The 72,089-nt window shown below is 41.4% G+C and overlaps 1 protein-coding gene and 1 pseudogene across 1 annotated transcript; both read right to left on the bottom strand.

Moving 5' to 3' along the window:
• Positions 1 to 27,076: 27,076 nt before the first annotated feature.
• LOC105530401 lies at positions 27,077 to 27,465 on the bottom strand (annotated as a pseudogene).
• Positions 27,466 to 51,100: 23,635 nt separating this feature from the next.
• MYLIP (myosin regulatory light chain interacting protein) lies at positions 51,101 to 70,124 on the bottom strand. Its single transcript, XM_011967932.1, has 7 exons — positions 69,761 to 70,124; positions 68,424 to 68,614; positions 57,554 to 57,739; positions 56,443 to 56,640; positions 55,797 to 55,961; positions 54,353 to 54,773; positions 51,101 to 52,689 (listed from the first exon to the last, which is right to left on the bottom strand). The coding sequence occupies exons 1-7, from the start codon at positions 69,845 to 69,847 to the stop codon at positions 52,600 to 52,602; spliced, it is 1,338 nt and encodes a 445-aa protein (XP_011823322.1). The 5' UTR covers positions 69,848 to 70,124; the 3' UTR covers positions 51,101 to 52,599.
• Between the last annotated feature and the right edge of the window lie 1,965 nt (positions 70,125 to 72,089).

Here is a 72,089-nt window from a genome sequence, read left to right as displayed (position 1 = left end):
CCTGCCTCAGCCTCCCAAAGTGCTGGGATTACAGTTGTGAGCCAGTGCACCTGGCCCAGAACCTTCTATTCAGCTGTCTTGCTCCCAAATTCAGCATTTTCTAATCTAATCTCAGAACCTGTTACATGAAGGAAATCTATTAATGGGAACCAATCTATTATTTGGAACTAATGTTCCAAAGAACGTATTTTAAGAAACATTGCATTATATCATACAGCCACAAATAAATTTGCATTTCTGGATGTGTGAACCATATTAAAACAGTTTTTATATGGAATATTTCAAATATATGTGAAAGTGGAGAGAATAATATAATGAACTCCACATACTTATCATCCAGCTCAATAATGGTTATTAGTTATTTTTTTCTTTATATCCCCATGCATTTCCCCATCCACTCCCAATTATTTTTATTTTTATTTTTTTAGAGGCAGGGTTTCACTAAGTTGCCCAAGGTGTACTTAAACTCCTGGGCTCAAGTGATCTCTCCTGCTTCAGCCTGCTGAGTAGTTGAAACTTCAAGCTTGGGCCACTGTACCTGGCTTCTCCCAATTATTTTGAAGCAACTCGTAGACACTATATAGTTTTATTTAAAATATTTTAGTATGTATCTTTAAAGATTCTGTTTTAAACATAATTACATCATCATCCTATCTCCCAAATTATAATTCTAATTCTTTAATATCAGTGTTCCTATTTTCCTGATTATCTATAAATGTTCTGGTTCTAATTTGCTTTGTTGTTTTTTGTTCTAAAGTGCATTTGAAATAGGATCCACAAAGCTCTATATGTTACTGTTGGCTAATACTACGTCCTTAAGTTTCTCTCTCTTTTTAAAAAATTTAGATAGGGTCATGCTATGTTGCCCAGGCTGGTCTTGAACTCCTGGACTCAAGAGATCCTCCTACCTCAGCCTCCCAAAGTGTTAGGATTACAGCTGTGAGCCCTCATGCCCAGTCCTCAAGTCTCTTTTAATGTAAACATTATCCCTCCTTACATTTGTCTTTCGCTCTTGTTATTGTTGTTGTATAGAAGAAATAGACCCTTTGTCCTGAGTTTCTTATAGTGTGGATTTTTCTGGTTTCATCCCCATAGTGTTGCTTAACATGTTCTTCTGTCCTCTGTATTTCCTGTTAGATACGAGGCTTGGACAGATTTCTTTCTTTTTTTCTTTTTGCAAGACTATTATATAGGTAGTGTGGAATACTTCCATCAAGAGTCATAAAATGTCACTTTCTAAATGTTACCTGCCATTGTTGATCATTGCTGAGAACCATTGGCTCCTTAGTGATTCAAATAGTGATATTTTAATTATTCCTTCTTCATTCATTGGGTAGATTACTTATGTAAAAAGAAACTTACCCTTTTTAATATTTGGTAACACTGAGATACAGTTCATATAGAAAAGGAAAGAAAAAAAATGCTTGATTCTTTCTCCCTATTGATCAGTTTTTGAAACAGTGCATTGGTTCTCTAGAGCCTCTAAAGAATACCAAATGTGTTTCTGTTTTAGTGTTATTATAAACCAATGGATTTAAACACAGTCCATGTGTTTCAACAAACATTTCCTATCGGTTTACATTCATTTTAATTCTCCTCTTTATTGATGCTCAAATCTGTTCCTCTTTGCTCAATAAGAGCTCTTGAGCCTTAAAAAAAAATCCCAGTCATTTTCCTGCCACTTGGTATGACAAGATGTTCTATGCTCATCTTGTACATTTCCAGCTCCAGATATGAAATCAGCCATTTCTCCAAGGTGCCCTGGTTTCTTTTAGTGTGAAATGGTATTTAGAAACCACAATCTAAATATGACCTTTCTGAGTTTAATATAGACAAAATCTCCTCAGGCTTCAATTACTTCATATAACAAAAAGCAGAAACCAAAACACTTTATTTGAATGTGGTCAATTTATTTTCTTACTTTCAATTTTCTCATTTGTAAAATGCAGATGATAATAATCCTTGCTTATAGGTTTTGGTGCAGATTAGACAAGTCAATACATGGTAAAACATTTAGAATAGCACCTGTGCGAGGTAGCACTTAATAAATGTTAATGATGGTGGTGATTGAACACAGCATTAGCTTTATATTCAGATCTCGATATATGGTGATTTATTTTAAGATCAAAATATTCTTCTTTGACAACTAGCAACTCTCCTTGATTATGCATCCAGACATCCCAAATTCACTTGACCTGCTTTCAGCATTCACATTATTGGAGCAGGGTTCAATGAAAGAAGTCAAGGAGAAAGAGCAACCAACTTCAAAGTTATTTTTGCTTCTTGGAAGACCATCTGCTGTCATGACCCATTTCACGACATGCAAATTCATCAGCTGAGCTCAATTTCCCTTGAATCAGTGGCCCAGTAAATATAATTACTCTGCTAATTTTAAATTCCAAATGGTCAGCTCAGGTTAAAGAATGCCCATTCAGCAGTTAAAATTCTATAACTAATTGAGAAAACAGAGGGTCTACATGCCAGGATTTTGACAGAGAAGCAGGGAACAATTTTGTTTCTCGTCACCTCCTAGGCCTCTGGCACACAACAAATAGGAATATTTCCAGATATTTTCCTCTGAATTTTGTGTGTGTGTATGTGTTGGAAATAGCAACTTGACACTTCAGAGAATGGGCAAGGAAATGTGTCTTCACAAACCTTGTCTTTACGAGACTGGGCTGATCTGTTTAAGAGGAATGGGGTGGTTGGTTCTTGAATAAACTATTCAAAGCCCACATTAAAAATAAATTAATTTGTGACAATGAAATGTTTTCAAAATAATGCATTTGTTCCCTAGAGCCTCTAAGGAACATCAGTGTGTTATTGGACTGGATAATGTATCAAAAATTGCTTTAAAGGATATTATTAGGACAATTGGTAAATTTGGCATAAGATTACAGATTAAGGCATTATGTCAATATCAGATTTTCTGAATTTTATTACTGTCTTGTTCTTAGAAAATATACACTGAAAAAATATACACTGAGGAGTACAGGGTCATGATGTCTGCAGAGTACTTTTAAATGACTCAGAAAAAATTAATGTGTGTGTGTGCAGACAGAGAGAGTGAGAAGAGAGTGCATGAATGCACAAGAGCTCACATGTGGCAAAATGTTAAAAATGGATAAAAATTGGTGAATTTGGGTAAAGGGAATAGAAGAGTTCTCCATAGAATTCTTGACAGTCCGTTATACATTTAAAATTATTCCTAAATAAAATGTTTGTTTTTGTTTGTTTGTTTGTTTGTTTTGAGACGGGGTCTTACTGTTGCCCAGGCTGGAGTGCAGTGTCACGACCTCTTCTCACTGCAAGCTCCGCCTCCCGGGTTCACACCATTCTCCTGCCTCAGCCTCCTGAGTTACTGGGACTACAGGTGCCTGCCACCATGCCTGGCTAATTTTTTTTTTGTATTTTTAGTGGAGATGGAGTTTCACCGTGTTAGCTAGGGTGGTCTCGATCTCCTGACCTCGTGATCTGCCCGCCTTGGCCTCCCAAAGTGCTGGGATTACAGGCATGAGCCACAGCGCCCAGCCATAAAATGTTTTTAAAAGTTAATTAATTCTGCAAATGAGTTCAAAAGCCCAGGCCAAAAAAGGTAAGTACATTAAAGGTTACTCAAAAGTCAAATTAAATGTCAACCTATAGTTCGCATCCATGTCTAGTTGTTTGAAAGCCAAATCTGATCATGGCACTGTCCTTGTAAATGGTTCTTGCATTTTTGCCCATGCAGTCTCCTTGGCTGCCGAGTGAATTCCTCTTCAGGCTGGAAGGTCTTCCTTCTCTTTTTCTCCAGGCAGAGCTGACTGTTTCCTCTTCCTCCAACTTAGGAAGTAACCATATTATAGGACACTATATTTTGTATGTTCATTTGTAAGGCTATCTCTCCCAGAAGACTGAACAGAAATTTATAGAGGGTAGATAACATGAGTTACTCATCTTTTTATTAGTCCAGCAACTCTGGCATAATGTAAGTTCTCAATTTGTGCTGACTGCATGCGTGAATGAGTGAATGAATGAGCAGATAACATCTGAGCTTGACCTAGATGAATGAAAAGAAATAAAAATACAATATAATCAGGATTTATTTATCTTACATGCCTGAAGTTCATAGCTGATAAGAGGCTGGAACTTGAGCAGGCCCAGATCTGCCCACTTCAGAACTCATGTGAATTCCATTAAGTTGGAGAGGCAGGATTGGGCAGAGAAAACGAGACCTGGAATTGGGTATTAATCTATAGGATGTAGATGATCAGCAGTACTTGTCTATGTGCAGTAGGATTGTTTAACAGAAAGGTAAATTAAGGGCTTGGACCTGTGCCTGACTCTTGGTGAGCACCCCACAAATATTAACTATTAGTAGTCTTGGGAAAGACATTTAACCATTGACTTGATGGTGATATTATTATCTGGCTTTGCATCTTCTGGAATTTTCATTTCTGAAGAGTTTTGATTAATGGCTCAATGCTGATAAAAGGAGTTCTCGATGTGGTTCTGTATTGAAATGGTAGGAATTTCTAGCTTTTAAAAATTCTACCATATACCAGCTTTGTGACTTTCAGATGAATTATTTAGGTAATCTCTCTTGCCTCTGTGTCTTCATCTGTAAATGGGAATACTAATTGTGCCAATATCCTAGGGTTGTTATGAGGATTACATGTTTAACATACACAATGCAGTTGTCTTTTTGTTTTGAGACAGACTGTCTGTCACCTAGACTGGAGGGCAGTGGCATGAACACAGCTCACTGCAGCCTTGACCTCCTAGGCTGAAGCAATCTTTCTGCCTCAGCCTCCCGTGTAGCTGGAACCACAGGTGCACACCACCTCGCCTGGCTAATTTTTTTATTTATTTGTAGAGATGGAGTCTCACTCTATTGCTCAGGCTAGTCTCAAATTCCTGGGCTCAAGTGATCCTCCTGCCTCAACCTCTCAAAGTGCTGGGATTATAGGTGTGAGCCACTGCACCCAGCTACAATGCAGTTTTTGTTCTCATTTGCCTTCCCCAAATGAGATATTATATGTAAATTTGGTATAGTACCAATTCATTTATTTTAGTGGCTGCGTAATAGCCATAATGTGGGTATACAGATTTTTAATTTATTGGCCATCATCCAACTAATCAGCATTTGCTTTATTTACAGTTTTTCGCAAAGAATAATGCATTACAAATCCTATGCGTGTGCTTGTTTGGGAGAAAAAAACAACCTGGTAGACAGATTGGAGGTATGCAGCTCAATGAATTTTTACACCAAACATACCCATATAATCAGCTTCTAGATCAAGAAATAGAACATTACCAGCTCCCCAGAAGTCTTTATCTTATCCACTTGTAGTCATTAACAGCTACCTTCTAATTTCTATGTTTTGTGTGTTTGGAGGTTGTATATAAATGGAAGTATGCATTTGTATATGCTGTTGTGCCTGGCTTCTTTTGAGAGATTCAATCCTATTGATGCTTGGAGTGTTCATTCTTATTCCTGTACAGTATACCACTGAAAGAATATGAGAATCCATCTGGCCATTCTAGTCTTCAAAGATACTGGGTATTGTCTTTGTTCGTTTTGTTCTGCTATAACAGGATACCTGAAACTGGGTAATTTATAAAGAACAGAACTTTATATCATAGTTCTAGGTGCTGGGAAGTCCAAGACCAAGGCCTCTTTAATCCTGAGCCCAGGATTAAAAGGAATAGCATACAAAATGGCATTCTCTGGAGGGGAGGAACATTGTTCCTCACATAACAGAAGAGAGCAGCCGAGAGAGTGACAGAAGGCCAAATTCATCCTTTTATAGCAGCACCAATCTCACTCTTGAGGGTGGAGCTGTTATGGCCTAATCGTCCTTTCAAGAGCCCACCTCTAAATACTGGTCCACTGGCAATTAGATTTCGACATGAGTCTTGCAGGGGACAAACATTCAAACTATAACTGTTAGTTTCCAGGTTTAGACTTCTGTGAATAGTGTTGCAGTCACTATTCTTCTGCATTGCTTCTGGTGGGCATATGCACACATCTCCGTGGAGCATATACCAAGAGTGGTATTTCTACATCACAGGGTATTCATGTTCAGATTTGGAAGACACTGGCAAACAGGATTTCAAAGTGATTGCATTAGTACACACTGCCACTAGCAGTGTGTGTTTTCTTTTCAATTTTTAAAAAATTTTTTTATTTTCAAGACGGAGTCTCGCTCTGTTGCCCAGGCTGGAGGGCAGTGGCACAATCTTGGCTCACTGCAACCTCAGCCTCCTGGGTTCAAACGATTCTCCTGCCTCAGCCTCCCGAGTAGCTGGGATTACAGGCACGCACCACCATGCCTGGCTAATTTTTGTATTTTTAGTAGAGATGGGGTTTCGCCATGTTGGCCAGGCTGGTCTCGAACTCCAGACCCCAGGTAATCTGCCCCTCTCAGCCTCTCAAAGTGCTGGGATTACAGGCTTGAGCCGCCACACCCGGCCAGTGTGTGTTAGTTTTCATTGTTCTACACTCTTGCCAAAACTTGGCAATTTTCTGGTACATAAGTTTTTTCTTCTAGGGACAGAGTCTGGGGAGTAATTGCTAAGTCAGTATATTTATGTGCATTTAACTTAAACAGATGTAGCTAGACTGTTTCCCATAAAGTTTATATGACTGCATTTTCACCAGGAATGTGAAAGAATACTCTTCTCTGTATATTTCCAGCAACAAGAAATAGTAGTGGTCTTTGAACATTTTGCCATTCTAATGGGTAGAAAATATTACATTGTTATTTTAATTTGAATTCCTTACTATTAGTTAATTTTTTTTTTTTTTTTTTTTTGAGATGGAGTCTTATTCTTGTTGACCAGGCTGGAGTGCAATGGTGCAATCTTGGCTCACCACAACGTCCACCTCCCAGGTTCAAACAATTCTCCTGCCTCAACCTCTCGAGTAGCTGGGATTACAGGCATGCATCACCACTCCCAGCTAATTTTGTATTTTTAATAGAGATGGGGTTTCTCCATGTTGGTCAGGCTGTCTCGAACTCCCAACCTCAGGTGATCTGCCCGCCTCGGCCTCCTAAAGTGCTGGGATTACAGGCGTGAGCCACCATGCCCGGCTACTATTAGTTAATTTTTATATTTGTTGGCCACTTGGATTTGATCTTCCATGAACTGTCTTTTTAATAGATAATAGGTTACTGAATTCATGACCTATTAGAAAAGATTAAAGGAATGATTTTAGCCCAGGGAAGAAAAGACCCAAGGGAAACTGTATTAGCTGTCTCTGAGTATCTGAAGGCTGATGTTCTAAAGAATCCATGTATTTTATGTATCTCTTGTAGGCCGAGTTGAGAACAATGAATGGAAGTTTAAGGTAACATGTTAAATTAAATTTAGAAAGGATTTTGAAAAACATTATTACGATTTTTTTCTTTAATTATACTTTAAGTTCTGGGATACATGTGCAGAACATGCAGGTTTGTTACATAGGTATACATGTGCCATGGTGGTTTGCTGCACCCATCAACCCGTCATCTACATTAGGTATTTCTCCTAATGCTATCCCTTCCCTAGCCCGCCACCCCCGACAGGCCTCGGTGTGTGATGTTCCCCTCCCTGTGTCCATGTGTTCTTATTGTTCAACTTCCACTTATGAGTGAGAACATGCAGTGTTTGGTTTTCTGTTCTTGTGTTAGTTTACTGAGAACAATGATTTCCAGCTTCATCCATGTCACTGCAAAGGACATGAACTCATCTTTTGTTTATTTATTTTATTATTTTTTATTTTATTTAGATTTTTTGGGGACGGAATCTCGCTCTGTCGCCCAGGTTGGAGTTCAGTGGCGTGATCTCGGCTCACTGCAAGCTCTGCCGCCTGGGTTCATGCCATTCTCCTGCCTCAGCCTCCCAAGTAGCTGGGACTACAGGTGCCCACCACCACGCCCAGCTAATTTTTTTGTATTTTTAGTAGAGACGGGGTTTCACCATATTCACCAGGATGGTCTCAACCTTCTGACATTGTGATCCACCTGCCTCAGCCTCCCAAAGTGCTGGGATTACAGGCATGAGCCACTGTGCCCGGCCGAACTCATCCTTTTTTATGGCTGCATAGTATTCCATGGTGTAGAAAGGATTTTTAAACCTAGTGTTATCCCAGCAGCTGAGTGCAGTGGCTCATGCTTGTAATCCCAGCTACTCAGGAGGCTGGGGAGGGAGGATCACTTGAGCCCAGGCATTCAAGATCAGCCCAGGCCACATAATGGGATCTTCTCTCTTCAAAAAATAAGTAAAATAAAAGATATTATTACCCCATTAAAACACACTTTCTCCAGCTGGGTGTGGTGGCTTATCTCCGTAATCCTAGCACTTTGGGAAGCCAAGGTGGACAGATTGCCTGAGCTCAGGAGTCCAAGACCAGCATGGGCAACATGGTGAGTCCTCTTGTCTCTATTAAAAATACAAAAAAATTAGCCAGGCATGGTGGTGCATGCTTGTGGTCCCAGCTACTTGCGAGGCTGAGGCAGGAGAATCGCTTGAACCCAGGAGGCAGAGGCTGCAGTGAGCTGAGATTATACCACTGCACTCCAGCCTGGGTGACAGAGTGAGGCCCTGTCTCCAAAAAAAATACAAAACAAAACAAAAAAACACGCTTTCTCCAATGTTGTTCCTGTGTGTGTCCCTGAGGAGAATGCCTTGCCTGCTTACCGGTCAGGGGTGTGTAGGACGGGATTCCTGCACTGAGTTAGAGATGGTCTTGGATAAGAGGTTGCAAAATCAGGTTAGGCCCAATAATCAATTTAGAAACCTTAAAATGCAGATTCCCAGTGTCCTGCCTTTAAGCTTTTGCAAAGAAGGCCCAGGGAGGGCCCCAGGAATCTGTGTTTTGAAAACACTTACCAAGTGATTCTCACGTAGCCTGTGTACAGACCAACACTTGAGAAATACCAGACCAGACGACCTCTAGAATCCCTTTGAGTTTTAAAGCGACAGATTTTATCAGCTGCTAGGTTAGTGATGTTGTTTAATACAAAATGTGGCAAGTTCAGATAAAAAAGGACTGTAAACAGCCCATCCACAGTTCCACAGCCCTCTGACTAGTACCTCCCTAAGGAAATACAAGGAATATGTTTTCCTTCTACAAATTAATGTGTCCTAACTATAATCCTCATACAAATAAAACTACCTGTGAAATTATGAGTTACAGGTTAATAATTTGTAGACAAAGTATCTTTGGAATTCTGCAAAGGTGGGGGATAGTCATGATTTCACATGTGAATTCTATAAGGAGACAAATAAATACCCTGGTGAAAATGAACCATCGTTAAAGAGAATAAGCTTTGCAGTCACAGGTTTGGTTCCACTCTTCACTTCCATCTCCTTATCTGTAAAGTGGGAACAAAAATACAATATCTGCTTTAAGGAGATTTCCCCCAGGGATATGTGGATAATGGGGTAATAGGATACCACGTAAAGTGACCAGCACAGCACTTGGTACATAGGAATACTTAATAACTATGAATTCCCTTTCATATTTTCCCTTATGGAGTCAGCACAAGCCACGCTATTTTTAATACAGCTAATTCTCTTTTTTCTATACTTCAATAGGTCAGAAAATAGATTTGATCTTGATATGGCTGTTTAAAAGTATTACAAGCATTTCAAAATATTTGTCTCATTCTTTGATAATTAATGAAAGTACATAGTGTTTTAACTCTAGATGTTCATCAAACATTTCAAGGATATTTAAAGGGAGGTATTTATATTCAAGTAAGAGAAATATTTGGTCTTAACAAGAACATTTCCAAAGGTTATAAAAGGAAGGCTATTTTCAGAGTGTCCTCATCTGTTCCAACATGACTGGATAAATTAACTCATTCTTTATCCTTCAGCTAATTACTCTGGCTTTCAGCTATTTCTTTTGGTCTGCCATTCAGTTAGTCTTAAGTTTAATTGTATTACTAATTCCCTCTGCTAATCTAAGAAACTGAAACCACAGCCTGGCCAAGTTTCTATTAAAAATATAGGAATTTGAACCTTGGTCACTGAGTCTCAGGTTGTTGTAAGGGGCAGCTTCCTCTTAGCATAACACGTAACACCTAGAACTATTTCCCTTGGACCAGCTGAGCAAATAGGTAAGTCAGACTTAATTTTAATGAGGTCCCTGAACACAAGGGATTTGTCTTAATTGTTTTTGTAAAATAAGTGCATGGTCCGTAGTATAATAGGTACTCAGATAAATGAAAGAATGAGTGAATGAGATCTAGGAGCTAAGAATTGGAAACCAGGAAGACTGAGGTGAAAAAGCTAAAAAGAGCAGTACTCAGTAGAGTCTGGCGCTAGGAATATGGAAAACCGGAGAGTCCCTAAACAGGCTTCTTATATTATGGTTCAATACAATGGCAGATTGTCAGGCAAAGAAGGGAAGAAATATGTTTCAGAATTCTTGAGAGAGTATTGTCTGGGTCTGGAAGAAATACTTTAATAAGCTATTTGAGGCAGCAGATGCGAACCCTGAGGGACCTGGTATGGCATGGGCATAGTTGCCTGTATAAGGCAGGGAGAAGAGACTTATTTAGAACTCTGGAATGATGAGGGGAGGGGAAGAGTGAGTGGTAAGAGGGCCCTGAACCTACCCGAACACTCCTGTGCTACCACAGGGATCAAGTCTACAAAACAATCAGAGATGCTTGCTGTGGTTGAACTTCTGCTAAAACAAGAGAAGAGGCAGATTGGCATGCTGTTTTTCGTCGTTGTTATTTGTTTATTTGTTTATTTTTGGAGACAGGGTCTCACTCTGTCATCCAGGCTGGAGTGCAGCAGTGGAGTAATCTTGGCTCACTGCAACCTCCACTTCCTAGGCTCAAACCATCCTCCCACCTCAGCCTCCTGAGTAGCTGGGACCACAGGCACGCACCACCATGCCTGGGTAATTTTTTTCTTGGTTTGTTTGGAAAGATGGGATTTCACCATGTTTCCCAGCCTGGTCTCAAATTCCTAGGCTCAAGGGATCCGCCTGCCCTGACCTCCCGAAGTGCTGGAATTCCAGCATGCCTGGAATTCCATCATGGTGCTGGAGCCACCATGCCTGGCCAGCAAACTGTTTAAGGTGATGCAAAACAGTGGCAGCTGGGATCTGAGAGTGCTGAGACTGAGAGAGGCGGGAGGAAACAAGGTGTGTGCAAGAGTTTGACAGAAATCATGGGGAAGGCATCAGCTTATCCTAGCCAGACAATTAGAGTTTAGGCCAAGTTGATCAAATCTCTGAGGGCAGGGAGTCCCTGCTGACATCTTGATGACATGAGTAGGTGACCAAAAAGTTATCAGAGGAAAGGTGAATGAGCCCTTCTATAGGGTGTCTTTTCCTGTGCCAAGTGTTGGCACTTAGTTTTCTGAACTAATGTCCATTGACATCCATTGTGTTCCTGAGACTGTAGCAGGCAAGGGAGACAAGAATCACTATAATATTACTACTACTAAATGTAAACGTACACTAAATTACATACATTATATGATATATGTGTATATATACATATATACCATATACATCGTATGATATATGTATATATACATATATACTATATATATCATGTCTGTGTATATATACTGTGTGTATGTCTGTGTATATATACTGTGTGTGTATGTATCTATATATATCATGTCTGTGTATATATACTGTGTGTGTGTATATGTGTGTATGTGTATTAGTATTACTAATACTAGTACTTTTTTCTCCAGAAGCTTATAATCCATCTAGTAGGATGGGATAAAACAAGCTTACTAATAATATTGTTGCAAAGAATTATCTAAGTTCCCTGAGATTCAAAGCACTATAGAGGCTCAAAAGAAGGAGAAATTACTTCAGACTGAAAAGGGCTCATGAAGGAGGTAGCTTCTGAGTTCAGATGGATGAGGAAGCAAAGCCGGATTTCAACAGGTGGGGGTTTTATATGAGGGCATTTCAAGAGTTTGGGATAGCAAGAGTGAAGAAATCCAGATGAGAAGACGTACATTGTTGCTGGAAGAAGCAGTGCAAATGTGTTTGGTTGAGCAGAGGGAACATGGCTTCCTTCTCCTGGTTCTTGGCCCCAGGAGTCTGGTCATTAAACTATCTCTGTTTCTCAGAAGAGCTCAACCATGTTGCCAAACTTTGACCAACATTTAATAGTGACTGGACTCATTATTCACTTTGTAACTGATCTAGACCTGGCACTCCTACTTTTGGCTCATTTCACTGCTGTCCTAGGATAAGACAAGTTCAGTTAAGATTTGTTATCTATGATGCTTAAAGAAGAGAAAGGACCAAAACACGCCCTGAAAGACCCATTGCAAGCTTATGGTGTTGACTGATTTCTCTCAAATGAAGTCTGAGCATTCATTCATTCATCAAATATTTATTGAGTTTGTTCGTAGGGTCTGAATGTTCCCAGTTTATACAGAGGGTAGTGTATTAACTGCAGTTCGCTGTCTCTATAAAGAGCCAAAGTGATTTCCAGACCCTAGGATTCAAGAACTTTAGGGCTTAATTTGTCTCTATCCTTGAGTTTCCAGACATTCTAAGATTATACAGGGACACTTCTCCCACTTTTCCATATTAAGTAAATAATTCAGACTCACAGAAACTGACATCACTCAAACCAAGCAAAAAGGAAGTCGTTTTGTCTTAAATGCTGCAGAAATTCTGCTGCAGAAAATCAGTGGAGCATCAAAGCAGGTCTCCCATCCGATCTTTCTTCCTGCCATCTGTACCAAGTGAGCAGTTGTTCTTTTGGGCTTCTTGATGGTGCCAGGATTCAGTACATGTTGCCAAAGGCCCTTAATCAAGCTGACGGGTTGAGGACAGAAGGGCAGCTAATTCCTCTTTGGGAAGGTGTACAAAATACTTCTGACTAGGCTACCCCAGTTTCCCACCCAGACTTTTCTGAGCACCAGTGGCCTGTCCTGGAAAGTTTCAAGTTGGACATACAGCCTTGTTTGTTTCCCTTCAAGTTTATGTTCTGGTCTGAGTAGTGAAATCTGCTCAAAGTCCATACTGTTGGAATTGGAGCTTTTGTTTTATGAACTCAGCCGATCTGTGTTCCTGGAAATAATTCCACCCAAAACCAAAATGAGCAGCCTACTCTGCAACACATGCTTTGCTTCCAAAATCTTCATTATTTTTAAGCATGTCCCTAAGATCCCTCTGATGTATCCCTTTTTTGAAATCTTTTAGTTGCACAGAAATGTAAGCCTCAGTAAATAAAATCTAAAAAATTTCAAGTTGTCATATTTTAGGTATTTTTTCTTGCTTCTAATATACTTCCCCCTCTATTGCTATGATAAGGTTGACCTTGTCATATTTACTTGGCAAGTATGGGCCCTATATTTTTTAGATTTCCTAATGCTTTTCTCCATCCCCACTGTGCCCTTGGGAATCTTTTCTGAAAGACATTCATTTGACCATGAGCTTCATGATGGCAGGATTTTCTTGCATGAATAAATGAATAAACATTTGTTACCCAAGCATGAATCAGCCATCATTCAAGACATTTCAATTTAATGCAATTCAACTCAACTCAATTCAATTTTTAATTGTTATTAGCTAGCAAAAGCATGGGGAGCTGGCACAGTGGTCACACTTTTTTTTTTTTTTTTTTTTTTGAGGTGGAGTCTCGCTCTGTTGCCAGGCTGGAGTGCAGTGGCGCGATCTCAGCTCACTGCAACCTCCGGCTCCCAGGTTCAAGTGATTCTCCTGGACTACAGGTGCGCTCCACCACGCCCAGTTAATTTTTGTATTTTTAGTAGAGACAGGGTGTCACCATGTTGGCCAGGATGGTCTCGATCTCTTGACCTCATGGTCCACCTACCTAGGCCTCCCAAAGTGCTGGGATTACAGGCATGAGCCACTGCACCCGGCCCACACTTTTCTTTGACTTCACAGGTTTTAGTACATGTTAGGAAAATTCTACCACAGCAGTGGCTAGTAGGTCACCACTGCTGGCCGAGAGTATACACTTTGGGCCACGGGGAAGATAGGACAGTCTTCAAGCTGAGAACCTTTAATTCTAAATCAAGGACTTGTTCTTTCATATCAACTTTTTAAACTTAAAGAATTTATAACTCTTTGCAGTTTCTGTGGTGGGAAGGTGAAAGGTGATCTTTTAGAAAGGACAGTTAAATGTTATGAATGGAAGAACTGTTAGGGAATCCAGTCTTTTCAACCATAGAGGAACATGTAGACTTGGATTGTGCTTCCCTCTACCCAGTGATGTCACTGCCTCCTACAAGCTCAAGACCAGGTCATTTCACTAATGTGAGGGTAGTGGAGGCCCAAGCAAGCATGATTAAAATTGCACAGGAAAGCTAGGTGTCATTAACAGGTAACTGCAGGAAGGGACAGGGTGGGGAGAGAACTTTATTCAGTGGTGACTATAACAGGACAAGAGTCAGGAGACAATGTCCCTGGTCAAATGACACCTTGGATGCCCCAAGATCTCTCATTTAACGATGGATGTTTTGGTTTCCACACTATAAATAGTATTTTTGACTGCATATTTTTAAGGAGTGTCTGGGAACCGGTACTGTGACAGCATAAGATGATAACACCAAATTCCTTAGAAAAGGCTATACCACAAAACCCATGAATCCAATACTTTATGTTGTGCTTAACATTCCCAACAAATGGTTGTAATTCGTTGTAATAATCTTGACCACACCAATCACCATCATCATAGAAGACTAAACACTCCATTTGAAACTCTAGAGAAATACCAGGTCTTCATATCACAAAGTCTAAAATATGTGTAAAGAGTTTTTATTTCTGCTTCTTCCTATCCCCAAATCTAAACAGACAAACAAACAAACAAACAAACAAAAGTCACACTTCTCAGCCATTTCTGATGGAAACCACTTTACTAGAGCTAAGCCTCTCAAATTCACATTTCAGTCCTGGGATCTCACTTTCGCATTGTAATTTAAATAGATTGTGAATTGTAGTTTTCTTAATGGAAAACATACAGTCTGGATGGCCCTTTTTAGTAGGAGGATGCATCTTGAAATTGATACCAGGGCAGTATATTCTTGGGGGCCCAGCTCTCTCCTCCTTTTTCCCTTCTGACTTCCCCTAGGGGTTGCAAAGTTTGGTCAGACAACCTGCTCTTGGTTTAACTCGTAACTTTCAGCGCTCTTCTTGGCTTATCTATGGTTTAGGAAGCATCTCTGAGTATGAGTCTTTGCATAGCACTGTCTTTCGATTATTGTCCCGATCTAGGTGTAGAACCACCAGGTGGAACTCCAGAGACTCTCACCTTAGCACAAATTCTAACTCAGTCAGTGCCATTCTCATCCAGTGGCAGTCTTTTCCAGTGACAGTCTTTTCCCCCTGTTATCCTGGGTGTTACTGAAAGAGGCTTTATGGCAAATACATAATATAACATGTTCAAAACTCTTCCATTGCTTTTTTCTTGCCATTCTCATTTCGACTAATTTAAAAGAGATGCCTCAAGCCCACTCGTCTGTTGCTTTGGGCTCTTGTTTCTAAAGCACACCAATTCTTTCCATGGACAACTCTGGTTGCTTTCATCCAAGGAGGTCTAAAAGGCCTCCTTTAAATGAAAAAAGGTTGCTGAACCCTGATTTAAATATCCTGGGCCCTGAGGCAGTTAATCATTAGCAGAATGTCTCAGTAAACTTTATTGTCTTTGAGTTTCAAATAAGTAAGTTGGGTGTGGAGCAATTTTCTTGAGCAGAAAGCTGAAATGATCCGAGATCTCTGGAGCCAACTATGTTCCTGGCATTGCTATAAAAGGAGAGAGCTTCTAGCTACAGAAGACTATTCCATACCCTACCACAGTCCCAGACACAAAAGTGGGCAAACCTGGTAAAGACGCACTTTCCTGTTGCACCTGTAGAAAGTTCATTTTGAAATCATTCAATTGGGAAGAAGGCTAGTTCTTGACATACTACTTGTTAATTTTGCTCACAAGCCTCAAAAGACACTGCCTGTACAGCAGTCATTTTATGACCTCACACACAGGGCCCTCCCCTTCCTCATTCTCGGCAGTAGCCCATGGGCACACCATTGTACTCACAGTGGCCTGTTATTTGTCAAGAGGCTGGAGTCCGAGGTAGCACTGTAATGATTTAGCCCTCTGAGGATCATTTATCAAGTAGCTGTGGATTGGTGAGATTCCCTACAGACTAGATAATAGTTGGCTACATTGGCCGTGGGCTCTAAAACCCAAGGCAGAAGGAGATCAATTCCAAAACCAGGAAGTCCATTTGATTGTGGGAAGGGTCTTGGTATCCAATGGCTCATAACTAGCCTTTTTTTCTCCAAGTTCCATGGAATAGAAGGCCACAGAAATCCAGTGTAGACCCAAGGTGGTTTCAGAGTCACTAGCAACCCTAGTCAAACGGACAACTTTGCAGATACAAAATAGACGGAGGTTCTTACTCAGAGGCAAAGTCTAAATCTAATTCTCTAAAATAACACATGGAAGAAAAAGAGATCTTGTGTTCATTTTTCTTCCTTTTTTTTTTTTTTTAATCAAAGTCTCCGATGGAAAGTTTTTGATATGTTTTTTAAACATCTTTTGAATGATTTTTTTCCAGAGGGAATGAAATCATGGGAGACACTAACTTTGCATCTTCTGGCTCACTCTGGTTTTACCTAAATATATCAAGAATGGACTAGGATTCTAGGTTCAAGATAAAAAGAATGGTGCGCCAGAATTCTACAGCCATTGAAAGGTTGGATCTCGACATACTGTCTTCTGTTTGTCTTCCAAGCCATTCTCTACTAGAAAGCAAGATGGCGGCATTGATGGCTGCCTCTCTGAAGCAGGTGTTGAACGTGCATCTTCGAAATCTAGTTGCTGGTACAGGAAGTGGCAGTTTTAGCTCAAGGAAGGGATATTCTTGGAACAACCTGTTTTCCCAGCTGTTCTTTCCCATTCCTTGATTTATTCGATGTTTGGGAGTTTAAAAAGTGCCTCTTATGAGGATCATTTATTTCTCCCAAGGATCCAGTGTTATGTCAGTTTGGTGTGGTAATGGAAAAACCATAAAATGCCTGAGAATTTACAGTGCCACTTTAGTTTTTGCAGTACAGCTCAATGACCTCTAGGTGGTGGTAAAGGTTTCAATCAGTTTTCATGAATGGAATGAACAGCTAGTCCTCAAGTTGCTCTGTAGGATTTTAAAGAGTTAATTGACAAGACAAATAAGGTTAACTAATTTTCTTGTGGCTTCAGTATTACTTTTTGTTCCCGATTCTCAGTATATGGCTTGTATATAACAAGGAGCTCTAAAAGTCAAGCACGAGATTGAAAGCATGGCTCAGGAAATGGTTATTTTAGTTTAGATCGCTCTTGAAGTTTAGCCGGGTGCCTGTAATCCCAACACTTTGGCAAGCCAAGGCGGAGGAATGACTCAAGGTCAGGAGTTAGAGACCAGCCTGGCTAACACAGTGAAACCCCGTCTCTACTAAAAACAGGAAAATTAGCCTGGTGTGGTGGTGCACGCCTGTAATCCCGGCTACTAGGGAGGCTGAGGCAGGAGAATCGTTTGAGCCCAGGAGGCGGAGGTTGCATTGAGCCAAGATGGCACCATTGCACTCCTGCCTGGGGGACAACAGAGAGACTTCGTCTCAAAAAAGAAAGAAAAGAAAAAACAGAAGTTTTAGGGCAACACACTTCAAAGGAGATTCAAACATCTCTGAGTTTTAATTTGTTTACAGTGAACAAAATATAATTTCTTGTTTTAATGGAAAGGTATTTGGTCATGAACTCCCATTAACCAGGCATCAATTTGAAGACTAAAGGAAAGAAACATATGGATTAGATTTCCTACAGAAAACCTTTTTTTCCTTTTCTTTTTTTAATTTAACAGGAAAAACATGCTTGGAAAGAATCTCTTGGGCTCAAAAAATAAGTTTTGCAAAAAAACGGGTGACAGTAGGTACTTCACAAACACTTGTGTTCCAATGTGTTCTTAAATTTTAACTTAGAAAAGGAGTGGACATAAGAAACCTTGTCTTTCTGGAGGTCGGCCTCTTCTACAGCGTCAATTCCCAGATCCAAGCCCTAGAGACATTGTGAAGATCTACAGTTTATTTTTCACATTCACCTCCTACTTTGGTGCGTTGAGTACGGAGACTCCGAATAACACTTTTCAGTAAGTCTCGAACTATTTGCTGCAGGGGTCTTGGCCCAGGAATGCCCCACACTTTGACTGCCAGGGTTAGCCTGCTATTTTGATTTGTTGACTTATTTAGGCAACAGCAATATGTACAGTAATGTGCCACAAAACAGTGATTCAGTCAGTGATGGACCATGTTTGCAACAGTGGTCTCATTGTTAGTGAACAGGTTTGTTCTGCCTGAATGCTACAAGCCAATCAATGTGCCCACCTTGAGAGGTGAAGCCAGCTGGACTTCCTGGGTTGAGTGGGGAATTGGAGAACTTTTCTATCTTACAAGAGGATTGTAGATCGCACCAATCGGCACTCCGTAGCTAGGATTGTAAAATGCACCAATCAGCACTCTGTAGCTAGCAAGGGGGTTGTAAAATGGACCAATTAGCACTCTGTAAAACGCACCAATCAGCATGCTGTAAAATGCACCAATCAGCATTCTCTAAAACGCACCAATCAGCATGCTGTAAAATGCACCAATCAGCATTCTCTAAAACACACCAATCATCAGGAGTCTAAAAGTAGCCAATCGTGGGGGGGATTGAAAAAAGGTCACTCTGATAGGACAGAAATGGAACATGGGCGGGGACCAATAAGGAAATAAATGCTGCCCCCTCCACGCCACCCCTGCCCCCCAGCCAGCGGCAGCAATCGAGGAAGCGTTGTTCTCTCCTTCTTAACAATAAATGTTGTTGCTGCTCACTTTTTGGGCAGTTATTTCAGAGGTGTAACACTCTCCTTGAAGGTCTGTGGCCTCATTCTTGAAGTCAGCGAGACCCTGAACCAACAGGCGGGAATAAACTCTGGACACAACGGGTTTCTGCGAAAGAGAAAAGACGTTATTCATGAGGCTGCTGTGCGAGGAGGTGGGAGAACGAGTTTCAACTGTGCCTCACTAAAACGGTCTTAAGGATACTTACGGGATGGAAAGTAAAGTGTGCGGAAAGGCGAGTGGTGAGTAGGAAAGGTGATGCAATCAGGATTTCTGCTCAAGCGAAATCAGGTTGCATGGTTCATTATAGGAGACATGTGCAGAAAAAGATGGCGTTATCATGATGTAAGGGTGGAAATTTTGGCCCTCTGATGTCAAGAGGTCACCCACCGGCACGGATCCAGTTGAGGAGTTGGTGGTCTCTATAGACTTGACTTGGACAAGAGGTGCTGCTTTGAGCAACTGTTACTACAGTAACTCAGGGTCAGAGCTGTGTTATCTACAAGGAAGCCAGTGGGAATTTTAAGGTCAGTTAGAAGTAAGCAATTAAAAGCAGGCAAGCAGGTTCAATTTGGTGAGCTTAATCAGGTTAGCCTTCTGTTTAACCGTAAAATTATAGTAAAGTATTTTTGCAGTAGTTTTTCTATGTTTCTTTATTTTTGTGAGTTGGGGTCTGGCTCTGTCACCCAGGCTGGAGTGCAGCGGTGAGACCACGGCTCACTGCAGCCTCAACCTCCCAGGCTCAACCATTCCTCCCACCTCAGCCTCTTAAGTAGCTGGGACCATAGGCACGTGTTACCAGGCCTGGCTAATTTTTATTTTTATTTTTTGTAGAGACGAGGTCTTACTATATTGGTAGGGCTGGTCGTAAATTCCTTGCGTCAAGCATGCCTCTTACGTCTGCCTCCCAAAAGGCTGGGATGACAGGCATGAGTGATCACCTGACCACCTTGTCTACGTTTAGATAGGTTTCAATGCACAAATACCAATGTGTTGCAATTGCTTACAGTGTTCAGTACAGCGGCAAACTATACAGGTTTGTAGCCTGGGAGCAGTAGGGTCTACCGTGTAGCCTAGGTGTGTGGTAGGCTGTACCATCTAGATTTGCGTAAAGAAATTGCCTAATGACACATTTCTCAGAAAATATCCCTGTTTTTAACTGACACATGACTGTATTCATTTTAGCCAGCTTTATTCTAAAAAACAACAGACGTAGCCAGATTGTTTGCATGGCAAGCTATAATTGCTACTAGAATGGCCAACTTGAAAAAGTCATTCCACAGATGTTTGTTAATCACCTATTATGTGCAAGGTAGTCTGCTGAGATATGTTACCCGGGCTGCTGTTTTCTGCAAATAGACAGAACAACTCTTTGAAATTTTATCTCTTACTCCCAAACACTCTTCTGCCTCCATAATTTGTTTTTTAACTACAGCTGCTCACTATTTGGTAAGGGGCAGCTAAAATAGTTTCATCTTTAACATCGACATTACTTTCCCATTTAGCCTTTAATGTGATCTTGTGTGCTATTTGTTTGTGTATTAATATCTGTGACTGTGTGTGTTATACTCAGAAACTGCCTTGCCTTTCTTCAACTCTGTACCCTTGCAGGGGAGGCCCTTAGAACCCCCTTGCTCTTTGAATTGTGTGCTCTTTAAATTTTGAAGATGGAAATGGAAGACTTAGGGTCGTAGTGCCTACGAAGCACTTTCTCTTTCTCATATGTTGTTTCATTTGTTGTCACAGCAAAGCAAATCACTTCAATGAAAAGATCACAAACTTTGGAATCAGCAAACTACAGCTGGAATCCTGATTATGCTACCTTACTAACATGTTCATCTTGGCCAAGTTATTTATGGATGTACGATTCCTCGGCTGAAAATGGGTTCCTCATAACAGCCCAGTTTCAGGTTGCTTGTGAAGGGCCCGGTGAGGCACCATTTATCAGTGCTTAGGAGGCATTTCATTTTGTTCTGACTCCTTTTTTCTGATGAGGAAAAGTGGAGAACATGAAATAGCACAATATGTCTGTTTCGTAAAACTAATCTACAGCTCTAATGAGACTACATAAACTAAATGGGTATATTTCAACCATTTTGCATCAACTTTATTGCTACTGGAGATAAATTTAGGTTAATTCTGGTTTCCTGTAGTTGCCTGAGGGAGTGTAACTTCACATATCCACAGTGTAAAATGACTTATTCTCAAAAGATGTTTGGCTGTGTCCTTCGAACAGATGAACTAACGTATGTTTTCTCCAGATACAGATACTCTGATTCAACCTATAAGATTTAGATGTTGCCATTTACTATATAAAATATGCATTGGCCTAGGAAAACTAACTGAAAGCTTATTAAATTGTCTTAAAAGTGCCAATAATATTTCCACCAGAGTATTTTTTCTTTCTCAAGCATCTGTACTTTTGAAGGTCTCCAAGGAGATAGACATGAGTATGAAATCACCCCCCTAGCATGGGCTGTGTGTGGGGTGGGGAATTGGGAGATGTTGATCAAAGAGTACAAAGATCCAGTTACAAAGGAGGAATATGTTTTCGGGATCTATGGTACAGCATGGTGACCGCAGTTATGATAATGTAGTGTATATTTCAAAATTGCTAAAAGAATGTATTTGAAATGTTCTCACTACATAAAAAATGACAAGTATGTGAAGAATGGTAATTGGCTTTGATATCATCATTCTGCAGTGTGTACATATATCAAAGCTTCATCTTGTACCCCATAAATATATACAATTATTATTTGTCAATTAAAAATAAAAATTTTAAAAAGGAATTAGCAAATGCTGCAAAAATGGCCAACATAGAGGACATTTATCTTTGGGGTGCTCCTGTCTTACCTTTTATACCTTTCTCTTTGCTCTTACATTCTCCGGTCCCTTCTTGCCATCCATTAGTTCCCTGATCCCCTATTCTAAAAATCCCTGTAGACCCAGGGATTGCTCAACCTGCAGGGCTATGTCATTAGCCTTTTCCCCTGACAAAACCTGTTACTTCATTTTGCTCTGCCACAGTTGGGAAAGCAATGGCAGACTAATTCATCTTATTGACTCATAAGCAATTTATTATTCTTTGGGGGTGGGAGAAGAAAGGAAAGCTTGGGATATAACATTCTTTTTTAAAAATTTAATTTTCTTTAAGTTCTGGGATACATGTACAGAACATGCAGGTTTGTTACAGAGGTATACATGTGCCATGGTGGTTTGCTGCACCTATCAACCCATCATCTAGGTTTTAAGCCTTGCATGCATTAGGTGTTTGTCCTAATGTTCTCTCTTCTCTTGCCACACACCCCCTGACAGGCCCTGGTGTGTGATGTTTCCCTCCCTGTGTCCACGTGTTCTCATTGTTCAACTCCCACTTATGAGTGAGAACATGCAGCATTTGGTTTTCTGTTCCTGTGTGTGTTTGCTGTGAATGATGGCTTTCAGATTCATCCATGTCCCTGCAAAGGACATGAACTCATTTTTTTTTTTTGTGACTGCATAGTATTCCATGGTGTATATGTCACATTTTCTTTATCCAGTCTATCACTGATGGGCATTTGGGTTGGTTCCAAGTCTTTGCTATTGTAAACAGTGCTGAAGTAAGTATATGCATGCATGTGTCTTTATAGTAGAATGATTTATAATCCTTTGTGTATATACCCAGTTACGGGATTGCTGGGTTAAATGGTATTTCTGGTTCTGGGATCTAACATTCTTAATGTAGGCCGGTTGTGCTACCTTATTTTATCCTGACAACTATATTAACCCATTCTCACACTGCTGTGAAGTACTACCTGTGACTGGGTAATTTACAAAGAAAAGAGGTTTAATTGGCTCATGGGTCTGCAGGCTGTACAGGAGGCATGTCTGGAGAGGCTTCAGGAAACTTACAATCATGGCAGAAGGCGAAGGAGGAAGGAGGCACGTCTTACAAGGCCGGAGCAGGGGAAGGAGTAAAGGGGGAGGTGCTATGCACTTTTAAAACAACCAGTGCTCATGAGAACTCACTATCATGAGAACAGCAAGGGGGATGCCTACCATCATGTGGGGAGACTCCCAAACACCTCCCAACAGGCCCCTTCTCCAACATTGGGGATTACAATTCAACATGAGATTTGGACAGGGATGCAAATCCAACCTTTATCAACAACTATATGAAGTATATATATTATTTTCCTTATTACAGATGAGAAACCTGATACTTTGAGAAGTAAAGTTGCCTAAATAAAGTCATAAATGGCAGAAGTAATTGATTTCAGGTCTTGAAGACCCCAGAGCATGTAGGCTGTCTGCAGGTGTACTAACAGAGGGATTTACATTCACCTGAAGACACAGCCTGGGCCACAGAGGTCAAAGAATCCCCAGCACAATGGCAGGCCGTGACGAGGATCTTACTCCTTATAGAGCCAGCTCCAGATCTTAGTAGACAGTCCCCCACACCCCATTTTAATTCAAGATATGTCCTTTGTTTTAGAAATGACACAATAGGGGCAGGTTCCTTGACCTGCTATTGTTTTTCTTTGACTAACCAAGAATCTTTAATCCATGGGCAACCCAGTGGGAGCACCCAAAACAGAGTAGAGACACGGGATGTTGAGAATGGTGGTGAGGAAAGAGCAAAGTCCCCTGCAGTGCAGCACAGAGATCTCAGCCTGCTTTGCAGTGGGCGTAACACAAGGCTCTGAGGTGCTCTCAGAGAAGCTGCTCTTCCAGTTGCTACTGAAGGGTGTCAATGGCCAGACCTAGCTTAAGAAGAAAGAAAATAACTCTAGGCCAGTGTGGTGCCTCACGCCTGTAATCCCAGTACTTTGGGAGGTCAAGGCGGGTGGATTGCTTGAGGTCAGGAGTTTGAGACCAGACTGGCCAACATGGCAAGATCCTGTCTCTACCAAAAATACAAAAATTAGCCAGGCATGTTGGCCACACTTATAATCCTAGCTACTCTGGAGGCTGGGACATGAGAATTGTTTGAACCTGGGAGGCGGAGGTTGCAGTGAGCTGAGATCGCCCCACTGCACTCCAGCCTGGGTGACAGAGCGAGACTGTCTCCAAACAAACGGACAGACAGAGTTTTAGAAAAATGAACTGATAATGGGTTCATAATGGGATAGGGAAAATGAGAGTGTTTGGAAAACAGTACAAATTTTTTGTGGTCGATTTTTGAGTGTAGACCATGAATCTGAACCAAATCCCAGAGTGAGAAACCCTCGGCCTATCTTTCTCCACAGTGCTCGCCTTAAATGACTTTTTAATTAAACCGCTTGGGGGTTAGGGGGTGAGTGGGACAAGAAGGGAAAAGAAAAGAGGGGGATGGGATTGTGAAGGAGCCTACTGTGCCATTTTAGTGTCAACATCTCAACTCTGCAGGTGGTTCGTGTTAAGATTCTATGAGGCTACCCAAACAGATTCATGTGGCAATAAATTAAATATTTCAACTTTCTTTCCCTTTGGTTTTTTTCTTGCAGCTGAACTGGTGGCAAGCTGGAGTGGAGTGTGTGAATGGGTAAAAATAGGCTAGTAGAAAAGCCCAGACGTCTGTTGTAAACCATAGTATACTTATCGACAAATGCTGTATCGACAGATGCTGATTGCTGGAGAGGCAAGGCCTGGGTGTTTATGTTTAACACTCTGAGAAATAAATAGACAGTGTTGCTTGTGACCTGGAATTTACTGCTGTCCTTTCAACCCTCAAGCAAATTAAGGAGAAACCTGCTGGACTTGCATGTCAGTGGGAACAAAGTAAAACACTGTCCAGTGCCAGAGGGAGCCGCCTTTTCAAAAGAAAGGGAAAATATCCCATCTACTGGTTGGTTGGTTGTCCTCCTTGAGTTCCATTTTTAAATGTTTACTTCACCTTATTCATGTTAAAAAAAGAAACAAAAGCCTCAAGAAAGGGGAGGGGGGAGGGAGGATGTGGTATAGGAAGATAAAAGGGAAACTTTATAAAGAGATACATCAACCAATTGCAATATGTAAATCTTATTTTAATCCACTTTGAAATGACATATAAAATAAATGAGGAAATAATACAAAGAAAAACTATTTTTGAGGCAATGAGCAAATTCGAACACTGGATGTTTGAACATGTCAAGGAATTACTGTTGGATTGTTTGTTGTGATAACAGAATAATAGTTATGTTTTCAGAAAGAGTCCAAATCTTTTAGAGATGCAAGGAAAATAGTTTTAGATGAAATTGTATAATATCCTGGGTTTGCTTCAGAGTAACCCAGGGAAGAAGGGAGGTCAGGGAATGGCTGGAAATACACATCCAATGAGATTGGCCGTAAGTGGATAATTGTTCAAGCTGGAGTTTCATGATACGATTCTTTCTGCTTTTGTATGAGAAATATTTTGAAATATTCCATAGTTTGAAATATTCCATATTGAAAAGTTAAAGAGGAAGCCCCATGAGATCAGGCTGTGATCTCAAACAGCAGAGCTGCCCTGATGAGAAGCCTGCCATCACTGGAGGAGTATCCCCAAAAGCCTGAGAAAGCTTCCTCCTCTTAAAATTGCTTTTGTGTTGTTCCCATGAACTCACTGTCTTGGACCAGAAACAAACCATGAACAGTCCTTTTTTGAATCAATTCAAAGAAAATACGGTAGGAAGGAGCTGAGCAGAAGATGAATGTAAATGAAAGGGAGCTAAACCTTGTCAAGGGCAACCTATAGCCAAGGTGAAGATACCAAGTGCACTAGACCACACAGCCAGCCATGCACAGCCCGCTATGCCCAAGACCCCAGCAGCTGTCTCAACAAGAGCCACGGTTCATGATATCTAAGCCAGGCCTTTGTGGTGTTTGTGTCTTTGGACTGGTGTACCTTGGTACATCATAAAAATCCAGATGGTTTTGCTTCTTGATTGAAATAATTCTTTTGCAATGGATTTTGTGGCAAGTTTTCTGAACAAGTACTATATACTTAAATGGCTTGCTGGAAGACAGCAAATGTGCCCTTCATGTCTTTGAAATACATCTGAAGCATTGGGCCAGGTCCCTTTTTATAGAATGACATCTTGAGGAAGATTCAGTTACATCTTTGGGCGATGACTCCAGGCTGCTTACAAAGGAGCGAGAGGGTTTTATCTCCATGTCAGGTAGGCAGAATAACAAGACAATAAAAGCTCAGAAAAGCCAAGCCTCCTGGGAGATACTGAACTCAAAGACCAGAGCTGAAGAGCTAATGCTAAACAAACCGAGGAGCATGCCACAGCCTGGAGCACCAAGGACTGCTGCTAAAGAAGTTTCGAAGTAGTATTGTTTCTGTCTTCATTTGCAGGCCTGACCTCCTCAAAATAAAAAAAGAAAGATGGAGAGACAGAAAAGAAGAGACCGGGAAAGACAGCTGTTGACTCGTGAATGCGTATGAGAGGAAGGCAGTATGTCCCATCTGGGGCTTTGATGCTGCATCTTGGCTTTTCTCAAATCACGTCTCCAGTTCACTCCACCTACCACTTTCCTTCACCAAAACAAGCCTAAATATACTACTACTACTTCCTTTTTTTTTTTTTTTTTTTTTTTGACACTGAGTCTCACTCTGTTACCCAGGCTGGAGTGCAATGGTGCGATCTCGGCTCACCACAACCTCCACCTCCCGAGTTCAAGTGATTCTCCCGCCTCAGCCTCCTGAGTAGCTGGGATTACAGGCACCTGCTGTCATGCCCGGCTAATTTTTGTATTTTTGTAGAGACGGGGTTTCACCAGATTGGCCACGCTGGTCTTGAACTCTTGACCTCAGGTGATCCACCGGCATCAGCCTCCCAAAGTGGTAGGATTACAGGTGTGAGCCGCCGTGCCTGGCCTCTAAATATACTTCTAAATGAAAAAAGCAAACTGCTCCTTGAGCTGGCACTAGTGGGTAGTTTGAAAAAAGCAGATGGGGAATTCAAGAATATAATTCTACTTATCTTGGCATCTGGAGAAAAGATGTACCTGTATTATTTTTTAAGATCCTTTACCTTTTAAAAATAAACTTTTAATCTTACAGCTGTTTTGAATTTACAGAAAAATTATTATGATAGTGCTGACAGTCCTCTCATGCTCCACACCTACTACCCCCTATTGTTTTTTTAATATGAAAAGACATTTCATTATTCTGACTTTACTATATAACATGTTAGTGAACACCCTGGATTGCATTTTCTCAAATGGCAAATGAAGAACATTTCTCTTTGATTCCCCTGAGTACCTCAGTCATCTGTCTTTTAGAAGATCTAGTTTCTTGCACCATCTTTAGTACTGTCCATGAGGATACTGACAGTGCGTAACAGTAAAGAACGTTTGCTAAGTTGTTTTCTCATTGGTCTTTGCTCAAAGTGTTCACGTTTTTCTTCCCGTCTGGTTTTCAGCACTTAATCTTGTATTTCTTCATTATTGTGCACAGAATCTGGTTGAAGGATGGGTTTTGTGTGTTCATAGGGAATGCCCACAGAAGAGTGGTAGCAGGCTCACGTCCTGCCGTTGGAAGTCACAGCAAGCTCTACTTTGCAATGATAGTCTTCAGGTAGAGAAGAATACATAGATTTATAACACACACAATATAAAGCTCCATTTTGCATTGGCAATAAATGTTTCAAGACAATTTGCTTTACTATCATCTATTTTACTGCTGCTACAGCCATAGGGTGTTGAGATGCTTGTCAGGTGGTATAAATATCTTCAAAAAGGATGTTTTGAAGAGAAAATGCTTTGAAAATTTGCTTCTAGGCACACCAGTTTTCATCACTTGACAGCTCCTCAGCTCAAGTCTGCCATCTTGTTGCCGCCAATATTAACATCTTACATTTGTGTGGTGCATTTGTTACAATTAATGAATCAACATTGTTACTATTTACTAAAGCCCATAATAGATTCATATTTTCTCTGTTTTTACCCAACATATTTTTTCTGTTCCAGTAACCCATCTAGGATCTCACATTACATTTAGTTGTCATTTGCTCTTAGGTGCCCCTTGGCTGTGACAGTGTCTCTGACTTTCCTTGTTTTTGATGACCTTGATAGTTTTGAGAAATCCTGGTCAGGAATTTTGTGGAATGTCCCTTAATTAGGATTCAAAGGATGTTTCTCTCACGATTAGTCTAGGGTTATGGGTTTTTGGGAAGAAGCCCTTTAACTCTTTCATCTTAGTGTCTGAACATCAGATGTTTGTTCCTTTGAATCTCTTCAAAGCCAGATGGCTTTGGGCAGCACAAAATACTCTGGGCATGTGTTGCTCTGTCTCCCTGCACATTTATTTGCCTTCTAACACCTTTTGCTGTTTACTCGGCTAAAGAATAGAAACATATTTAGAAACTGGGGATGTACTTGGCAATAGCATCTGAAAGGTGTATATGAAACTCATGTCTAATTATAGTTGTTATACAGGGAGGTTTAAAAAATTAAACAGTAGTTGATTATTTTAGTCACACATATATATGGTACATAAATTCTCTTGCCCTATCAAATAGGAGATCTGGATTTTTTTCTGAGATAATTTGTAGCCTTTTCCGTTTATAATTCTAGTTGCGAGAGGAATCTGCATCATCTTTAACAAGAGTGATTATTAGAAAATTTAATAACATAATCCTTCATATTAAGACAACTAAAGAGAAAAAGATCATATAATCATCACAGAGGCAGATAAGGCACCTGATAACACTTATAAAATATACATTGATGACTAGTTTTTAAAATACATATGATTATATATAATTACATATATCATTATATATGGTTATATATGGTACATCATTTATTGAAATATATAATGTATACTTTATATTCATATGTGTTTTTTAATATGTTATATATGTGATTGTGTGTGTGTGTGTGTGTGTGTGTGTGTGTGTATTTTAGCTCAAAAGCCAGCATCTTATTTAATATGATAACACTGGAGACTTTCCATTAAAGTAAGGAGCAAGGCAAGGGATAGTCATGATCTCCACTGCTGTTTAATACTGGGCTGGAGGTCCTAGTCTATACAATTAGATAAGAACAAACAATTAGAAGAATAAAAATTGGAAAGAAAGAGATATAACTATCTCTGTCAAATCAATGTCAATGTGTAGATGAGGGGTGTCCAATCTTTTGGCTTCCCTGGGTCACACTGGAAAGTAGTATTGTCTTGGGCCACACCTAAAATACACTAACACTAACAATAGCTGATGAGCTAAGAGAAAAAATTTGCAAAAAAAATCTCATACTGTTTTAAGAAAGTTCACAAAATTTGTGTTTACAAAGCTGTCCTGGGCCCCACGTGGCCTGCAGGCTGCGCGTTGGCTTTAAGCTTGGTGTAGACCTTATCTGAATCCTCATTCAAACACAAAAACTGAAAAAAAAAATTATTTTTATAATAAAACTTTTGGAAATTCAAACATTGACTGGATACTGGCTAATAGCAATCACTAGTGAATTATCGCTACGTTTAAGTACGATAATGGCACTGCAGTTTTTTTTAACATTCTTCTCGTTAAAAGATACCTGATGAAATACGTGTAGATAAATGATATATGGGAGAATGTAGAATCTATATTATCTATAATTACCCCACAGATAAAACAAGATTGTCCATGAGTAGACAATTGTTGAAGCTGGGTGGATGGGTTCATGGAGCTCATTATAGTATTCTTCCTACTCTTGTATGTGTCTGAAATTTTCCACAATAAAAATTTAGAACAAGATTAAAACAAATAAGACAAAATAGTATCATGCATGTAATCTTAATGGTGAGTATATAGTCATTGTATTATTTTCCATTCTTTTTTATCTTTGAAATGCTTATAATTAAAATCAAAACAATTTACAAATACACAAATTATTTTGATTTTAATTATGAGCAATTCAAAGATAAAAAAGAATAGAAAGAATAGCTGTGCAGATACTTCCATTGGGAGAGGGTTTTTTTTTTTAACTCTATAAAATCTTTGTTCTTAAAAAAAAAAAAGAAAAAAAGAAAAAAAAAAGGCCTAAAGTAAATAAGTGTGTTAGTTCAGTTTCACACTACTATAACTGCCCCATACTGGGTAATTTATAAAGAAAAGAGGTTTAATTGACTCACAGTTGCAAATGACTGGGGAGGCCTCAGGAAACTTACACAATCATGGCAGAAGGGAAAGCAAACCCATCCTCCTTCACAAGGTGGCAGGAGAGAGAAGTGCAGAGCAAACGGGGAACAGACCCTTATAAAACCGTCAGATAATTGTTGAGAACTCACTATCACAAGACAACAGCATGGGAGAACTGCCCCCATGATGCAATCACCTCCTCCAACACCTGGGATTACAGTTCCCTTCTCCAACACCTGGGGATTACAGTTGGGATTACAATTCAAGATGAGATTTGGGTGGGGACACACAGCCAGACCGTATCAATAAGCAAAATGTTCAAGTCTGTTTACTCCTGGTAGTGGGCACACAGAGTCTGTTTCTTATTCTGTCTTTCGTTTGCTTAAATTGTTCCTTAATTTAAATAATATCCTTTATTTTTTGAAAATGCCTGTGTGTAATGCTGAGGTCACATTTGCCTTCTAGGGAAACTGCTTGCTGCTGGGCACAGAGGTCACCAAGAAAATTTTGCACCTGGAGATTTTGTATCAGCAAGAAGTGGATAGAAAAGGGAGAGGGTCGCTGGGAGGAAGGTAATACTCCCAAATTCCAGTCCGCTATACACTTTCCCATACTCTGAGGGGCTCTCCAGAAAAACTAAAAAATCAAGAGGAAGGTATCTCCAGGGTTAGATCTTTCCTCTACTTCCTCAGTGGTGCCTAAGGCATCCACCTCTACCCATGTCCCCATTGTGGTCAGCACCTCCTGGCCTTGATCTAGAAACTGCACCCTCAAGAGTTACCCTCTCTCTGGGGAAAGGCAGTTCCAGCACTGCACTTTCAGCATTGGCTGAAAGCCTTCAACAGTTTACTTAGACCTTCTCCCTTTGTTTGGCTAACCCCAGAGAACACATCAAAGTAAGATCTGGTAAACTGTGCAGTGTTTAAACATTTTTTCTTCAAGTGGTAAGACCAAGTGCACATCCCATTTCTACAAGAAGAATTTGAGTTAAGCCTCTGTGATTGCAGAGGGCTAGGGAGGAGGGTAACTTACCCTGAGGGCTGCCAAAACAAGTCCAGTCTTTAGGGAAAGATTCTGCACAGAGACTAGAGTGTGGACCCCATAGCCATGAAAACTATGGCATTTTTTCTGAATTTGAGGCAGTTTTAGAAACACAAAAAACAAAAACCCCAGCAGATACTTTTCTCCCAGGTGGCTTTGTTCCCTCACCTCTGGAGAGCTATAAACCATGAAATTTATTTGGAAAGTGGGGACAGCATTAACGAAGACATAGTGTCAGTTGCTTTCTGTTAATTGCTCTTCAATATTAGTATACTTTTGAAATATGCTTCAAAAAATGATGACTAAACGGTTGAATTTCTAAAAGGAAAAAAATTGTAGGATCAGATCAACCACATTTATTAAGCATTCACTCATTCATTCATTCATCTACTAACTATTTATAAAGCACTTACTATGTTCCTGGTATAGTTGTCAGGTTCTCAAGTTACCCAGAAGACACAGTGGCCATTTACAAGGAGAGGCATTGGGTAAGGATGTGCTAAGTTTTGTCTCCGTTAAATTAAATGGAAAATCAGTTTTTATCTAAGCATTTATATAATTACAGGCAGTCATTATCCAGGTTGTTTTCCAAAGGCCAAATTTGCCTCAGTGTGCCTTTGATTACTGAGACGAGGCACCAGCCACATGAAACATCTCTTCAGAACAAAGCATTCCGAAGAAATTATTACACAGGAGGTTTAGCTCAGGAAAAAGGAACAGAGAAATAGCTTGGGGTACAAAGCTCTTTATCTTGCTTCTCAAGTGCAGTGGTTTAACATTTAAAAGGTTACTTTCTGGAACGTTTTTCCCCTGAAAGTTTCTTTCACACATTTGCAGACAGAAATTACAATAGAGTCATGAACATCTTTCACTCTCTGGAGGGGATTTTCTTGCTTTTACTTATGTATTAGATAAAAATAGCATTTTACTTCTCTTCAAGCCTAAAGACAGGATTACATTCAAATCTGGCTCTTTCATTTTAAAATGTGAATTGTTAACTAGGGAGTAATGAGACCCAACCCATAACCAGGCAGCCCTGGACTTATCCTTATGTCCATAAAGTTCCCAAGTTAAAATGAGCTTCAAAGGTCTGTAAATATGAGGAATGTTACCTCCTTCCCCCTGGCACTTGCAAACATTTTAGTGGTGGTTTTTCCTGGTCAGATCCTGCTGCCTCCAGAGATTTTTTCTTTTTTTTTTAAGCTTATTTCTCTCCTGTGTTTCCTGAACTTTTTCTATTAGGCAAGATCAGAACTCCTTTAGATACCTCCTTGATTTCATTGATTGACAATCTAAACCCTACCGAGATATGTTCCCCAGTTATTTTGGATCTCATCAAGTCTGAATCATGTTCTCCAGTTCACAGAAATGCTAAGATTGCAGCAACTTCGCTATAATAAATGTATAAAATGAGGTGATCTGATAGACAAGCTAATTTAAAAAGAGTATTGACTACTTAGATTTCTAATATTTAAAAAAGACGTTAACTATCAGAAAAGTCAAATAATAAAAAAAAAAAAGCTAGAGGATTTCTTATTTGTGTTCCATAAAATCACAGTGTTAACATTTCAGAGCTACAGAGAGCCTTGTTGATTATCTAATATCCTTATTTTGTTATCATGGAAAGTGAGGCTCTCATATTGTGAAATATATACAGTACTTGGTTATGTTCCAGTTTCCCCGGCATACAACTCCTAAAATCCTTGGAATCTTCAAAGTGGTAAATAGATTTGTGTGTGCTATTGAGTTGACTGATAGCTTTGGATTCCTAGGTAGCTTCAGGATGGGGTTCGTCACCAGAAAGACCAAGGCAAGATTAGAGGGTTGGGACTATTAGTCCCACCCCAACACATTGGGAAGGGGAGAAGGGCTGAAGACTATGTTGGTCACCAGTGACCAATGACTTAGTCAATCATGCCTCCCTAATGAAGCTTTCATAAAAATCAAAAAAGGACTAGGTTCTGGCACCTTCCAGGTAGCTGAACCTCCAGATAGTGGAGGTTCCTGGAAGGTGGCTAGAAGGTGGTGTGCCCAGGGAGGGCATGAAAGCTCTGTGCCCCTTCCTGCATGCCTTGTCCTACACATCTCTTCATCTGTATCCTTTGTAACATCCTTTATAACAAACAGGAAAACTTAAGTGTTTCCCTGAGGTCTGTGAGCTGCCATAACAAATTAAGTGAACCCAGGAGGGTTGTGGGTACCCCAATGTGTAGCCAGTTGGTCAGCAGCACAGATAATACAACCTGGGGCTTGCGATCTGCATGGGAAGGTGTGTGTGTTGCGGGGTGGGGCAGTCTTGTGAGTCTGAGCCCTCAACCTGTGGGATCAGACACTCTGTCCAGGTAGATAGCATCAGAATCAAATTGAATTGGAGGACACCCCATTGGTGTCCACTGAGGAATTATTTGCTTGCTTGGTGCATGGGAGAAACACCTCCTCAGTTGGGTCACAGGAGTCGTCTGTGTTGATTGTTGTTAAGTGAGAGAATAGAGGAAACACTTTGGGTGTGTTTTTCCCCCTCACTTGGCAGGGGGGAATTAAGGTTCCATATGGAATTAAGGTTGCTAATCAATGGGCCCTAAAAAAAGGAGAGGATCCTGGGTTGGTGGAGGGCAGTTTTGTGGGACTGAGCCCTCAGCCTGTGGGATCTGATGCTGTCTCCAGATAGATAGCATCAGAATTGAATTGAATAAGAGGACACCCAGCTAGTGTCCTCTGCGGGATTGATGGATTGGTTGATTGGCTGTGGGTTGGGAGGAATCTCCACAAACTTTTTCTTGCCCAGAGGGCACAGAAGTCTTCTGTGTTGATCGTTGTTGAGTGAGAGGATAGGAAAAACACTTTGTTTTTTTTTTTTTTATTCTTTCATTCACAGAAGTCCACACAGGGGCCCGGAGAAGCAAAAGACAGGACTTTCCCAATATCACATCAACTGACTTCAGTCTTTCTATTCCTTGCTGCAAGATACTTCTACTAGAGAACAGAAGTCAATATCTAAAGAATGTCCAAAAATAAAAAGTCTTCTTTTAAAATGAGGTCTCGGTACCTCTTCAGGGAAGCCGTCCCTTTACAGTTCACAGTTCACAGTTAGGCCTTATTGATCTAAAAAGAACTGAGTTCTTCCTGAGTTTATGGATTTATTATATTTCTATGTTGCCTGCACTAGAATGTAAGCTCCAAGAGGACAGGGCTTTGTCTGTTCTGTTCACTGGTGTGCCCCGAGTACCCACCACAGTGCTTGGCCCCCATGTGATGGTCAGAATGAATAAATGAATGAATGAAATGAAATCTGGCTGTCACCACAGGGACTTAGGACTAACAATAGAAGGAACAAAAATAAGATCTGAAAAAGCTGTATGTTTATTACAATAAAAATAATGTACTAAATGGGCATTTTGAGAAACTTCATTTTGTTTCTTTTTGTCCTGGTAATGCGGGCTAAGAAGATCCCAGATATTACCATCTCCCTGGTGTCCCCAAACCTTTACTTATTAAGGTCATACACCTGCCATTTAACTCATTCATTAATCCATACCTACTAGATATTTTATAATGATATTTTCAATATTAGAATCAAAAGTGCTTAGCTCAGTGTGGTGGTGCATGCCTCTAGTCCCAGCTACTTGGTCAGCTGAGGTGGGAGGATCACTTGAGTTCAGGAGCGAGGCTGCAGTGAGCTATGAGTATGCCACTGTGCTGCAGCCTGGGTGACCCTGTCTCTAAAAAGAGAAAAAGAAGAAGAAAGGATGAAATATACCAGAGGTGTCAGCCAGTAGAAAGTGAAGCAATGGACTGGTATGAGATAATCCACATCATAAATAGTAAACTTTTGACTGTCATGGGTAGGCTGAGTCTAGCCACTGGGATCTTGAGAGGCTACTACTATTGATGTTTCTTTCCATATGCTCCCAAACAGTGAAAATTCATACATGTTGCCTGTTCTCCCTCCAGCAGTGACTGTAAAACTTTAATTTGATTTAATTCAAAACAATTTAAGTTATTGAGCATGTACTCAATAAATTATTCTGCTAGGCATTTTAGGAAGAGATATATGACAAGGGCTGAGTTCTGATCAATGTAGGCTGTTTGATGCATTGCCTGCCTGGCACATTGCCTGCAAGATGTCTGTAGCAGGAAATTTTTTATCTTACAGTCATGGGGCTGGAAGGATAGGGGAGGAGCTTTTTCTGTTGAATTAAAACGGAGACACTCAAAGTTGAGTTAATAGAGGGCAAAGATGTCAAACCTGAAAAAGAGTTTGATGGGAATAAAGAGACTTCCAATGACCTGCATGGTAAGCAGTTTCAATCCAGAGAAAAATATATTTGAAAAAACAACAAAGTGATGAATAAAGTGGTTTTTAACAAGGTACAAGGGACTTCATGATAGTTTTGTTAACATTGCTTCTTAAACATAACTTTCAGTGGACAATGTTGATTCTATGTAAGATGAAGGCAAGAGGAAAAGGAAGAATATAGAATTTCCAGATGAAGATAAATGTCAAAGGAAGATGAAGCTTTAGACAGATAAAGACAACAAAAAAGTCATGGGAAGGCCCCGGTGAGAGCTGACTCAGTGAGGGAGCCTACACACATGAGAAGGTGATAATTGAGTGTTCCGCATCCAGCAGGAAAGAACCTAGAAAAAGAGGAGAAAAAAGGAAACGTATCATAAAATCTCAGCAAGTTGTCTAACCCAAGAACCCAAGACAAATTTTGACAGCTTTGTTGGCTTAAGTTTCTAGCATTTTTTAAAAATTGGTTGAATTAGGTACAAGTAGCTCCATGGGTAGCAAAAGCCCACAGGTGATGGAGACAATTTCTGCGAAACAAACACGTTGCATCTTGTGGATGACAAAACAGACACCTGCCATGTGTTTGTTGTTGGATACAACCCTACAGGAGGCATGATTCATTTCTAGCAGTATGGGACCAGCGTATTAATCACAAAACTTTTGGCTGCAGGTAATAGGAAAATCAAATAAAGCAGCTTCAACAATAAGCAGAAAGTGTATTACCTCCCATGGCAGTAGGAGAGGAGATAGTAAGGGCTGGATGGGGTGGCCTGAAGTTCTGGGATCAGTGAGTTCAGCTGCTTAATGTTGTCAGGATGAGCTAGATCTTTCCACCTATCGGGTCTACCATCCTCATCATGTGCGCTAGCACCCCTCATCTTCACAAGATTGCAGTGGCAGCTCCAGGCATTACATCCTTACACAATACCAAAAGCCAGAAAAGCAGAGGGCACATAATCTTGCTGAATTCCTGCCCCCTAGCTCTTTTTAAAAATTAGAATACCTGGTTATTGGGGGGAAAATCATAATGAAAACTGCAATTGCTTATTTCACAACTTACAAAATAATGATTTGATATATAAAATGAATTTCTTTTTTTCTTTATTATTTTTTTTTTTTTTAGAGATGAGGTCTCAGTATGTTACCCAGGCTGGTCTAGAACTCCTGGACTCAAGCAATCCTCCCACCTCGGCCTCCCAAAGTGCTGGGATTATAGGCGTGAGCCACCATGCCCGACCGTAAAATGAATTTCATTGTATAAGTACAAACAGTATAAAAATCCTCTGGATATATCATATACATGTCATTGAGAGAAACTCACACCTTAAATCTTCTGTTGCATGTTTTACATTAGACATTTTGGATCTATTTACCAAGGAAGACCACATTTTTAACTATATGTTGTTTTTGCTTACAGTTGCAATCTATCAGAAGCTGTATTTACACAATTAGAGCCTAGTTAAACCTGAGATGAAAACAAAAATCAAGCCATTTCTTACCCCTAGGCTGTTGGAATGGCACTTTTTGTGATAGGAATGGCCCTTCTAATGCTTCACTACACAATCTAATCAAATCTATCAGTCATGATGAATTAGACCCAGTCCATCTTTCAATCTGGTCTGCTCTGGGCCTGAACATATAGACATAAAAGAGTACAGATTTATTTCCCACACCCTAACCCCATAAACCACTTCAAAAGAGAAAATTTCATTTTCACGTTTCACTTCTTAAGGAGTCCTGACTACCACACAGGCCTTGGTCATGAAAGAATATGTTCCTGGGTGGTACATCAAGTTAACGTGAAGCTTAGCAAAAAATCTATTATGCAGGATAGTAATAACAAATTCTCACAAATGTTATGCCTGTAGGAAACTATTTTGCTGCTTTAAGTAGATGGAGGGTTGCGAAAATATTTATCTTCTTGCATTTTTTTTTTGGAATGTTTGGTCACTGACAATTTTTACCAATATCTTTTTTTAGCCCTTAATAGACTCAGTCCATTCCATCTAGAAAAAACAAAAATTTGATCAGATTGTTAAATCTTGAAAGCCTTCTCATTTTTACTATATAAAGAGGTAAGTTTGATATTCATATTCTTTTACAAATGTGGTATAAATGCTATGGATAATGTAAGGAAATATTGTCAAATAGAGGTAATTAGAAGAAAGAAAGTCTTGTTTAACTTCACAAAACATATATCAAAAAAGAACATGAAATTATAACAGTATTTAAGAAATATTTTCTCCCAAATTGTGCTAGCATTTTTGACTAGTTTAGTGACATCAACTGCCAAAAAATAGGTTCAAAGCAGCCTGGGAAAACAGCCTAAGGATAAAAAACGGCTTGATATTTTCATCTCAAGTTTAACTGGGCTCTAATCGTATAGCATGGCTTCTGATGGATTGCAACTAGTTCCTTCCTCTAAATCCATCTTCCCACCAGCAATTTTCTCCCTCTCTCATTCCCCACTCGAGGTGATGTATGTAAGTACTTGGTCTGAAGTTGCCTAGGAGGTCATCTTCGCAGTTTGGGAGGCAGCAGCAGGAGAAGGCACAGCCGGTCAGGATAATTGTGGGCACCCATGTGAAGCTGTCAGTCCAGTTATAGATGTGACAGGAGGCTTGGCATGAAGGTTGAAGGTCTGGGTGTACTTCACGGGTGTATTACCAGAAGGATGATCCGGAACACAGCAGCCAGAGCGAGAGGCTCCTGTCACTCCTACGAAGACAAGCACTTGGGATCCACAGAGGGCAAAGAAGCAGAGGATGGAACAGATCTCGAGGGTGACAGAGTCACAGAGGAGCATAGCAGCTGCTCTTCGCCATTTCTTCCCCCACAAGACCCTGGCGGCCGCCCTTGTGGGAGTGTCTCCACTCCAGCGAGGATGTGCAGATGTGGTCACTCGCCTGCAGCCAGCCCCCGCCAGCCAGTGTGATGATGTCAAAGGCTATAGCACAGGGCAGGAGCACCGCCAGGCCTTGATCCATAATCGGCTCGGGTGGCAGCAGAGAGCCAGGTGAAGCACCTTTGTAAAGAGAACCTGAGCAGAAGCTTCCACATCTTATTTAAAAAGTGTTTTAGGTTAATTTTGTTTTTATTTTTATTTTTAGTTTTAGTTTTGTTCTGTTACCCAGACTGGAATGCAGTGGCATGATCTTGGTTCAAGGCAACCTCTGCCTCCTGGGTTCAAGTGATTCTCCCACCTCAGCCTCCTGAGTAGCTGGGATTTCAGGCACCCGCCGCCACACCCAACTAATTTTTGTGTTTTTTGTAGAGCTGAGATTTCACCATGTTGGCCAGACTGGTCTCGAACTCCTGACCTCAAGTGATCTGCCTGCCTCGGCCTCCCAAAGTGCTGGAATTACAGGCGTGAGCCACCACACCTGGCCCAGACCCTCACACCTTAGATTGGCAAGAATCTTCTCAAATGCCATTTTCAAACCAATCAGTGACAGGAGGAATCGAATTCCCGATTGGTTTAGATTAATCGAGATGTATCCCCATGAGGCTGGGAAAGTTTAGCCTCCCCTAAAGGAGGCTGAATAAAATAAAATCAGGGTTTTGTGAGAAAAGAAGCAGAGTCAGGGAGAAGCGCTGTTGTGCAGGCAATCAACAGCGACTGCCATAACCCTCCTCTCTTAATTTGCACTCAGTAATATTCACTCTTTGTGGTATATATGGCTCTAGGGTTTTGACAAATTCATACAGTTGTGTGATCACTATCACTACAATCAAGACAGAGAAAGGTATAGGATGAAAGAGAGTGGATAGGTTTATGCTCAACCAGCATGGATTTACTACTGTGGTAGAAACAAGTAAGAGGGAGGACAGAGTCATGGTTCTTACACGTTTGTATGAACAAACTTCCAGGAGGGTGAGCAGGCAATGTATAAGTCTAATATAGGGAGCTACGGACAGCGTATTATCAGGGTTTGAAGAAGCGAGAGGTTCCCACTCTGGAGCTGTGGCCTGCCGTGTCCTTATGACTATTTGTGGCTCCCAGGACCCCTTGCTCAGGTGACCATTCCAGACGCCCATCTCTGGTTGCTGTGCGGTAGTTGCCCTGATGGTTCCTTTTGATCCCCTGGGCTCACATTCCTTGCTTTATTCTGCCCATCCTTCTTGCCAGCCCTCAGCTAGACAGCCTGAGGGTATTCAAGTCCTCTGTCCAGATTCAGAACATGTTCCCATTCCAAAGAGGAAGGCTGAGTCTGCAGAGAGCCTTATTCCAGGCAGGACTGACTGGCTTCAGGATGGTGTGGTGGGAGCTTGGGTGGCCTTTTCATCGTTATTATGGCAGGTGGATTGTGCTGATGAACAGATATGGTCACTGTGTTTGAACAGAACAGACTGCTTGGACACAACAAAGAATCTAGTAAAATAAGATAATAATTATAATAAGGACAGCAAACACGGTTAGCTAACATTTACAAACCAAAAAGATCGTCCAGCGAGAGCAGCTTTTGAGCCCTGTTCCACAATACTTACAGTGTTTAGAGTCCCATGAATGCCCAACTGTGGCTAAAACAACAGTCATCTAACTTGAGTTGCTTTCTTCCAGGGGGCTGGCGCCAATGCTTGTCTTTACTGCCCAGGGTCAGGGCTTGTTCGTAGAGTGCCTTTGTGCAAAGTGGAAAAAGTCTCCCCACTCCTCATGATGCTTTTTTTCCATCTCTTGAGAAATTGTGATAATTTCCTGTAAAATTGTAATAGTCAATATCTAGATCCTTGAGGCATAAACTTTGAATGGTGCAACCAGCACAGCTGTAAACATAGCCTCAGGACCCAGTTGTTTTGAGGATGAGAATAAGTCCCATTGTCTCAGAAATGTAGCCAGTCTGGGCCAGTGGTTGGAGGATGCCTGGCAGCCTATTAATGTATTCAATCAACATGTACGGAGTGGTTACTACATTCTGGGCACGGTGTTTAGTGCTTTATGGCATTATCTCATTTCATCTTCACAAAATGACCATGAACAGGTATTATCTTTATTCCTATTTTACAGATGAGGAAGTCAAAGTTTAGAGAGCTTATTCGACCTGTCCCAGTTCACAAGGTTTGTGAAAGAGCTTACCTAGAATCCTGATGGAGCTGATACTAACGTGACCACTCTGCTTCCTGAATATTTGCCTTGTATATACTGTATAGATGTATATATAGTTTTTCACAAATATCAATCCTGTTGGTATTGATGGTGATTCTCAGGGATATTCATATTATCGTATCTCTTTGTTTTCATATCTATCTGATGGGTTTCTCAGGAAAAAAAGAAAGAGGCAGCTCTGTGATACTTAAGGTGCTGCAGAAGATGATGATGCAAACACATTAAGATGGCAAATATTGAGAAAAATATCAGTCTTTTCGGACCAAATGACTGAAGACCACACAAGTAACCGCTTCAGCAATAGAGGTGAATTGCATAGTGCTTCTGCGTCGCTTGCTTCAGTGGGGGGAGGTGGGGACTGTGTGCTCTTGCTCAATTAAGAGGATCAGCCCTTCAAATTGGAAGCCTGTTGGCAACGATTCAAGCCTAAGAGCCTGAGCTTTCACAGCGATAATCCTTAGGCTCTTTGGAAAGGTGATGAGGCAGCTTCCTCCAGAGCACATGCCAAAGAGGAACCTAGTGGCCAAAGACCATGTTGTTCTTTCTTTTTGGGGTTCTGTAGTCATGGGAGCATGGCTTTTGGCCCAATAAAACACTCCTGCTGAAATCCTGCTATCTTCTCTTCTTCTTCAAGGAAGCTGATTAAAACGAATGAAGAATGAAAAATTTTGCTCAACAGCTTTTTGTTTGGTTTTCTTACATGAAGGATTCCTAATTTAACTGATTTCCTTCCTAATTAGATTTAGCAATTAGGGCTGCCCATTAACCTAGGGGTTTCCTGTATGAGTCTCAGCCCCCATCATGTCTGCCTGGCTTATAGCACCACAGCTGCGTAACTGGCAGTTAAATCCATGTCTTCTGTTCAAAGCAGAGGAGATGTACATAGCCAAACCCAGGTGGCCAGCTCTTCCATCCAGTCAGATTCAAGAAGCATGTGCAAAGCACTTCGCCAGCCACTCTGGGGTGATGAGGAGATGAGCAAGACAGTCTGGGATCTCTAGGCTCCCATTCATCTATTTATTTAGCAAATATTTATTGAGCCTTTACTATCTGCTAGGCACTGTTCTAGGCATTGGGGATGCAGTAATAAACAAAGCATACAAAATTTTTATACTTTCTGGAAGAGGAGACAGGCAATACAAAATACATAAGTAAATGTGTAATATGCCAGATAATGGTAAATGCTATGAAGGAACTATTGTAATCTAGGCATATGCATGAAACACACATACACACCTCTGATGGTATGTGTTGGTGCAAAGTGCTATGGTATTACAATGGAGGAAGAAATTGATTTTGCATGGAAGAATTTGGCAAGTAGTGAGATTTAAGCTGGCCCCTGAAGAAAGTTTAGGTCAGGTGAATATCGCTGCAGTACAGGGAAGCAAGAGAAAAGCGCTCCCTAAGCATCTGAAACTTATCAGCAAAAGTCCAGGAGTGAGAAGAGAGGGCGATGCAAAGCACATTCAGGGAGCTGAGTAGCTGATGCCAGCCTCAACAGTGGGTGGAATGGCAGGTGGGACAGGGACCTGAGATGGAAAGTTATGTAGATGTTAAGTGATGAAAGATTTTTACTGCCAGGCTGAGGAGTATGAGTTGAACTCTGCATGCCACGGGGAGTTACTGAGTGTTTTGCGCTGGGAATGTCCTGAGCAGATGTGTTTACAGATGCAAGACTGGCAGATGAAATGCTTGTCCATGTGTAGGGAGACACCTGGAACGGTGCTGGCCCTTGTGGCTGGCATCTAGGGCATTGAGGCAAGGACAGTCTTTGGTCTTCATTAGGTAACAGATGGCATTGTCTTATTACTCAGATTATTCAAGATAACAAGCTACATCTACTTTCCCTGGACATTTGCATTCAAATGTGATCATTCCTTTATTCCCAAGCCATGGGTATTCAAGTTCTAGGACAGTAAACTGAGGCTCTGCCAGATAGACTTATCCTCCTTTTACAGATGTAGTTGAGCAACTTGGGTGCCCCAGAACTTTATCTCTATGGATAACTTGTAATTGATTTCTTGCATAAAGCCTCAGGAAGGCCTGCAGTAAGAGGTGCAGCTTGTGTCTTCCTTCTCTTGACAAATTGCATAGAGATGGTCAGAGAAATTTTGGAAAGAATCCCACCACCTTCACTCTCCTGCCATTGAAATTTACCCTCATGGTTCCTAAGTAATGCAGAGCCACAAAGAGAAGAGAAGCAGCAAATATGTTAATTTCACGTGTTTATTTTACTGTTGATAGGGACAGGAGGCTGAGAAATTCTGGGCAGAAGAGGGCAGGTCCGTGGTGAGGGCCCCACCCTCAAGCTGAAAAGCCCAATACCGTGGCCCAAAGTGAGAGTTTACATCTCTGTTTTCTGGCTGGAATTTTGCCTTCTCCAAAACCACCCACTGCCTACCCTGCCCCCAGTCTTGTGCCCATAAAACCCCCAGGCTCAGCTGTCAGAGGGAGGAGAAGCAGCTGGATGTTGGAGAGAAGCAGCTTGACATCAGAGAGACAGCTTGACAGCATAGCTTCCTGCTCCATCCCCTTTCAGCTTCCCTTCATCACTTCCATCACTTTCATCAGCAATAAAATCCTCCACATTCACCACTCTTCAATTTGTTCATGCTACCTGATTTTTTCCTGAACACTGAACAAGAGATCAGGTGCCACAGGTACAGATACCAAAGGCTGTCATACTGACCTTCTGCGCTTGCTGGTGGAAAGCAACTACCTCATGCAAAAAGGCAGAGGGCCCACTGAGCTGTTTATTTGTTTTTTTTTGTTTTTGTTTTTGTTTTTTGTTTTTTGGTTTTTTTTGTTTGAGGCAGAGTCTCGCTCTGTCGCCCCGGCTGGAGTGCAGTGGCGTGGTCTCGGCTCACTGCAACACTGAGCTGTTTAATACTTCAGTTGTCTGTGGACAGCATCACAGGTTCTCCCCTCTAGATGCTGCCACAGGACCCACACAAAGTTTTGCTCCTGCTGGTGCCTGAAAGCACTCACCCCGGTTCCTGCATCCACTCACCTGTGTGTTCCCTCCAGCGAGGGGCTGAGAGCAATGGGTTCGAGTGAGTGGAGTTTGCCCCTGCTGGTGCCGAAGCAGCCGGCTAGCTCCAGCACCTGCACTCCAGTTCCCATCTGCAAAGGGGTCAGGGAAATTTCCTGCTTCACTGTCATCTCCCCATAGACTTCCCCTTTGCTAACTCAGCCAACAAAGATACTTGGTTCACCTACATTCACAGAAAAGTGTTTTTTATCCCCTTGTTCTTTCTCTTCTTCCACTTTGTCCTTCCTTTAGTCATTAGGTTCATTCTTCTGCCCCTCTCTCTGTTGCTGTTTATTGTGTCTGGAAGGGAGGAACAGAGATGCTTAAGTTAGGGGGTTTTAGGTATTTTTTTTGCCACATTTCCTATATAATGAGAATCTTTCCTCAAAGCCTTGAGTGAAATATCCATTTCTCAGAAGTGCTTTGTGGAGTTGGCTCTGGTCTTTTGGCCAGATTCCTGATGGGTGTGGGCCTGGAACAGGAGCTGCCCTTGGGGGTCCGCTGCACAGCTGAAGGCCGTGCATGCATTCTCTGCCTCCCTGCTAAGGTCTGACTGGCCCACAGCTCTTGTTCTCTCCCCAGGGCTTAGTGGTGGAAATTCGAAGCGGGGAGGAGAAGGGCCAGTAAGGAGATGAGTAATAACGTGGAAACTTTGAAACCGTGAAGGCTTGCCAGGACTGAAGTCCTTCAGTTGTTTTCTACGGTCCTTTCAGTCAGTCAAAAAGAGCACTGGAGATCCCAGAATTGTCATCCCATTTGATTTACCTGTCTGCCTTCTAGCTGTTTGTTTAAGGTGTTTTCCCCATAAAAATGCATGGTAATTAATGTATACACATATATTGCTGTAAAATGACTTCCTGGGCTGGGATGGGGCTGCCCAAAGAGGGAAGCCAAAAGAGCCCTCGCTAATGAGGACTGGTGCAATCAAAGGTTGTGCCATCAAACTCCACGGCACTAGTGGAGGGGGTCTGGGCTGTTATTCACACTCCTTAAAAGCAAAGCAAAACAAAAACAAAGAGAACAAGTGTACTGGCCATTTCATCCCTTCAGATGGTCTGTGGTAAGGTAAACCTTTTGAAGCATCCCTGGCCATGTGTAAGGCTGCCCCTCAGAGGCAGTGCTGTGGGTTGGGTGGGGGTGGGGAACACTTGGAGCCCTGTATGTGACTCCTGGCTCTCCTTTTTCCAGCTCTGTGACCTTGATCAAGTCACTCCGGCTCTCTGTGCCTCAGGTCCTCATCTGTAAAATGAAGCCAAGGAGAATCTCTGCTTCATAGACATGTTATGAGAATGAAATGAACCAATTCCCATCAAACCTTTAGAACCACCCGCTCAGGGACTCCACCAAAGATCCTTAAGTACGGCATGTAAATTTAGGTTAAGTACCAGAGGGGAGAAGGGAGGCATGGCTTCTTCTTAAAAGGAGAAAGATGGCATGTTCCTGTAGATGAAGCTACTCGAGAGGCTGAGGTCTGGGAGTTTGAGACCAGCTTGGACAACATGGCAAGACTCCTCCATCTCCTTAAAAAAAAAAAGAAAAATTAATTTTTTTAAAGGAGAAAGAGCTTTCAAACATAGAGGTGATATGAAGAGGAAAAAGCTCTCTAGTATCTGTTACTGAAGTAGAGGTGGGGCTCATGGCTCCCACAGACAAAAGCATAGGGGTATGGCTTACCCTTTGTCCTGTAGCGAGGGAAGAGAAGAGAGGGTGCTCGGAGGGATTTATAAAGCTGTTTTAATAGTTTGCTTTTCTAGTACAATTGTTCATTTGTGTAAGTCACACTTGCATTTACAAGAGCCTATATGATATCTAAAGACCAGGAAAATCATGGCGATACATTTGTAGGGCCTTGGGCTTGAACAGGTAACCCGAGTGCCATTTCAGAACGTGCTGCCTGGGTCTAGGGGTGTCGTACCTCATGTGTAGGGATGACCTTTTGAGAAGCTTAGACGCCGCAGCTTTGCCTGGCTCGTGTGCTCTCTCCCCTAACTCTTGCACACACACTCTCCCGGCCCGCATCAGCAGCAGCCTCCAGCGTTGAACACAAAGGACTTTTGTTGTGTGTAATTATTTATAAAGCTGGCCCGTTTCCATTATGAATAATCATGATAGTGGGGATGAAGGAGAACGGTAACTCCACATTTGAAACTACTAAAAGGCTATGATTCATTTTTGGTCTCTTTATTAAGAAGGCTATCTCAGATAATTTGCAGCAAAGTTTTACCCTGGAGCAAGTTTCCTTAGTCATGTTAAATTCATGGGGAAAATCCTCCTAGGATTTAGAACTGAAAAATAGCTTTAATAACGGAAACGCCGACGTACAGAGCACAGAAAGGCAGCGTGTTCTAACCATTTAGGGAAAAAATGGGTAAGATGTTACTAATAAGCTGTGCTATATTTTTATCCTACCGTTTTCTTCATCTGAAGGAATGTGGAGATGAGCTTTTAAATTCTAAATGATTACCTGACAGCTCCCATCTCTAGGGTACATTACTAGCAATGGTTTTATTTTGCTATTCCCTTTACTTTACTAAAAACTCAGAGGACACATGCTCGGCAGAGCCCAGGCTAGGAAGCAAGATCTATGGACAAGAGACAAGAGTGCAGTGAACAGAACTGAGGAAGCCAGCACTTCTTGATTCCCTTTTATGATCTTTGTGGACACTGACCTTATCAGTAGGGCTGGGAGTAGGGGTTACCAGGGCCTCTAGCACCTTCCTGGATAAGACCCCAACCTAACTTCCCAACCCCATCTCCCATTATTTCATCCCAACCCATCCAACCACATACGCTGTATTTCAGTCATGCCAAACTGCCCACTGGCCCCCAAATATGCTACATTTTTGAACTGGCTCCTTCCACCCACCTTCCCTACCTGGCAAGCTCTGGCTCACCTTCCAAGACTCCTCTCCAATGCAACTTTCCTCCAGGACACCTTCCAACCTGAAGCAGAGCGAGTGGCATCTTCTGCTCTCCCATAGTACCTGATACCTGCTTCGATTGTGGGAACTTACTAGAGTGGAATTATTAGTTTACAGCCTCAACTGCCCTTGGATTCCCAGAGCAGGTAAGAACTACATCTCAGATACCTGTACCATGCAGCCCAGGATTTCTCAACAGCAGCAATATTGATGTTTTGGCTGGAAATTTCAATATTCTTTGCTGTGGGGGGTGTTATTCTGTGCATTGTAGGAGGTTTAGCAGCATTCGGGCCCTCTACCCACTAAATGCCAGTAGCCACCTACCCGCATTGCGACCCTTGAAGAACATCTCCAGACAGTGCTCAGTGCTTCCTGGGGGCCAATATTGCCCCTGATCCAGAACCACTGCCCTAGCCCTAACAGAGAGCCTGATATATTCTAGGTATGTAATGTGCACTGCACTTGCTGAATTAGTAAATCAATGCCCAAGTTAAGGAATAAAAGCCCACATGAATCAAACATATAAACACCTTACTGTAGCTTTTACGCACGTATCAAAGCAAAGCTGAAATCTTTATTCCAGCAGTCACATCTCTTCATGAACTGGCTCTACTTCTGTCCTCTCTCATATCCTTTGCTCCTCACCTGTGGGCTCTTTTGCATTCTCATGCTTTCCCTTTCCATCAATCCAAATCCTGTACTTACTTCAAGACAAAGAACAACTTACCCACTTTAACAAGTACTCCCCCATTCACTGGCACCCCTTCATATAAGAATACATATATAATACACATATATCTATATATTCATTAGTTTTGGTTTTAGAACTGCTTATCTTTTTGTTTCACATAGATACCTTCTCCTCAACTAGAAGAATCGCTCCTTGATAGAAAAAAGAGCTTACCCCTTTAAGTTTTTCTTGCCCTTAGCACTATGGCAAGCTTTATGAACAACAGATGTTTAGCTTTTGCTTAAAGCGTATTTTTTCTTTGAGGTCTGTTCAATCTGTATCATTTGTGTGGTCCTGACATAGTTTTGTTTTGAAGAGGCATAGGGCTAACTCTTTAATATCCTGCAGTTTTTAAATAAATGAATTTCAAGAAGATTCTGCAGATATGAATAAAAGTAATTTGCAATGTTTTGGAATGTCTATGAGAAGGCACTCAATGTGATAAGCAGTGAGAAAGACAAGAATGATTGTGTTTTTGTCTTAAATTTGGATTGTGCTTAAATTCCACTTAGGTACCTTTCCCCATCGCTTGGTCAGACGGTATTAAAAATTTCAACTTTCCTAATTTATTCTTGGCTCTCTAAACACACCAACATCCCTGGATCCCTCCTTCTTCAGGCGCACATGCAAATGCAGTGACGTGTGCACGCACTTTTTGTTTTTGAAACTGAGTCTCGCTCTGTTGCCCAGTCTGGAGTGCAGTGGCGAGTTCTCGGCTCACTGCAAGCTCCGCCTCTGGGGTTCACACCATTCTCCTGCCTCAGCCTCCCAAGTTGCCGGGACTACAGGCGCCCGCCACCATGCCCGGCTGATTTTTTGTATTTTTTTAGTAGAGACAGGGTTTCACTGTGTTAGCCACGATGGTCTCGATCTTCTGACCTCATGATCCACCTGCCTCGACCTCCCAAAATGCTGGGATTACAGGCGTGAACCACCGCTGCACTTTCTTTAATGCTTGTGTTTGGAAATTTCCCCACACTTCTATTCTACAGGGCATACCTTTTTTCTCATGTTGTTCTTCGAAGAGCTAATGCGTTTACCCATGTGTGCTCTCCTGTGGGGCTTCTGATACTTGGTGTTCAATGGCAGAGTTAAGGGGAACCTCCCTCCAGAACTTCCCAGCGTTGCATGAGCTCATCTTGTGACAAGATAAATATACAGTAAACATACTGGAATGGGGTAGGATGGGAATAACTCTCTAGTTTCATCACTGATTTTTGAAACCCTTAATAAAAAGACCAAAGAATGCTTTTGTTCAAGTCCTGTAAATTTTACTTTTGGCAGATAAGCCTGTTGAGTCTTCAGTTTCTCCAGTGTTCCAAAGATCCAGGCTCTTCATTTATTCCTCTCTTGTCCCCTTAGCTGAATCTTCGTTCACCCTCGCTTCTCGAACTCCTGGTCTTAAGCAATCCTTTCGTCTCAGCCTCTGAGTAGCTGGGACTACAAGCCTGCACCACTGTAGGACATAGGAGGGGCCCTCTTCTCCTCTATGCCTACCCAGGGCCTCGCATTTAAAGCACAAAATCATTGTTCAATTCCCACCTATGAGTGAGAACATTGATTTTGTGTTTTAAACGGGAGGCCCTGGGTAGGCATAGAGGAGAGGAGGGCCTCTCCTATGTCCTACAGTGGTGCATGCTTGGAAGGGGAACATCACACACCGGGGCCTGTTGTGGGGTAGGGGGAGGGGAGAGGGATAGCAGTAGGAGATATACCTAATGTAAATGACGAGTTCATGGGTGCAGCACACCAACATGGCACATGTATACATATGTAACAAACCTGCATGTTGTGCACATGTACCCTAGAACTTAAAGTATAATAAAAAAGAAAAAAAAAAACCCCACAAAATCAAAACACTTCTCGTGGCCCTGACTTCTCCTATGGTACCATCTCCTTGACTTACCACTTCTGCATCCTCACCTCACATCTGTACTCAGCTCACTACAATCTGGTAACCTTGTAGTATCCCCTCACTTCTGAACATGCACCCACTCTTTCTTAAGCCCTGACACTTCCTCATACTGCCACATGTATGGCTTTCTTGGTACTCCCCCTCCTTGACCCTGCAGCAGTCCTAACACAGCTGACCGCCTCTTTGCAGCTGCCTCCTGGCTTAGCTTTCTGCCCCTCATTATCCCTATCCCGTTGCCGGTTCTTTCTCAAATATCTTCATCATTTCACTGTTCACTTTAGATGTGGGTCCTTTAGATGTGGGTCCTTGACACACACTCAGCTTCATTCTTTCCCCCCATTCACACTCCTATAGATGACTTCTAAGTTGTCATGACTTAAAATATAAATGAAATGTAATGGCCACTACATGTTTCTCTTTATCTTCATCCTCTGGAAGTTCCAACCCAAACTTTCAACTGCCTCCAGGTTTGCCCATCACCAGGCATCTCAAATGTGTGGCCAAACCCTGTTGCAATTTCCTTTCTACATTCAGGACTTGCTCCCTTTTTGTCTCTCCATTAAAGGCTATCTATTCCAAGCCAGAAACAGGATTTTTGTATGACTTGTCTCTCTCGGTAATGCTGACTATATTTCTAAAGTATTTTGACTCTGTCTCATTTTTTTCATGTTGACAGATGGTCAAAATTGAGTTCTCTGCCACTGTTCACTGGACCCCTTCTCTGTGCAAGAACTAGATCTGATTGCCACCCCTGTCCCAAAAGTTCCTTGTTCTGAAGGCAGTGGAGAACCATGTCCACGTTAAACCAGGAATTCAAGATTCCCCACCACTGTGACTCTACTTCACATGTTCCTTCAGAGCCCAATTTCTTACCACTTCACTGACATGCAGGGGGTGGGCCAGCCCCAGCAGACTGCGCTTCAGCCCTGGCATGGGCTATGCACTTTCTTTTTCCAACTAGAATGTCAACGCTCTACTCAGTGATCTTTTTTGTGAAGCACCTTTACCCTTGGCTCCTAAGCAGAATGAATCCCTGCCTCTTGTGCCTCCACTGCACTTCCCTTCTAGTTCTATGATGCCACCATGTAATATAGTGGTTTTCATGTTAGTCACTGAGCTTAAGGCATCCATATGGTCTAGTGGGGTGAACAATATGTAATCTATTTGTCGGCCTGTCATCCATCCATCCCTCCATCAACCTGGCTAGCATTTTGAGACTGGTATGCATGATGCCAATATTCTTGGATTCTGAATATTATCTAACTTCCATGCAGAGATAGAAGTACATGTTACAGGCTAAGTACATGATACAGGCATCCAGAATCATTTATGTCTTGATGACTGTTAAATTTCCAGGGGCTCAATAACTTAGTAGGTTTTAATAAATGTGTTGAATGAACAAATGAGTTAATTCCTAGAAATTAATGGAAGATTGACTTAGGTTATAGGCACAGTAAAAACAAATCCACTGCCTCTAATTAAACAAAATAAATTTACTTCCTCCAATTGCTACAGATAATGATCACTTATATATATTATGTACAATATTCTCTACTCCAAAATGTGTTTCTGGAGAAACAGATGACCATGCACTGGCAAGCATAGAGCAGTTAGGGCCTAGCAAAAGTAGACCAGCAGTCCTGCGGGAATATGGTCTGAGCTTCTGTAGCCCGAGGCCCTTACTGCTGTGACCTAGGCCACTCCCCTGTCTTGAGCGGGCCACACACCAGCAGCACAAGCACCAGCTGGGTTTTTTAATTGTTAACTTCCAACTTTGCCACTTCCTTCCTTCTCCAATAGCTTCCAGTACTTTTCCTAATTTTTTCTTTTCATCTGCTTATGTACATGACCCCGTTTTCTACTATATTACAACCCAACCACTCAAAAACATAAATAAGAGAGTAACTAGGTGAAGTGAGCTCCATTAGAACCAATACCCTAAATATTTTCAAATTTTCTTGAAAAAAAAGAAGACTATACTCTCAAGGATCATTTCTATAGTTTGTTACTAGAGAAGTTTCTCTGAATTTGTAGAGCACTGAAATTATTTAAAAAAAAAAAAAAATTCCAGGTAGGAGCAAATTAGATACCAACTGTGATGTTACCCCTTGCTTATTTCTTTGAAATGAAATAAAACTGGCTTAAATGACAATAACTATGACAATACACACATCCATGTTTGCTTTAAAGTCTTTATTATCCTGAATATAAAAAGACAGAGTCCTCTAGGATATAACAGAGTTCTTTACGTGGAAACATTATTTTTTTACAAGTGAAAAAATAAATACCTCTTGGAATAAAGGCTTATATGCTAATATGTGCCATAAAAAAGTAGAGTTTTAATATTTGACAAAATGTCTGTGCAAAGAAACAAATGCATACACACATTACTGCTACATTAAGGCAATATGAAAAGTATACTCAGAAATCTCAGTAAAGTGACAGTGTAGGTTTCTAGCTTTACCTCAGCTAGTATTGCACCCGATAAGGTCATCTAGGTCTCCCGACATCCCAGAAAACCTGCTAGCTGACCAGCTTCCAAAATGCCCAAGTGGGAGTGGAAAACATGTTTAAGAATACAGAAGCAAAAAGAACCAAAACCCCTTTGAAACATACAGAGGGGACAACCCAAAGTTAATACTTAAGCAGTTACTTTACAACAAAACCTCCCCCCACCCCCCCCAAAAAAAACAAAACACAGAAAAGGACACAATATCTAAATTATGGTAAGGCTATAAAAGGCTTGACAGTTCAAGCAAAGCAACACCAGTGGGTGAAGCTGGATCGAGTGCTTGGGAGAAGTGATGAGTTAACTACCCTCAGTTGTACACCATGAGGCTCCGTCTCTCACTCAGCAAGCTCTGCTTTCCCTTCCCAAGGAGAGTGCTCTCTGTTTTCAGTCCGAAATGAAATATTCCACCAGCGCAGAAGGCCCGGGGAGTCCTTGACTACTCCACAGTAATCTTATAACAAAATTGGTAGTATTTTATAATCGAAAGGCTTGTGGGGGTAGGGATAGAGAGAGCATAAAGGAATAGGGAGCCACCCACATTGAGTGAGCTGCTTTTTACTAGCCACACTGGTTTAGATCTGACATTGTCAACTTTTTAAAAGTCACAGAATTGATTTGTAAATCTGTTTGCCTTCCAATCATTCTTGATCAAGTTATAAAGACAGAAATGACATTAAAACGACGACTTATGGAAAACTTTCCTATTAAAAATGGTTGGAGCTCCATGACCATACAAAAAGAACGAAATTCTTAAAAGTAATTCTTACAAAATCTGCTGCCAGTAGGAAACTTACCTCGGGATACATTAAGGAGACTTACAACATCATTTCCTAAAAGGTACCCAACTTTTTGGCTATGTTGCCACTTCACTGACATCAAAGACTTTACCTATTCCTTTACTTGATCATAAAAAAAATCAACATCCAAGGAACGTGTCTGTGTCCCAGAGCTCCTCCTGGTCCCCACCACTGCAGTTGTTGATTCTACACATGGATATGTTTTTGCAGTGAGGAGTAGCTGTGTTATTTTTCTTCCTTTTTTTTTTTTTTAACATTGCGTGGCAGATGGGTGTTGGAGTAATTACTTTCTCCACAATCTATCATTTTTATAGTTTATAATAGTGCAGTTCATGGAAACATGGCAAGTCCAATAAAAGCACAACAGATTAGATTACAGTCAGATTGAGAAGACTGGTGTGGGTTGGCAGATAGACGTGCTGGACGTGCTCCACATGCGACCTGCAGACGGGACATGACTGGAAAAGAAAAGCCAACAGTCTCTGTTAGCATGCAAGCCTTGGTGGGGTCCTGTGTCTCTGCGTGCACCCCTGGTTTCTAGTGCATTTAATTTTCTAAATCAATTGTGATCACACTGATTTCTAGCTTTCAAATGATAAGAGATCTTTGCTGTCTCACAAGTTTGAAAGTTTATACTTTACAAGGGCTTAAACATAAATATTATGAAATAGTATAAACTGAAGGAAATTAATTATATTTTTAGTCAAACACTAAACAAAGTACATTGAGTAAAGCAATTACTGAAGACATCTTTCTGTGTAGAATGTGGTCTCTACGTGAGTAGACTATAACACTTCAGGCAGCAATGCAGGAGACCCTTCTTGAAATTGTGTGTCCTTAGCTCAGCTGACTGAGTCAGGCCAACATTTCTGGGCTGATGCCCGCATAGCCAGGGAGGGTGGCTCTGCTCCTAGCCGTAGGTGGCAGCTCCACATTCCTGGCTGACTTCTCAGAAAGTCCGTGCCCATCATCAGCCCTCAGGAGAGACTTACGGATGAGAGTTGGACTGGGTGGGCAGAAAAAGACAAGCCTATGACTGCTTCTGGGGAAAGGACACAGGGGTCGTTTGGTCTTATTAGCTCTGAAATTAGCAGCTTCTGAAGGACTAAGTATTATTTAGGATCAGTTTTACATAAAACCATAGTGACGTTTGGCAAACACAGCTGAGAAATAAAAACAAATTGAAAAAACTTATTATAAGAGGAAATTAAAAATTCTTCTTCATGCAAGAAAGGAAGAAAACTATATGTGAATTCTCTTTTTATTGTTGTTAATATTAAAATTAGTTTGACTTGCTAATAAATAACAGTCAACTCATATGCCCTTGAGGCATTTGCAATCATAAAAGGAAATTAATCACCAATATCACAGAGTTAACAACCCATCCATGGATAATTGAGAAGTATTCTTTCCCAAATATCTTTTTTTTTTTTGAGACGGAGTCTTGCTCTGTCGCCCAGGCTGGAGTGCAGTGGCCGGATCTTGGCTCACTGCAAGCTCCGCCTCCCGAGTTTACGCCATTCTCCTGCCTCAGCCTCTCCAGTAGCTGGGACTACAGGCACCCGCCACCTCGCCCGGCTAGTTTTTTTTTGTATTTTTTAGTAGAGACGGGGTTTCACCGGGTTAGCCAGGATGGTCTCGATCTCCTGACCTCGTGATCCGCCCGTCTCGGCCTCCCAAAGTGCTGGGATTACAGGCTTGAGCCACCGCGCCTGGCCTCTTTCCCAAATATCTTAAGTAATAAAGACCATCCTCCTAAGTGTCAGAAAAAGGGAAGCAACTTGAAATAGAGGAAGCAGCCCTGGGCCAGGCCTCAGGAGGCCTGGATTCTAGTCCTCAGGTCAGCTGCTGACTAGGTACGTTACCCAGGAATCTGAGCCTCATTTTCAGAACTTGAAAACACTGTATACTTTGGAGTAATTATGTTGTTGAAAATAGTACACTAATCTAAAATGTTTCTAAAGGTCGATACCTTTTAGGTCACCAAGTACAAAGACCGTTTCCGGGTGAAGATGGGCATTTCCCGTCGGTGCATGAGCAAGCCAGTACCTGGCTCCTACTCCCCATTAAGAGGAGGGATAGGTGAGGCTGCAGGCAAAAGTGGGCAGCTGACTCCCCTACCTGTAGCTGGGTGGCGCAGCTCTCACAGCACACAGTATGGCCACAGGGACAGAAGGTGGAGTTGATCTCCTCCTCGCAGCACACCATGCACAGCATGGCTTCCTTCAGCTTGCGCAGCTTCTCCTGCAGCGCCCGGGTCTGCTGGCAGCTGAGGCCCTCACAGCTGCTGCAGTTCATGCTGCTTTCTGAGGACTTCAGAGGCGAGTGTGAAGGGCTCTGGTTGCTTCTTGAAACGAGGTCCACAACGCCAGCATTGTACAGAGCCCTCCTGGCATGGTCATACACCTCCTTTGATGTTCTTTTAATATCAAAGACATATTTCTTGCCAAGGTTAATGTTTTCATTCAGAAACAGAGATGCCAAGTGGCCCTTCAAGTCACGGCTATACTGCATCATGACGGCGCTGGTCACTGTGTCACACCTGCAAGGCAAGATTGAACATCTACTTTAACACCAAAGAGCCCTGCAGCCCCCTTATTAGCTGTTGTCAACAAGAACAAGCAGATGTTTCATATTCTTGTCTGCACGTATGAAAGTAAGTCCTTCCAGTTTTACATCTGGTAGATATCCTCAGTGATTACACCTCTGTTTCCCTAACATCTCCTAACGTTATGGTTTCCATAAAGCAGTAAATACAGAGGGCAGTGAGCACATACCTCCTCCCCAGGACAGATGCTACCGAGTCAAGTTGCTTATGGAAGAAAAAGGGCATCTGCCTTGGCTTTTATGTTAGAAATGTCTACAAATATTCCATTCTGTTTCACAAGTTGTATATCTATTTTAACATAAAAAAAGTTTAAAGATGCCTACGACTTAAATTTCTTAACTTTAATTGTCCAAATACCTGAGTCCAATCACAACTTGGCTTCAAAGTACCCTCTGAAATGAGGGGATCAATATTGTTATTAAAAAATCCTTTCGTACACAGTGAGGATTCAGGATAGCAGCTCTGCCAGAAAGAAAAGATGACCTGTGCTATCCTTCTTCTGGGCAGTGGAGCAGGCCCACCCACTCAGGGTTACCTTTAGGGTAGTCAAACTTGGCTTTGAACCTGAGTGCTAGACTAAGTAAATATTTATTCTCCCAGTTCCTTCATCTTTAACATTAGGGTAATAATACTTAACCTCTTAGGGTTGTTGTATTGATTAAATAGGCGTAGAAATCTCCTAACACACTTTGTGTCTAGATTAACGGCATAAGAAAATATGGTAGGAGGCAAGCAGAGAATGTGTTTGTGTGGCTCACACACATGCACCTTCTGTGGGTAAAACAAGATTACATTAACAAGGACTCCACTGCTACTGCAGAAACAAAATGTTCAGAATTTCCTAAATTCTGTACTAGACTCATTGACACAACAATCCAAGGAACTGTAGAAACCTGGTTGTCACCTAAAAACCTTAGAGCTGCGGTGCTGAGGTGACCAAGCACATGAGATACGTGCCTGTAGAACGCGTGCGTCTCTGTTATCGCTCTGTAGAGCCCGCTGGCCGCCCTGGTGCTGATCATTTTAAACAAGAGCACAATGCTGTTCCCAGACTCCTTGGTGACCGTCAAATATACATTCTTTCCTGACTGGGTGGCCATCTGCACCACAGGATAAGCTATCCTAAGAGACGGGAAGAGAAAAGAAAGCAGATGTAGAAGGACTGATTCTTCACCATGTGTGTGCCTTTGTGGGATCCCCATTTGCTTATGACCTAGGAGAAAAATCAGACGCTTCCTCTGGGGCTATCACATCACCATGATGCTGCCTCGTCATAAAGATACAGTGAAAAGCAGTTGGGCATATGTGGAGGGAAGTGTAGGAGCAAGTGCTGGGTGTGTACACATGCATGTCTAGAGGTGAAAACAAGTTTTTTATGGCAGTGAATGGGTTATTTGGAAAATGTTAACTCTGCCACATTGTATACCTTGAGTAACATTTAAAATGGTTATTCAGGCCTGAATAAAATTAATATACATACCAAAATGAAATATTTCATTCCTAAGAGCTGACTGTCGAGTAAATCCCTTCCTACTTTCTATTATATTGAGAGCTACAGATGTATACACATGCTTAGGTCAAAAAAAGTTAAGTCTTGGCTTACCTATTAATTGGGCTAAAGTCATCTTTACAAATTGAGATTCCTTCAGGTCCAACCCCAATGAGCAGTTTCTGCCCTTCGCTATCCCTCACAGAATGCCATTCTATGCCATAGTTTTCCATTGCCGACACAATCTGCAAAACTTGGTATTCAGCTGAAGCCTGGCTGGTCCCCTCTAACTCCTTATGTTTTGCAACAATGCTGGAGGACACCAAGAGGACAGAGAATTAAGTATACAGATATTAACTTTAGAGATAAACCCATGTAGTCTTCACAAGTGAAATATACTAACACTGATGAATCACAACAGCTTAAAACTTATGTATTATTGATGTTTCATGTATTTAGCGAACTTACTGTAAAAAACCTCTAAGACACTGGGATCTCAACTATTAAATACTTGGTAAAAACACTTTGGGGATGCTGGATGGGTGATGAATTGAAGAATTATGGAAAGTCTCTAAAAATATACATAAGTCAAATTTACATATTGGAAAGTCTCATGCATTTGTCCACATATAGTTTATAAGTATAAAGCTGACCCCTGAGGCCCCTGTAGCCAGGGAAGGAGGCAGGCCAACAAACCACAGGAGTCAACTTGGCATGGAGGCCACCCTCTGTTGAGCCTTCAGATGAGACAGAGTTCCACCTGCAGCTTGACTACTGTCTCATGAGCCAGAGGACCCAGCCAAGACATGGCCAGATTTCTGACCTACAGAACTGTGAGACAATTTTTGTTGTTTTGAGCCACTAAAATTTGGGGTAACTTGTTATTCAGGAATAGATAACTAAAATGCCTATTAGATCTCCTGGTTTAATTCTTGCTGGGATGAAGAAAACACCAATATACATAATAGATTTTTTTATTTTAGGAGATTTGTACTTAAAGGCAGAGATTTAAAAAATTCTCATTATATAGCATTTCATATTGTGTTTATATATTTTTCAAATAAAAGGCTAACAAATTTTTAAAAAATACTTGGTTAAATTGGGCAATGGCCCAGTCTTAACCTCATGAATTTTGTCTATGTACCACAGATTCATCTTCTTCTGGAAATGCTTATACATTTGATAGCTCTATGAATATAAGCAGTCGCCCTGATGGCAGCCTCACCTGTTCAAGGTGGCAGAGGAGAGCTCCTTGGCACACAGCTCCTCATAGTTATACTTGGCAGTGTTCTGGTTGTAGTCTCCAAACTTGGTCTGGGCCAGGAGGGCACTGAGTTCCACTGCCTGCTCTGGGGAACACAAAAGGTGGCCTGCCAAGAGGGCCTCCTTGATGTGCAAGAAAAAGATATGCCTGCAGAGCAAGGTGAGAGTGAGGTTATGCTTGGGGATAACCTGACATCAATCTCAGCCTACTTAGCAATTTCACAGTCACTTTTAAGGAGAGCAATTTAAAAAGTCACACTGAAAATGCTTAACATTAAAGAACTTTAAAAAAAACCCATCAGTATTAAGACAAAATCAAAGTAAGAACTGAGTTTCTTTGGAATAAAAGTTGTGACTCAAACAAGATAAACTTATTTAATACAAGTTTGGTAACATTAAGGCTACAAAACATAAAATAATTACACATACGTTTCTGCATTATAGTGCTTTAAAATAAATTATTTTAATCAGAAAAAATGTATCTTGACATAGATTCTCATAGAATCTTAAGGAACCCTATATATAAAGACAAAATTCTCACCTTTATTCAAATGATACCCCTATCTCTAGTCTCAGTGCCAGCTTCTCTCCTAAGAATCACAGGAAAAATGTCCATCTCCTATAGGCTTCACCACCTGGATATTCTTCACTACCTCAATTTCAGCTCATTCAAAACCAAACTCCATATATTCTTGCCAAAGCCCTTTTCTCCCAATGGAGACCACAGACTGACTTTGGACTCTGTCCAATTTCACTTGACTTTCTTGTCTCTGAAAACTATTTAAATCCAGTTCTATGCTCCTGTTTGTACCTCCTCAATACTACTTGCAGGAAGAATTTACGCTATTCTCCGAGCTGCTCTCCTCCTCCAGACTCCATGCAGGCAGCCTACCTTCCATGCTGCTTGTTTCTAGTGTAAACTTGTCATTTCTCTGCTCAAAATCCTTCAAGGGATCTGTACGGCTTGCCAAGGGAGCACGTCATTAACGTGGAGCTGAGGAGTCTCCGCCATCTGGCCCCAGCTTTCCAGCCACGTCTCCTGTCATTCCCTGCAGCTGCTATGCCCCAGGAGAGGGAACAGTTCCTCTCTCTGGAAAATCCAGGAAGCATGTTCATGCCATGGTGTCTCTGGTCTTGCTGCTCCCTCTGTCCTGATGGCCATTCTTTCTGTCCCCTTGCTTGGATACCCATTGGTCTGTATCACATGCAAATCCTCTATTCCTCTACTACAGTATTTGACATAACATGTATATTATATATGACTTCTTAAGTGCCTCGAACATCAGAGAGCTCCAAAAATGTACATAAGACTGCATATTATGTGTGATTAGTTTACTTTCCAACCTTAGTTTCATCCTGTTTGAGCCTCTCCTAGTTGTATACAATACTCTACATTTACTAAAAGGTATGTCACACTTAAAAACTCCTGTAAAATTCAGATACTCGTCACACTGCCCAAAACTCTGAAGAGCATCTAAACTGCTGTAGACAGATTGGCCTCAGTTATAACATGTGTCCCTGGCCAATGTGAAGTTTTAACCTTCCTTTGATGACTTGTCATAACCTCTCAAACAAGGTTAATATTGCCACAATATTCCTCCCATTAACAAATGAATTATAACTTTGGCCAGGTGCGATGTCCCTAACACTGCTTCTGTTTATAATATATCTGTGTCTGACATTCCAGGTAGAGGAACATGAACGAGTAAGAATCAGCTAAGAGGAGACAGTGAGGCTACAAATCTAAGGAAGTGCTACACTGAGAGTCTAAAATGTCTGGCTGACAAGAGCCATTAATCTTATTTTCACTAAGAAGTGTTTAAATTCAATGTTTTGTGCATTCTGTAATGACAAAGAAATATTTAAAATGATGAAACTCTGCCAAATACTACAGTTTTTTTCTTTTTTCAAAGTCCCTGTAAAGAAATCATAGTAAGAATGTGTAATAGCCTGAAAGAAGATAAACATGCTTTTTATTAACCCAAACATCTGCTAATCTTTAAAGTATTTCTGACATACTGCTAAACTGAGAAGGGAGCCCCCACTGGGGCAAAGGAATCACCACAAAAATAACTTGCTGTAAAATAGCTCTCTGAGGACTGAGATCTAGCATTCTCAGCAAGCCATGGTTTACCACACTGTTGCAGGCCTCAAAAGGTTTCTTAGATGACCATTTGATAAACGTCATCTTGGTGAATGTACCCATCTCTGTATTCAACTGGGGTGGAGGCGTGCTGTTAGGAAACTAAAATCTGCATCTATGCTTATGTTAAAGAAGAAATTATGCTCTGAAAGATTTGAAGAATATTGCCACAAACTAAGTCTTCTTAGTTTAATTACTGCTTATGTAAAAGTGGCGTCTTTTTTTTTTTTTTTTTGAGATGGTGTCTTGCTCTGTCACCCAGGCTGGAGTGCAGTGGCATGATCTCGGCTCACTGCAACCTCCGCTTCCTGGGTTCAAGCGATTCTCCTGCCTCAGCCTCCTGAGTAGCTGGGACTACAGGTACCCACCACCATGCCCGTCTAATTTTTGTATTTTTAGTAGAGACGGGGTTTCACCGTGTTAGCCAGGATGGTTTCAATCTCCTGACCTTGTGATCTTCCTGCCTCGGCCTCCCAAAGTGCTGGGATTACAGGCAAAAGTGACTTTTAACTTATTTTTCAAGTCTAAAGTTAGAGACTAGCTCCTGCTTTACTAAATAGTGAAAAGAGTTTTGAATCAATTCCACGTCTTTTTGCAACCTGTCCATGCCTACACTTCTGGAGAGACAGTGGCCAAAATCAAAGGCAAAGAAGCAGTAACAGAATGTAAACAGGTGGCAGGCAGCCTGAGAGCACCACTGATCCTTCTCAGCATATGGGCCAGAATTTAAGAAAAGGTCTAGCAAGGGGGATGATTGACCTTTTGGACATACTCCACATTCTAGCCTGGACTGCAGAGGATGCCTGATAAGCATGAAAGATCCTTCTCCTTACTGTCAATGTCAGCTTTCTGATAGGCCCTTCCTGCATTTTGCAGTTTCATGGCTATAAAGCAACCTTTTCATTTCCAATCAATAAATATTTGTCTTGCATTGCCTCTGTGCCCAGCCCTAAGCTGGGGTTATAGGGTAAACATGTCTGAGAGTTCCTTTTTAGATGGACGTACAGCCTTTTAGAATGAAGAGACATATCCCATCAAAATAACTCCAGCCACAATCTAGCTTTTGGGTGACAAGTTTATGTTCTCCAGGAGAACAGTACGACGGAGTACTAGTAGCAAAGGTCAGCACTCTAACAGGCTCTTTCCAAGACAGAGGATAGCAGAGCTCAGAGATACGTTTCTAACAAGAACTTCAATGATGGCTCAATATTTATGGGTGGTTTTGAATCAAGTATTTTCTCTTAGTATTTTCCTCTCAAACCATCTGGATTATAACTATCTGGGCTCCTGGGTTTTGCCCCCTCTTTTTCTTTTTTTTGTAAAGTAGGCGAAAGGTTACCAACAATATCAAAACAAGCAGAAGTGGTCAAAGAAGTTGTGCCTGCAATGAATGCTCTTGCACTAAAGATCAAAAGTAGATGACATATTCAATTCAATATAGGCTACATCCTAGAATCACAAACAGAAAGAAAGCCTTTGGAAAAAACTGTTTTCTTTGTCTTAAGCAAATGTCCATGAATATGTCCTATGAGCACAAATTAAGCTCGAACTGCACCTTTTAAACATTCTTCGGGTTATACCTTCTAATTCATGACTCTTCTCTAAGTTTTACCCAGTTACTGAGAAAACTCAGTACAAATGAATTAACGTTTACTGAGCATTATGGACGATTTTTTTTTTAATGGAGTGAATGTGAGGATATGCCAAATTTTAATTTTAAAAACGAATCACATATTCTTACTGTATTTTTCTTTCAAAGTACTTCAAATTTTCTCTCTTTTAAAAATTAATTCCTTCTTACAGTGCTAAGGAATGAAGTTAGATCATTTACCTTTTAAGAGTTGTAATCAGAGAACTTTCCTCTAAACACTGGCTTGTCTCATAAAGCAATTATCGAGGAATCAAAGCAGAGCTTCCTGCAAACCAATTGGAAGCTATTGATCTGCGCATCACAGAGGGTTCCTCTCGGTTACTGCCCTCCAGTTGCCTCACCAATGACACCATTTTGAAGAGCTTTTAATGACAAATGTAAAATAACTATATCCAGATTCATTATTAAACTCAAAATTTAAGAACTAACCTACATCTTTAAAACAGCTAAGTAGCTATTTTTTTTTTCAAACTCTCAATTACCAATAATTGAACTGTATTTCTCCTGGAAAGCCACGGCTGACTCTAGCCATAGCGAGTAATGGCTGGTTCTGCTCTCCCCTTGTCAGAAGCCACTGTGATCACCAGTCAGCCCGCCTCAGTCCAGTGAGTCACCTAACCACAGTTTATTTTAAACCAAACTTTGACTGCCCAGTTATATTTAAAAACTCTCAAATCACAACAGAATTGCTATGAGAGTTTTCTGTTTTGTATCTTTCATTTCAGTAAAACACAAGTCAGTTCAAGATGGATCATGGGCCTAAATGTAAAAGCTAAAATCGTAACGCTTTAAAAACTAAACGTAAGAGTATCTTCATGACTTCCAGGTAGCAAAGGTTTCTCAGGACACAGCAAAAATCACAAAAGAAGAAAGTGGATCAATTAGGCTTCACCAGAATTAAAAACTTCTACTCATAAAAGGCACCAGAAAAACAGGTAAGCCACAGGAGGAAATACATTTACAAAACATGTATCTGACAAAGGACTGGTATCTAGGGTACATGAAGAATTTGTACAACTAAAAAAAAAAAAAAAAAAAAAAGGCAAACAACAAAAATGAGTAAATGACTTGGATACTTTGAAAAAGATACATGAAAGGCCAATAAAAACATGAACCAGTGTTTAATATTAATTGTCAGAGAAATGCAAATTAAAACCACAACACTCTACCACTACACACCCACCAGAAAGCTGGCAGGTATGTGGCGGAACTCGACTCTTACATTCTTGCTGGGAGTACAGAATAGCACAATTGCCAAATAGCTTTGGGAAAAGGTCTGGCAGTTATAAAATGAAATGATTACTTACTCCATGACCCAGCTATTCTACTCTTAGGTATTTATTTATTCAAGAGAAATGAAAATATGTGTCTACAAAAAAAAAAAAGGTACATACTAGAATGTTTATGGCAGCTTTATTCATAATAGCTGGAAAACAGGTGTTCATTATTAGGAGTATGGATAAACAAACACTAGAGTCATTCAATGGAATATTATCCAGCAATATAAAAGAACCAACCACTGATACGTACGACAATGTGGATGGATCTCGAAAAATCTGTGATGAACAAAAGAAGCCAGACATCAAAGAGTGCATACCACAAGATTCCATATAGATAAAGCTGCACAGGCATAGCTCATCTCTGGTAGATGAACACATGACAGAGGTGTGGCAGGCGGCGGATGGGGGTGGGGAAGAAGGGGAGGGGTTGACTGCAGAAGGGCTTGAGGGAACTTTCTGGAGTGAGGATAATGTTTTAAATTTTGATAGCAGTTTTATTTAAACAAGCACAGCCGTTTGTCAAAAATCATTAAATGGTGCAATTAGGATTTACATAAATTTTACATCAAAAGAAAAAACTGCAAACATTGAGTTCTAGTTAATGTTATGCATGCTGAAGTATTTAGGGGGAAACATACTTATACACAACTTATTTTGAAATGCATCTAAAAAGTAAGACAGATTGATGGGTGGGTAGAGGACTGATAAATGGATGAATATGTAATACTAAAGTAGATATATAGTATATATACACTATATAGAATATATAGTGTACATATAGATAGTGTACATATATAGTGTGTGTGTGCACATATATAGTGTGTATATATATAGGTGTTCCCTGTAAAAAATCTCCAATTTTCCTATATGTTTGAAAATTTTCATAAGAACTTAAGAAAGTAATACTAGTAAAAATCCCTTAGGGTCAAGGATTCAAATAACTAGCCATATCTAACATGAACCACCACATCTATCTACTTCCTGGAGGGCGTGCCACTGAGAAACTTGTCACAGCCAAATAATTACCAAGTTAGGCCTCTATGTAGGCTTAAGGAGATCCTTTTCAAAGCCGAAAGTACAAAACGAGAATCACTGATGAAAGTGTTCCTGCTCTAAAGCAGTTAAAAGATGTGGAGGGCAGCAGCTGGGAAAATTTCCAACTTCAAAAGTGATCACAACCCACACCAGAAGAACACTTCTAATTGAAAGCAGAAAATCTGCACTTCTAAAAAATGTGCTTATTCACTCACAGTAGACCCATCCTAGGCAAACACCAATCTAGGCAGTCCTGAAATCTAAAAGTGTTAACTACAATCTCTTTCTCAACAATCTAGATTAGCCAGGAATGCCTTTTGGTACATTTATTCCATGAGGCCGAGAAGGTTCAGGAATTTTCAGACCTCATCATCTTTTTACATCCTGAGTTACTTGCTAGGTCCTGCTGCTGGTACAGAAGAGGGCTGGGAACAGGCCACAGTGGGACACCATTCAGAGGAAACACACCCAGTGTCCCTACAGCTGCTCAACACTGGTCACCCTGAGTCTGACCCTAGGTGCCTTCTAAATGCTCAGATTTAATTTTAAATGACATTTTAAAAACCTTCTTTGAATATTTCATACAAATATATAAGTACCAGAAAGTCAAAAAGGGCCTAAAGGTACCCAGACAGGTGTTCCTTGGCTGAAATAAACACATATAATAACACAAACATCCTATAGCCTTAACAAAAGAAAAAATTAAATCAGAAATTCAAAATTTGATTAAATACTTTCTTTGGAAATAACCACATGGCTGCTTTTACTGTTTTTACTTTCCAGGGCCTATTTTGTGTTTGGGCATGCAATCTCCTAGATTTCCACATCTAAAAATGATTTTTGTTGGAAGACGGAAATACCTAGTTAATATGTACTTAGGACTATAAATGGGTTGCAGTTAAAGTGATGCTATAACTTGAAAACTATCTGACTTTCATAGACGGCCCAGATAAGTGGGAGTTTCTTTTAGGAAAGAACTAATAGCCACAATAAACACATGGTCCAGGATGGGGTAGAGGGGGTGAAAGAAAGGAAGCAAAAGAATGTGAGGAAGCTCTAAGTTAAGTTCAAGTAGAAAATAATCACTATAAAACATTTTTTAAATGGTGAGGTTTCTTTGAGATACTCTCAACTTTTCAGTTTATTGAAGCAAAGTGAAAAACATCTCAACATCTGTTAGGAAAACTTGCATCAGTTAACTCCATTTTTGTTTACTTCCAAGTTCTTAATTCGATGATTCAACAAATATGCAACAGGCACTTATTATTAGATTCTGGGAATACAACGTTGATCAGCTTTCTGTTTAATGGAGTTTAGGTTATTAGAGTGACTGATAATAAACAAATTGCCACATAAGTATATGTAGTATTATAAGCTCATTAAATGCCATAAAGGAAAGATACATGATGTCCTGGGGGAGTTTAGTCTCCCAAGCAAGGCTAGAGAAGGCTTTCCCAAGGGCTGAGGATGGAGCAGAGGTCAGAATAGGACAGATTTAACAAGGGACGAGTCAGAGTCAAACTCATCACTGCTGGCATCATTGAAATCTGGATGAAATTTAACATCCAGGATTATAGCATTTCTGTGAACATTTAGTTTGGGACTCACAGAGCTCTTGGACTGGGGTTGTTTTCTGGAAAAGAGAATCCATGTGTTGGTGAGCCTTACCTAAGCAAAACGTCTCCTAGCAAAGACTTCAGAGCTCTGCTAAAACGTGGCTAAGTCAGGAAAAAAACACAGATTTTTATTGGCAGTGGATGGTATAATTACCATTGTGAAGATGAAGCATATACTTCTCTAATCTCTGGTTTTGAAAATGTTGACAAAATCCAGTCAGAATTGCAGTAAACTCAAAGCCTTTGAAGGGCAAGAATTTCCAAGATGATTATTATTTCAGATCTACTTCCAGAATACATTAATTTGTTTCACTATTCATTTTATTCCATGGCATCACAAACATCTGCTGAAAATGCCTGCTGTCTCCATCGCTGAAATATGCCAGCTGAAAAGTGAGACTCTCCTTTTACATTTGAGGTTCATATTCAAGAGCAAAGCATAATCTAGATAGAAGAATCAAATCTAAAATTAGGCCAAATCAGAACTCTACCTACCAATCTAAGCAGACAAACACTTGATGTGCTTTTTCTGTTTTCGGAGACACATATTTAGGAAAACATTAAGGAAAATAATATAAAGAGGACACGAAAGCAATGAAAAAAGTTATTGCTAAGAGAAATTTAGAAACCGTCTCTTCAGGGGCTTTCAAGTAGGATGCAGAGCTGGGCCCATGGCAGTCTGGATGGCTGGTAGTTGGTGGCAGAGCTGAAACTACAATACAGGGCTTCTGCCTGGTTCCCTGGTGCTGTCCTTTGACAAACAGGCCTTCCTGCCCATCATTCTCACAAGGGCCTCCCTAATCTGATATGAACTAATATGTTAACTGCCCTCCCCAACTTGGCTACCTTGATTGTCGCCAGAGGACAACTCTGCCAGGATATTTCAGCACCATTTAATAAACTGTCTAGACACTTTCAGTGTACTATACTACATGCACTCTCATGATTTAGAAAAGAGTAAAAAAATCACCTCTCATAACTGGATTGTCAAAGCTAAATTTACTCACTACATAAACAGACCTATTGTATATTCATGGCATTTTATGTAAGTATTTTACAACAAATAAACATCAAAGAAGTTTATGAACCAGCTTCATTTGCTAGCATTTGTAAATATAAGTATTTTTGTTCTATAGTTTCATGCATGCAAAAACAATGCTAATTGTAAACTGGATCCAGTACAGCTTCTGATGTCCTAATTAAGAGGTATAAATGCTAATTACAAATCACTTTATCTAGTTACTAAAACTTAAGTGTCAGTTATGTATTTCAGCCAACCCCACAAAACCAAGTAAAATTCACCAATATATTAAAAGCAAGTTAAAAGTTAAGGCCACACTAACTTTTCAATGCAATTTCAAAAAGGAATTAAAATCAATTAAAATTACCTAGTTGAACTAGGTATGTACATTCTTTGAGTACTATTATGAATCTCAAGAGTCCAAGTCCATTGAATCAATAAAGGAGAAACCAAGACAGGAAATTTGATTTGAGTTATAATTCATAAAATGTCCCTATTTCTTACATGAATAAAATTGATTTGATAATAGTTACTAATCCAATTACAGGAAAGCACAGGTAGAAACCATCTACTAGTCAATTATAAAGTCTGAATACATTCACAAAACAAATGTATTATGCTATTATCACTGCAGCCATTGTTTAAATGCAGTTACTTGGTACTCCAAGCTTCTGAAGATTTAAAAAATAAATTTGTGCCATCAAAACTGGGTTGCATCTAGAGATCTTGAAATAATTACAAAATCATAATAGGACTACACAATGAAAATTCCAGTATGTTGTGTTATATCTTGTATTCGACTGCAAGTTAGGACAGTGAAGCACAAAGCTTTCACAAATCAGCTTTAAATAATAATTTTTAAAAGCCTATTCTGATTAATACAGACAGCTAAAACATCCTGAAGCATGCAATCACTTGAATATTTTGCAAGATATTTTCAGGAGTACCAAGAATTCAATATACCATCTTCATTCAGAAACAAAATTAAACATCTGCCTCAACCTTTAAAGCTCGATTACAAGGCAAAGTGGAGATTTCAAATTCAAATGAATAGTTTTTCAAAATGAGTTTTTATCAGTCCTTGGGTAAAACAAACAAGCAAATGTCATGTAAAAAACTGTTAAAGGATAACGCTCCTTCATCATTACTTAAAATTTTTAGAATCACATTTTTCACATGCATGGCATATTTCTCAGCCAAAGAATTATGAAAAGCATTAGAACTTAGATCCAAAGTTTGCTATGTCTTTAAAGTAGCTGCTTTCCTTTTTAATATTTTATATGCCACTGTAAGATTGAAGTCTCCTGCCTTTCAATAAATATTAAATATCAATTTCCTAGTTTGGCTCGTTCTTGAGAAAAGTATTAGAGTGAGTCGAGAACATACTTTGTTTGAAAAATGAGACCACATGCTTCAGTTGTCTACCACTGCTGGTGGTGTTTTACAACGTAGAGAGATAAATTCAATCTAAACTCACCAATCCTGTGTAACATATCGGTGGGTTGGAATTCAGTTACAGCAGCCTCAGAAGAGTTCATGAAATTACATTTTCAAGAAACTTAAAAACTTTAAAAATTCTGCATGAAGTCAAACAGAACTCTTGGCTGCACACTGTAATCTGACACTAGGCTGAAGAAACTGACCAAGTTTAAGTAACCCAAGAGGAACTGTTTCCTGCTTTCTGTTAGAACAGTCTGCAATGACCTATAGTAACACTGCTGAGGCAGAGGTTACTATCGGGCATTAGATGCTGCTATCAGGAAGTCAGTCAGTCGGGTCAGGTGGTTTTTCTTTATTTTTTTTTTCTGGGGTAGCACTTATCTGAAGTGTTCGTAAGAATTCAACTCTGCTCACCCATCAAGTTTGTAAAGACAAGAAAAACTAAAAAATGAATTGGAAAATGCACTCGGATCAAGTAGGTAGCTCCCTCTTCACCTCAACAAAAGGACTGGCATGGAAAACGTAAGTTAAGATGGAACTCCTCATCAAAACAAACTTGCCTGTGAGTATCTCTGGGAAGGTGCAGCGGCCCTTCTAAAGGGAACCAAAGGTCTATTTGACAGTGGTTTATTTTAGCTCACTTTACCTAGTCTGCTCCTGTAAGATGAGATGAGGCTCCACGAAGAACTTGACTCTCAGTTTAAGCCTGTAAGGGGCTAGCCCATCCATCTGCTGGGAGATCCGGTTCCTCAGGTTTAGCCATAAACTTTCACCTTTGCTACCCGTAAACTGCAGTCCAAAATAATCAACTTCTATGATTCCCAGTCGCCTGCACACCTAAAACAAAAAGGAATGCAGCCTGGATGAGCAAATGGTACATGTCAAAGCAAACCCAACGACTCCCGGAGGCCGACTGCTGGTACTTTTTACAAAGTTCAGTAGTGTTACAATTCCCGATCTAAACTGGAAAAACAAAGTTCTACGGCTCCAACGACACCAAACTACGACCTATAGTATGGAGACTCATAATTCCTTTTAACATCTAGGGCATGACCAATTGCAATAGAGAAAAAAAGAGTCCTCAAAAGTAGCCTTCCAAAAGATGAGGAGGGAAAACTACACGGTATTTTCCGTCTCATTCCAATGACCGGAATTCCCTCCACCAGCATACTCTGCACAGTTGATTTTTGGCGACTTATTATCTGGGCAATTTTAACCATCTGGACTCCAAAAATCAAACACATTGAGGCAACACGCCACAAGTGTCAGCTAAGCTTCACAAGCGGTTTCCCAAACATCTCAGAGCTAGAGGGGTTGAGGGTATAGCGTTTTCCTGGGATCACATTTGCTGTCTGCCATACCACCTATGCGCTATTTGGCACCGATCTCCCTCATTCTTAAGGAACCACATGCTTAAAAACAACCGAGCAGTAGATGACCCAAACCTATTCCTCCCGTGCCCCGCAAACCCGGAGATGCAGGTGAACGGTGCATTTGAGAGCAGCAGCCTGAGAAGCAGCGTGAGACAAGGGCCCGGCTTATCTGCCAAGAACCCCTGGGGCCCGAGACTGCTTCGAGTCACTCCATTCCATCCTGGCACGCGGGTGGCACTGCCAGGCGCCGCGGGGACCGGACAGGCGGTATCACGCACATACCTGCGGCAGGTGTGCGGAGCCGCCTTCTTCCGGGAAAGTGCTGGACTGGGGGGGTGATGGGGGGCTGGGGGGTGGATCCCGGCTGCGGGCTGCGCCAGGCTCTCAGCGCTGGGGACCCCCGCTGCACGCTTTCTCCGCGCACCCCACGCACGCCAGGAGGAGACCGCGCGCCCCACGCCCGTGGAGAGGAGGGGACGCGCTCCTCCCCGGCTGCAGCCGCAGTGCCTCCCGGCCCCTAGTAGGCGGCGCGCCAGGGTGCTAGGCTTCGCTGCGAGGCCCCTCGGTCTCGCAGGACCCTCCGGGGCCCCCTCTTGCCCCTCGCCCTCACCTGGTTGAGGCAGTCCTCGCCGTTGGCTTTCGCCTCCACCTCCACCTCCATCAGCACCGCGTCCGGCCTCGTCACATAACACAGCATGGCTGGGGCTGCCGCTGCCGCCACAGCCGCCTTCTCTTTGGTGTGCGCGGGGCTGCCGCCTTGTCACGGCTGGGACCCAGCCCCGGACTCGGAGAGGGTTGGCCCTCGAAGGCTGCAGCTCTGCGGACCCTTGTCCTGCGCCCCGCGGCCGCCACTCGCGTCCCCGCCACCCCCTCACCCGCTGCCCGCCAGCTCCCCCTGTCCTCCGCGGTGGCGCCGCACTCCAGCAGCTCAACTGCCTGCGCCGCGACACGGACTCCTCTGATATAGCGGCCCCGCCCCCTTCAGCTCGGGTCCCCGCCAATCACGGTCTCCCCGCCCCTCCTCCCCCGTCCGGTCAGCCAATAGCGGCGCCCCTCGACCGCGGCCCCCGCCTCCCGGCGCCGGCTGAGTTCCCCCGGCCGCCCCCGGAGGTGGCAGCTTGCGCGCGCCAAGTGCTGCGGGAAGGGAAGGAGGCACGGGAGCACGCCCGCCGCCTCTGCCCGCTGGGCGACGCTGCTCGGAGTGAGCGATCGCCCGGGGCTCCAGGCGGGGACGCCTTTCTGCCATCGCGAATTTACGGTGATTGAACAAACACCTGCAAGCTGCCACTGTTCTTCAGATATCTTGGATCACTCCGAGCACGCATTTCAGTTGTGAAAGCAAAAAGGAAAAGGAGCAACCCAAAGCCTAAGGGAAACTGTTTTCAGCCGGGCATGGTGGCTCATCCCAGCACTTTGGGAGGCCGAGGTAGGCGGATCACCTGAGGTCAGGAGTTCGAGACCAGCCTGGCCAACATGGTGAAACCCTGTCTCTACTAAAAATACAAAAAAAAAAAAAAAAAAAGCCAGGCGTGGTGGCAGGCACCTGTAATCCCAGTTACCTGGGAGGCTGAGGCAGGAGAATCGCTTGAACCCAGGAGGCGGAGGTTGTAGTGAGCTGAGCTGAGATTGTGTCACTGCACTCTATCCTGGGCAACAAGAGCAAAAAACTCTGTCTCAAAGAAAAAAAAAAAGAAAGGAAAAAGACTGTTTTCCACCAGGCTTAGCCACAGTGGGTTGCTGGGAGGCATAATCGTTGTTCCTTATTGAGACCTCATCATTGAGAAAAACAGTCTGAGTATGAAAGTTTTTGCAGTTGACCAGTGAGCCAGGTGTCTTGGTCTACTGCTGGTGTGTTACCCTCCAGAAGGGCTTCTCCTTACTCGTTCTGCTGAATCAAAACGCCTTACAGGGCACCAGGCCTTCTCTCAGGTTGCTCATTCTATCTCCTGCCTTATCTCACTCATTCATTAAACATTCATTCAGCATCTGATACCCTGCCTGTCCCTTCTCCCAGGCAACCAGATGTTGTCCTTGTCTTAAGGTAAGATGCCCATCTCCTGACCTAACAGGTGGCATTACTGCAATAGTAGCTATTAAAGGTCTACAACTATTCACTCATTTACCGCTTGTTCCTCTTTGCCAATCAATACATTACATAGGCTACCTTTTTTATTTCTTTATAGAAGCCAGATGATGTGGGTTTCAGCCATGGAAACTTAGAAAACTTACTTCAGGCCAGCTTGATGGCTCACACCTGTAATCCCAGCACTTTGGAAGGCCGAGGCAGGAGGATCACCTGAGCCCAGCAGTTTGAGACCAGACTGGGCAACATAGTGAAACCCCATCTCTACACAAAATACAAAAAAATTAGCCGGGTGTGGTGGCTCCTGCCTGTAGTCTCAGCTACATGGGAGGCTGAGGTGGGAGGATCACTTGAGCCTGGGAGTTCGAGGCTGCCATGTGCTGTGATCCAGCTAGTGCACTCCAGCCTAGGCGACAAAGCAAAAGGCCCTGTCTCTAAACAACAACAAAAAGAAAACAACAAAAGAAAAAAAAAAAAGAGAAAACTTACTTCATCTGTCTGAAGCTTGGTGTTGTCAACAGTAAAATGGAGACAGCAATATCTGCTCTGTCTCCACCCAGCATTGTTGGGAAGCAAAGCAAAGACAATCATGTTCACAAAAGCATTTGAACGTCTCTGTGCATGTAAGGGAGGCTGTAAGGTCAGCTCTGTCACTGCTTAATGATGACTTTTCCTGTCCCTACCCTGCTTCACAAGTCCCAAGGATCTGTTAGTGGCCTTTATTTCTGATCAAGTAGGTACGATATCAGAGCCCAAGGCTAAAAAAAAGGAGGGATCCTCCCACACACAGTTCTTTGCTAAAGCTGACTGAGTAAAACTGTAAACTGTCCAAGTCCTAACCCCCACTGTTGCAGAG

Source organism: Mandrillus leucophaeus, unplaced genomic scaffold, assembly GCF_000951045.1.
Source record: "Mandrillus leucophaeus isolate KB7577 unplaced genomic scaffold, Mleu.le_1.0 Scaffold82, whole genome shotgun sequence".
Classification (NCBI taxonomy): domain Eukaryota; kingdom Metazoa; phylum Chordata; class Mammalia; order Primates; family Cercopithecidae; genus Mandrillus; species Mandrillus leucophaeus.
This window is presented reverse-complemented; position numbering and strand designations above follow the sequence as displayed.

Coding starts and splice junctions, on each gene's coding strand:
- MYLIP (XM_011967932.1), bottom strand. CDS start 69,847: ATGCTGTGTTATGTGACGAGGCCGGACGCGGTGCTGATGGAGGTGGAG. Junction 57,740..68,423: donor ATCTTACAGGAGCAGACTAG/GTAAAGTGAGCT, acceptor CTTGCTCTGCAG/GCATATCTTTTTCTTGCACA. Junction 54,774..55,796: donor GAGACGCACGCGTTCTACAG/GCACGTATCTCA, acceptor CTTGCCTTGCAG/GTGTGACACAGTGACCAGCG.